Source organism: Mirounga leonina, unplaced genomic scaffold (assembly GCF_011800145.1).
Source record: "Mirounga leonina isolate KUSES-001 unplaced genomic scaffold, KU_Mleo_1.0 Mir_53, whole genome shotgun sequence".
In the NCBI taxonomy this organism is placed as follows: Eukaryota; Metazoa; Chordata; class Mammalia; order Carnivora; family Phocidae; genus Mirounga; species Mirounga leonina.
In genome coordinates this window covers 90816593-90888681 of record NW_023270807.1, presented here as the reverse complement: position 1 = coordinate 90888681, position 72089 = coordinate 90816593, and the positions used below count along the sequence as shown (strand labels likewise).

At 39.0% G+C, this 72089-nt stretch overlaps 1 protein-coding gene across 1 annotated transcript; it reads left to right on the top strand.

Annotated features, from left to right (window-relative positions):
* The first annotated feature begins 22441 nt into the window (after positions 1 to 22441).
* TXLNB (taxilin beta) lies at positions 22442 to 66909 on the top strand. Its single transcript, XM_034990794.1, has 10 exons — positions 22442 to 22564; positions 24823 to 25266; positions 33582 to 33673; positions 38177 to 38347; positions 45967 to 46161; positions 47981 to 48100; positions 52258 to 52332; positions 58392 to 58484; positions 64474 to 64569; positions 65830 to 66909. Exons 2-10 carry the CDS (start codon positions 24837 to 24839, stop codon positions 66628 to 66630), a joined length of 2073 nt encoding a protein of 690 aa, XP_034846685.1. The 5' UTR covers positions 22442 to 22564; positions 24823 to 24836; the 3' UTR covers positions 66631 to 66909.
* Positions 66910 to 72089: the final 5180 nt, after the last annotated feature.

Here is a 72089-nt window from a genome sequence, read left to right as displayed (position 1 = left end):
ATGAACCATCCCCTAATGAAGAAACAACCCCACACCAGCGACATGAGTTTGAATTTCATACCGTGACTGAGTGGGACTTTAAGGATATTACCCTCAGAGAAAGGCTGAGTGTATTTTGCATGCAGGAAGGCAAGTAGCCTGAATTTAATTACCAGAGAGGTGGACTGTGGTGGTCATTTGTCCCCATGGTAGATGTGTTCTTACCCTGAAAGCTGAGGCCAAATGATTGGTGTTGGCCAATGAAGTGTGGATGGAAGTGAAGATCTCTTCATTGGCTACTGTTACCCAGGGAAAGAAACCCATGTGTTCCCTTTCAGAAAGTGTTTTCTGAGGTCTGCCACCTTTGTCCCCCATCTCTGCATGTGCCATGACATATTCTCCATCTCCCTCAGTAATTATTCCTATTTGTTCTCAGTACTGCTCACTCAGAGGAGTGCCCTTTTCTTTTGAAAGTGAATATTGATGGTAATTTCTAACATCTTCCGCACTGGTCCTCTTCACACTATCCATTCTTCTCTATAACACAATAATTTATCAAAGATTTCCATGCAGATTTTGCTGATCTCAATTATTTTGGGCCATATTTCCATATAATACAGAGTTTGTAGGATTTGTTTCTTGATGACCATGTGGCTGTAATGTGTTTTTAAATTATTTTTAAAGGAATCATTATACAGTAAAATTGAACTTCAGAGATTATATAAAATCCCAATATGCAAAAGTCCATATTCTACAAGTGTTAACACAGATTTGTATAAAAACCACCATAATCTATATACAGAACAGTTCCATCAGCCCCCAAATCTCCCCTGTGCTATCTCTTTACAATCATACCTTCCCTACCCTTAACCCCTGGCAATCACTGGTCTGTCCTCTGCCACTACAATTTTGTCATTTAGAGAATGTCATATCATTGGAATCTTGTATACAACTTTTTGAGACTGGATTCTTTCACTCAGAATAATGCCTTAGAGTCATCTAAGTTGTTGTATGTATTAATAGTTGGTTCCTTTTTACTGCTGAGTAGTATTCCATTATATAGATACACCAGAGTTTATTTATCCATTCATCCACTGAAAGACATTTTGTTTCCAGTATTTTGCCACTATGAAGAATTCTATAAAATTTGTGTATAGGTTTTATCATGAATAGGTGTTGAATTATGTCAAATGTTTTTTCTGTATCAATTCTTTAGACTATTTATATGGCAGATTGCATTGATTGGTTTCCAAATATTGAACCGGTCTTGTCTTCCCAGGATAAACCTCACTTGGTTGTAGTGTATTATTCTTTTTACATATTACTGAATTCAGTTTGCTGATGTTTTGTAGATTATTTTTACATCAACAGTTTTCTCCTGTTTTTCTTTTTTGGGTACCATCTTTGTCTGGTGTTGGCATCAGAATAACGTTGATCTCATAAAATGCCTCAGGAGGTATTCTCTCCTCTTTGATAATCTGGAAGAAAATACGCAGAATTGGTGCCATTTCTTTAAATGTTCAATGTAATTTGCCAGTGAAACAACATGAAACTAGACATTCCTTTTTCAGAAGGTTTTATGCAGCAAATTTAATATCTTTCATAGTTATAGGACTGTCCAGGTTACCTATTTCTTCTTGGGTGAGTTTGGGTAGTTCTTGGATTTTTAAAATTTGGTCCATTTCATGTATGTTGTCAAATTTACATGCATGGATTTTTTTTTTTGGTAGTGTTCTTTTATTATCTTTTTAATGTCTGCTGGCTCTGGAGCTATATTCTCTGTTTATAGTTTAATTTCATTATGGTCAGGTGTAGAATGTTTTCCCACTTTCCTCATTGCTCTGTATGATTTCCAGAAGAAAAAGTGGAAACATAACATAACATAATAAAATAAAATAAAATTTTTAAAAAATAAAATAAAATAATTGTAACATTAAAAAAAGAAGAAAAGGTGGAAACATTTACAGCTAAGGTTCTTTGGCATTCTTAGTAAAACTGAAATATGAGAAAAACTTCCCTCAGATTTCCAGTGCCTCTTCTCCAACCCAGGTCCAAGAATTGGGGTTTTTAATGAGAGTAAAGTGTTAGGAAAGGAAACAGTTCACTGGCAACAGTTGTGTTTCTCCAGGACTGAAACTGGCAAGTCATAACCAGTAGCAATAAAGGAGATTGTCTCATTCATTATAAATATTCTTTGTGGTTTTCAGAAGTTATTTGGAAGCAGAAACCTAAAGGAAGAATGGATAAGGGCTCAAAATTATTATAATTTTAATTTTCAAATTTAATTTTGTTAGAGATGTGATCAGATTTATACTCCCACATTGGTAAAGTAGGACCTATGTCTTATATGATATTTTGGAAAACACATAGACTTAATTACCAATTAAAAGGTGTTTCTTAGGTAACTTTTTTTTTTTTTTAAAGATTTTATTTATTTATTTGAGACAGAGAGAATGAGAGACAGAGAGCATGAGAGGGAGGAGGGTCAGAGGGAGAAGCAGACTCCCTGCCGAGCAGGGAGCCTGATGCGGGACTCGATCCCGGGACTCCAGGATCATGACCTGAGCCGAAGGCAGTCGCTTAACCAACTGAGCCACCCAGGCGCCCTCTTCGGTAACTTTTATTTAAGTGAGGGGGGAGGAAAGTCAGTTACAGGGCATTCATATTTATTTAAAAGATTTAATAATTTAATATCACATTAGATTTTAATCAGTTTAAGAAATTTAATTTAATTTAATTTAATTTTTAAATTTTATTTCATTTTAAAAAAAGACATGAACCACTATATCCACTGCAAATTATGAAATACTTCAGTTCTGCATTATTGCCATAGAAAAATATTTATAAAGTAGTAGAAATGTGTTTTTTAAACTGATAATCTTTTGGGGCGCCTGGGTGGCTCAGTTGTTAAGTGTCTGCCTTTGGCTCAGGTCATGGTCCCAGGGTCCCAGGTTTGAGCCCTGCATCAGGCTCCCTGCTCCATGGGAAGCCTTCTTCTCCCTCTCCCACTCCCCCTGCTTGTGTTCCCTCTCTCACTGTGTCTCTCTCTGTCAAATAAATAAATAAAATCTTAAAAAAAATAAAAAATAAACTGATAATCTTTTGACTTTTTACCCACCTAATTGCCATTTTAGTATGTTGTTTATTGCTAAGCCTTTCTAAATTTGCCTATCATTTCCTGTTATAACTGTTTGTCAAATTCTACAAATTTTTAAAAAGTGGCCCAGATTGTGATTTATTAATTAATGTGCAGTACTCATTCAGAGGACTTACTTGTTCTCATGTTGTTCCTTTTAAAAAGGAGAAAAGTAACCTAATAAATCCTGAACAAAGTTGTACTTTCTTAAATCCCCCCAAAATGTTAACTATTTTTAGTGAACTCATCGTTTTAGTCTATCCATTTATAACTTAAGATTTGAGGGTCTCTCTCTACCTTAATCAATGTTAATGTGGGTTTATTGGCAATAAATACTCTCAGATTTTTGTCTGAAAAGAATGTCTTTATTGTATCTTCACTTTGGAAGGATACTTTTGCTGCCTGTAGAATTCAAAGTTGGCAGTGTTTTCTTACGGCATGTTAAAAATAGCATTCCATTATCCCCTGGCTTTCATCACATCTTGGCAGAGATGTGTTCTGTCCTGTAGATGCTTTTAATATTTTCTTTTTGTCTTTAATTTTAGGCAGTTTTACTATAATGTACCTAGGTGTGCTTGGGTTTTATAGAGATGCTTAAATCTTTGCTTGATATCTTGCATCAGTTTCGGAAAATTCTCATTTACTACTTATCTCCCATTCTCTCTTTCTTTTCCTTCTGGGGCTCCAATTACACATATGCAAGAATTTCTCAACATTTGTTATATATATCTTGCTCTTTGTACTTTTGTCTTTTTCATTTTATACTTTTTTAAAAGATTTTATTTATTTGAGAGAGACAGAGAGCATGAGCAGGGGGGAAGGCAAAGCCCCCCACTAAGCAGGGAGCCTGATGTGGGACTCAATCCCAGGACCCTGAGATGACCTGAGCCAAAGGCAGATGTTTAACCAACTGAGCCACCCAGGCACCCCTTCATTTAACACTTTTTACTTGGCAGCTCAGTAATCCTCTTCTCTGTTCTAATTTACTGTTAAATTCATCTGATGATATCTAATTTTGGTATTTGTGTTTACCAAATCTTGAACTTTGTTTGGATTGTGTTTATAGGTTCCAGTCTTCCTGCAGAATTCTCTTTTTATCTATTTTCTTAAATCTATTAATCACAATTATTTAAAAGCCTCTGTCTGATAATTCCAATACATAGATCAACCAAAGTTCTGTTTGTATTGTTTTTACTTTTGTTTTGGTCATTTTGTCCTGTTTCCTGGAATGCCCAATAATTTTTATTGAATGCCAGTCGTTGTGAATGATGAATTTTAAGGGCTCTGGATAACATTCTCCTTGAAAGAAGTTGAGTGTTTTGTTTGTTTGTTTGCTTGCTTTTTTTTTTTTTAATTTAGTTTATTATGTTATGTCAATCCCCATACATTACATCATTAGTTTTTGATGTAGTGTTCCATGATTCATTGTTTGCGTATAACACCCAGTGCTCCAGTCAATACATGCCCTGTTTAATTTGTTTGTTTGTTTCCTAGGAGACAGTCAAAGAAGTTGTAAATCACTTTGATCAATAGGGGATTGAGATGATTAAAATCCAAGAGATCTTTGGAAATGTCTGAATCCAGTGTTTGTGTCTCTCAAACACTGTGAAACTATCTAAAGTTAGTTTCCACTTTCTGCTTTGTTACTTACATTCTCACTCTATGCAACTTATCAAATACCCTGAAGAAAAAAAAAAGAATTGCAGAATATTGGGCCCATTTCCTTGCAATTCCCTTTAATCCAAGGTCTTGACTTCACAAGTCTTAGCTACCCTGGCCATATGGAACCCCAACTCCTGCCTACCCAACTTTGTGAGCATAACCAAAGTTCTAAGACTTTTCTTTCTGTTTATCCTCTCATCTGTGCCACTTACCTATTAGAAAATGGCTTGAGAGGACAACCAAGAAAGAATGTCATGTTTGCATCAAAGCATTGCTCTTGTTTCCAGGATTTTATCCCACTAATCCTAACAGCTTTAGTTGTTTTCTGATGCCTCCAAAAGCTGGGAGGGGGGTGTTAAATTTTCATACATTTGCTATTTTTTTTTTCATTGTTCTTGTTAGGGGAAGGGAGTTAATCTGATATAAACTACTCTGCCATAGGTAGAAGTGGAAATTTCCTTACAAGATTTTTGCATTCTTCTCTATGTATTATTACCAAATATATTTCCTCTCTGTCATGTTTAACTTATTATTTCAGCTAAAAGAGCTTTTACTATTATCATGACTTCATAAAACTTAGTTTTTGAATTTCTTTCCATTGGTTTAAACCTATACCATTTACACATTCTGTTTCTTTTTGGTCTGCAACTTTAATCTCATAATCCAAATTCTCTCTGTAAATTCTCTGTCTAAAACAGTATTCACTCTAGTTCTCCTGATTAAATGGCTTATTTCTAAAGTTACAAGAAAGGAACTGTGATTTGTAAAAAACTGGCCTGCATGCCTTTTGTTCATGCCAGAATAAATTCTTTTTCTTTTATCATTTGTTTTATTCTCAGAAGAATTTCAAACTGCCTTGCCTGAATATCCATCCTTGTGTTTCACAGTTTTTGTAATACATTTTACTTAAAGGGAAGCTGAAACTCAAACTTCTCTGGGATGCCATAAATATTCTACTTGTATAAAATTTGTATTCAAAAATTTGTGCCTTTACTATGTCATTCATATAAGTAATATCCTCAGTGAGAGAGATGACAATTACATGCATGCCAACTTCATCCAAAGAAAGTGAAGATCATGAGTTTTACTCATAATTTACTCTCTTTCATGCCAGTAACAAGTTCTTTTAAAAAATAATAAAAATTTTTAAAAATACATAGTATTGTTCCAGATAAAGTTATTGTAAGGTTTGAAATCTCATTTTGTAGGGGAAGAAAAATCTTATAAATGAATACTAGAGCTGCCTTCAACACAGGAGTCTTAAAAAATTAGTTTGCAGCTGTGTTAGTATCCCAAATTTACCTTAATAGCATGAACTTTCCTATATCAAACTGCCCCCAGTTGTTTCTGAAAGCACCACTGAGCTTTGTCATATATGCTCCACAACAGATCCTGCATGTGTTTTTTCTGGCCCAAACTCCTACAAGGCACCCTTTCCCTTTCCCCTCTCCTGATAGGAGTTCTAAGATCACCATTTTGCAGGAGCAGCTACACTGTGAAAAATGGCCATTGCTAACACCCAAACAGCCTAGGCGACAGACCTTTCCCTTAACTAAGGGATGCAGCTAAGTTCAGACTGCAGCAGATGATGAAAGGATACTGTAGTTTCTTTGATGTGCAGCACCCAACAGAAGGGTGTCTTACAAATGCCAATAGAGGTGGCTACACTCACAGTTTAGGCTCCACTTAGCTTCAGGGTCCATTTGGGTGCTCCCAGCCAGAGTTAACATAGTAAGGGTCAGCTTATTCTAACCCCAGGAATGCTCTGAATAGAACTGTACCTAAGAGTCCAGATCACTCAAGACGAGTTGAGAAAGAATGATTTTTTACCCTTCTTCAGGTCTAAGGTCCTAAGATCAGTTCCTCTTGCTCAAGGATGACTGAAGAAGAAACATCTTCACAGGAAGGTCCTGCGCTTGACCACATGAGTGGCCTTGCATAAAGACCCCATCAGAACAATGACATCAAACAGAATAGTACAGTGTTAGTCATCCTGGAATATGTCTTTATTTTTTTAAGATTTATTTATTTGAGGGGGGTGTTGGAGGGGCCGAGGGGGAGAGAATCTCAAGCACACTCCCCACCAAGCACAAAGCTAGAGGCGGGGCTCTACCCAGGGGCTTTAGGCCGGGGCTCCCCACAGGTCACCACCTAACAACCTGAGATGACACCTGAGCCAAAACCAAGAGTTGGGAGCTCCACTGACTATGCCAACCAGGTGCCCCGAATGTTTCCTACTTTTTAAATGTTTCTCCAGCTTCTACTGATCAAGGTTCCAAAAAGTATTAGGGCCACATTGTCAACCAGTGCTCTCCATGACAAAAGACAGGGTGGGTGGGCAGAAGGATATAGGGCTGGCTAGCTCATCTGGAGGCTAGAAAACTTGTGTTCTTACCTTAGCTCTAGATTAACTGTTATTTAAATAATTATTTCATTGGTTATTATATATTAGTACTTACTAAAAAATGCAATAAGACCTGACAACGTCCGGCAGTGAAGCAGAATGGCAGTTTAGCATCAGTGCAATGATACTAAAATTTATCAAAAAAAAAAAAAAAGAAAAAAACACAGAAGTATCCTTTTAATAATTAAAATACTTCTTCATTGGGTAGCTGGGTGGTCTGAGCTTGCTCTGAAGGCTTCATAATTGGAAGGATAGATAGAACGGCGATCCTTTAGCTGCCAGAAGTTTATATCTGATAGATTGAATGGTGGGAGTGGGAATTTGTTTTTAGGATAGATACCTTCTTTTTGGGGAGGTATCACTTTAATAAGCATTTCAAAGTCAAGAATCTAACCATTTCCCTTGGGATATCTCTGGGCATGGCTGGAGGAACCCAGCTACAAATGCTTCATGCTGAGACACTAAGTATTCTGTTTAATAATGTTAAAGACTGTCCCATATCCCATCTCTAATTAAGGGTCTTTTTACTCCAGATTGTCAGTTTCCCTGGTCTAATAAGAAAAAAAGTTTGGGGGAGCACAGGGCTTGGGTGAGGAAGGCAAAAGGGAAGGTCCAAGTCAAGGATAAGAATGTTAAGGGTAGGGCGCCTGGGTGGCTCAGTTGGTTAAGCAACTGCCTTCGGCTCAGGTCATGATCCTGGGGTCCCATGATCGAGTTCCGCATCGGGCTCCCTGCTCAGCAGGGAGTCTGCTTCTCCCTCTGACCCTCCCCCCTCTCGTGCTCTCTCTCCCATTCTCTCTCTCAAATGAATAAATAAAATCTTTAAAAAAAAAAAGAATGCTAAGGGTATACCTGCTCTTCCTCTGCCTGGACTGTCTGCCCTGGTCTTGGAATGGCTAATTCTGTCTGATCATTTGAATTTCAGCTCAAATATCGCCTCACCAAAGAGGACTTCTCAAATTGCCCTGTGCATGGGAGCCTCTAAGATGGCTTCTCATTGTAGGGTCTCCGAGGAAGGAAAGGAAATAATTTTTAAATGCATCACTAAAGAAAAAAAATTTCCCACAGTTTATTTTCCCCCTCCTTTGTATGTAAAAGTATCATTTTTAATCAGTCACTCTTAGAAATTTATGGCTCCAAGCAAAATTTCAAGAGGAAATTCCCATGTTGTTTGTTAGATAAGAATAAACATTTTGAATTCTTTCTGCCATCTAATGCTGAGATAAAACACACCATCTTTGTTCCCAAGTAACACAGTCCAGTGGGGTTATAGGCAAATAGATCATTGTAACGAAATTGGATGAAAGGCTGCAATCATGGCTATTCTCCTAGGTAGATCTTACAGTTCCTGTTTGACACTAATATTAATAAATTGTTTTGACCCTTTTAAGTTTTTCTCTGCTTAATTCTAAGTCTTCTGGGGATTAAAAGATTCATACATATTGAGAATGATGATTCCCTTTCTAATTAATTGAGATTATTTACTGTTGGAGACAAATGGAGGATCTGGATCCGTCTCAAGACCTGAGGATTAATGCAAAACTCTACTTACAGTAATCATGCTAATAATTTCACAACTCTGAGAGAAGTGATCACCCAGCTCACTTTCCTGGATTTACATTATAAACAATTTCTAATTCTTCCACCTATCTTTAGAAATCTACAGATCCTGTCCAAGATGATGCATTTGATGGACTTGGGATTCTTAAGCTATGTAAATATCTCTTTGACTCTAAAGACTTACAAATTGAAAATATCATAAAATATGTAGATGCTTTTCCATTTAATTTTTTTCTTAATCAAAATTTTTGTTCCATGATCAGTCCATAGATGCTATGAAACTACTTGTAAGTAATTCTTAATATAAACACTGAACATTTAAAAATTCATGAGTTGTAATCCATAGCTATTTTTCACATAGCTTCCTATCTTAAAATTTGTAGGCAAATTGTTCTTAAATAGAGGATCTCAAATATCAATATTTTAAAATATTAATGAGCTGTTAGACCTAATTTCCCTCCAACTTGTAATTTAATACACAAAAATTTCCACTCTTTGACAGCACATGAAAAAAGTAATAAGGAAAACTAGAGTTCCACTAGCAAAGATGTCACAGTTCTAATGGAAGAGCTAAGAACAGGGAGCAGGCATTTGGTGAAACATTTCTACTTTAAAAATGGATTTAAAAAAAGGAAGTCACTTGAAATACTTGTCATGCCAAATACAAGATTATGACTTCAAATTGTTCTGTAGTTACACCACATATCGTAGGCTATTCAAATTGCACTTCTGCAGCCTATGGAATGTTGACACAGAAGACAATCATTCACTCTTTAAAGAAGATTTGCAATGAAAGAGAAAAAAAAGCACCTACCTAAATATGTAAAAAGGAGGGGGCAAGTAGAATAAGGGGTGGGATTTTTCCCCCTTTAAAATATCTTCCTAGAGGGGGCCTGGGTGGCCCAGTTGGTTAAGCGTCTGCCTTTGGCTCAGGTCATGATCCCAGGATCCTGAGATCCAGTCCCATGTCGGGCTCCCTGCTCAGCAGGGAGTCTGCTGCTCCCTCCCTCTGCCCCTCACCCCTGCTCATTCTCCCTCTCTCTCTCTCTAATAAATATATAAAATCTTCTTTAAAAATACCTTCCTAGAGCTACCAATAATTTGCATTTATAAAGGATTGGTACAAATACCTCTGGATTAACAAGAAGAGACATCCAAGGACCACAGGTGAGGGCTGGTATATGACACTAACTAGATTTCACTTTTAGTTTCTCTGGTTTCTTCAGGGCAGTCTTCTACAGTTTCGTGATGAGCCACCTCAGCCTTTTCTCTTTTGTTTGCATTTATTTCTGTCTGAAGATTTGTCCTATCCTGTTGTCTTTTGTGGCTTTGTTTCCATGTGCACGAGCAAGCCTTGCTGTTGCCCCTTCAAATCTTCTTGTCCTGCTCCTTCTGTTGAATTGACCTTCTTTTGCTCCCTGTGGTGGTTATCTGCCTCCTCCATTTACCTTTAAAGACATTTGCACAGGACACATTCTTCCCCATTTGCATCATTTAAAAAGTGATGCAAATGAATTTTGGAATTTGACTAATGACTGACTTATAGTCACAAGTTATGGAGTCTTTCTACTGACATTCTTACCTTATGTCAGAAAATGCCTTCAAACTGATACATTTAGGATCAACTAATTCCTGTAATCTTTATAGGTACAATAAACAAGCCAGTAATGCCAAGTAAAAAAGAAGGCTCAGCAGTAATAAATTCTTGTCCCTTTATCTTCTTTCAAATATTTCATGTGATTTTTTTTTTCTTTTTGTTCATCATTAGGGAATTGTGGCTTTAATAGATTAAATGTATTTAAGTTGACTAGATGATTTGTTACCATTTTTAATGTCTCAACTTTGGCTAGTGGTGGTTTCATTTAGGCAGGTTCCTGTCTTTCTGATATGACTTTATTTTGAAAGCTTTCTTGTTTCTGGAACAAGATGATCCAAAACTATCCAAGCTGTATGTCTAGACCATGCATAGACTGAGATGTTTCTCCAAGGATCTTTAGTTTCTTTTAGTGAAAAAATGGAGACACCAAGAACTGAGTAATAGGGTGCAACATGGGGTAACATTGTTCCTAGGTTATTTTAGTATCAAAGCTACAAAAGTTTTCTTTTTTTAATCTTTTTTTAAGATTTATTTATTTATTTTGGAGAGAGAGAAAGAGAGCATGGAACCCAATACAGGGCTTGATCCCAGGACCCAGAGATCATGACCTAAGGCAAAATCAAGAGTCGGACACGTAACTGACTGAGCCACCCAGGTGCCCCAAAAGTTTTCTTTTAAAGCTTACACTGGTATTTCTAATCCTGTTCTAAAATTACAATGTTCCTCCTTAATTTGATGAATTCTATAATCACAGCACCTTTTCTCTTACACGAGTAAGAGTAATTTCATATTTTCTTTATTTGATTAAGACTTCCAAGAGACCCACCCCAATATCAATATGAACAAGAAAGATTGAATAAAGCACACCACTTTTGTTCTGAGAGGGGGATCCCAGAAATGGTGTGCATTCCAGCTACCTGTTTCCAGGTTCGTTCTGCAGACTTCATTCTTCATAGCTATGCAGATGCTTGTTTGACAAATCATTTAAGTTTCACTTGTTTCAACTGGTTTTGAGTCTGAGATCTTTGGCATCCTCACAGCTGCCAATGCTGCATCGCAGGAAGTGGAGGTTTTGGGTCACTACTCCTTTCTTGGTGCTAATAATCAGCTTTGGAAGAGAGCCCAAGAACTAGCCCAGCCCACTCTGAGAGGATGGGAAGAGTTTTAACTTGTGGTCCACTAAGATTTACTGAGCAATTGAAAGTATAAATTCATTTATCTAAGTGCATGCTGGGCAAATTGATTCTTCTTACTCCTTTTTAATTTCCAGTAATTTCTATTTCACACATTTAATTAAATTTTAGCTCTCCTAAATTTTGCCTTTCCCTGGATACTCTTTAAATGTATCCTACTCTTTTTCCTGAGCCACAAGCGCATCCGTATATATACCATGCACCATTTCCTCATTTCCTTAGCAACCTAACATATCGTGGAATGTTTTATTTGCATTTTATGGACCCAACTGATTCTCCCCATTCCATTTCCCTCCAGGGCCAGGTCAGTTGAAAGTGTTTAATTTTCTGTAGGGAGATCAAGGAAAGACTTTGTGTGCAAATAACATGACTGTAAACTCGGGCTTTTGAGGTTTAGACACAAAATCTCTCCTTTGACCTATGATCAAAAATTCATGTATTTTGAATATATCATCTGATAAATTTTCATTTATCAAAAACACATATGTCTTTAATTACAGATGACATCAGTATAGAACTCAAGTTTCTCAGGAGCCTTCGAGTAAATAAAAGTATCCATTACTTAATATGTTATGAATTCAAGCTTCCAAAAATGACTTTAGGATATCAGAAAAAAAGCAGAATGTATCAAAATAAGACAGTTGGATAGAAATATTATATACATTTACCTAAAATAATTGTATAATTTCACTTGTTTTTATGCCGGAGTCTAACCTTGTGTCACTTAACCTTACACAGAAAAACAAAATCACATTAAATTTTCCAGTTTCATTAATACAATATAGGTATGATTACACCTCAAAGTTTAACAGGTTTTTAATACAGAATTACTGAATTTGGGAATAAGTAGTATAGAAAACCCACCAGATTATTTTTGTTGTTGTTGCTGTTATTCAACCCTTATCTTTCTAGAACTGGAGTTTTTGCTATTAGGACAGATTTTAAATGGCCACTTTTTTCCCCCTCTCAAAACTTGACTCAGGCCCAAGCTTCCTATCTCTTCCTTGGCCTTATTTTTTCTTTTTCTTTTTTTTTTTTTTTTAAAGATTTATTTATTTATTTGAGAGAGCGAGAATGAGAGAGAGTACATGAGAGGGGGGAGGGTCAGAGGGAGAAGCAGGCTCCTCGCTGAGCAGGGAGCCCGATGCGGGACTCGATCCCGGGACTCCAGGATCATGACCTGAGCCGAAGGCAGTTGCCCAACCAACTGAGCCACCCAGGCGCCCTGGCCTTATTTTTTCTTATTAGCACAAAGTCAAATGTCTCTTTTTGAGCTTAAATCTATGATATAAAAAATATTCATTTAAAGCAGCTTAATTCATGTAATATTTAACATCTACATACATTTATGTTGTCATCCTATTTTTTTTAGCTAAATACATATAACTCCATTCGAACAAAATATTCAAATACAAATTCTTCATACCAATAAAGCTTTTGACCAATAAAGCTTCATCATTTCAATTAAGTGTATGTTTTTTTAAATTGTTGGCTTGTTGGGACACCTGGGTGGCTCGGTCGGTTAAGCGTCTGCCTTCGGCCCAGGTCATGATCTCAGGGTCCTGGGATGGAGCCCTGTGTCCTAGCAGGGAGCCTGCTTCTCCCTCTGCCTTTCCCTCTGCCTTTCCCCCGACTCATGCTCTCTCTCTCTCAAATAAATAAAATCTTTTAAAAAAAAATTGTTGGCTTGTTGTTGCCTCCCCCGCCCAAAGATTTTCATTCTTTAGATTCTAAGATCTCTGGATTTTAAATTTTGAATTTTGAAAAGCTATGTCAGTAGCCTGTTTTGCTTTGTGTTCAGGCAGTGTTTGACCATGTTCAAGCGTTGATTTCTGTGAACAGATTTCTTTGCTGAGGGCCCTTTGTCCCACTCACTGTGGGACTCCACAGGACAGTACTTCTTTTGGTGAGGACCCAAACCCATTCGTGTTAGGCTGTCCTCTTCTAATTTATGGGGAAGTAGTGATCGTGTCTCAGGAGCTTCTTCTTATTTCTAGACAATATATAGAAGGCTTCCTGGGATCCCTAGAGGAAGGATATATGGTTGCTTGTGGGATGTCCTAGGAAGGTAGATGCAGGGCAAAGAACAACAGTGGAGATTGCAGAGGCTGACCTGGGCACTGCCATCCCCAACAGCCAGGTATCACTACTTTTTAATAATAGTTGACATTTTTCCCTACAAAGTGCTAAAAGATACTATCTTTTGCCCTTGGGGGCACTATGCAGATACCCAAGATGATTCCTTTGCATTTGTCCTTCATGTTTTTATTTATTTGTTAATTTATTTCTTTTTATCTTTATTTTTTTTAAGTAGGCTCCACACCCAATGCAGGGCTTGAATTCACAACCCTGAGATCAAGACCTGAGTCCAGCGCTCAACTGACTGAGCCACTCAGGCGCCCCCCTTCACCTTTTTAATACTTTTGCAAAACTCTCTTGGGTACTTATGAGAAAGGCAAGTAGGAATTTGTCCTTCCCAGATACCATGATTCCATCTGGCCACAGTCCAGGTTGAACCTAGGACCACCATGACACACTAAGCTGGGGGGACCCTTTATTTTGTTTCATTGATGACCCCTGGAGTTAAACAACTAGCCAGCTCTGACAGGATCCCACTACAGCTTAGCACCATTACGGATTAATTCAATTCCAAATGGATACAGAATGGGATCCACTAAATGGTTTAAAGATGAATAGGAGAGGTGAGGTGCTTCCTCCCTAGTCCTTGAAATTGAACTAAGGAGCATAAATGGTCATTTACACATAAAAGACTATTAAGAGCTAGAAAGGTTCTTAAAGATTAGATAGGCAGATAGACAAACTCAGTTAATGGTCTGTCTCCAAAACAACAAAGCCTAGGCATCCCACACCACAAAAGGGATATAAGGAGGAGACATAATAAGGAGGATAAAGTAGGGTCAGTGGTCTAAGCATTTGCTCACTCAGTCCTATCCTGCTGACCACCTCTGCCATTCTCAGGGTCTGTGTTGGTCTAGATCCTATCAAAACCACATCAAATTATTTTGGAGGAAAAGGCCACGTACTTAGAATTTGAAAATAGGTCCAGACTCTCTGATAAGAACTACATTGCAAGAAGGAAAGAGAAGAGAACCCACCAGCTTGTAACTAGGTGACCACCACACCCCTGTTTTTTAACACATCAAAATGACAGGCTTTTCTTAAACATGAGGTCAACCTTAGACCCTTTCTGAGAATTGCTCTGTGATCAGCAGGGGAAAAGGGGCCTCATGACACTCAGGTAGGGGAAAGAAGAACTCATGACCCTCACGGGGGAGAATCAAAAGAACCTTTGATACTAAACAGAAAAAAGAAAAATGAACCTTGTAGTCATTAGTTACCAAACCTCAAAAAAGGGTCTTTGAAAGAGAAGCCTTTGTCAAACTTTTGAAAAAAGGCACAATTGCTTAGGGTAAAACACCATGGATCTATCATTTTGGAAGACTTTATTCCTTTCTTTAACACTTGACAAGTAGTGCTGACTTATTAGGAAGGGCTGATTTTTTTTCACCAAAATGTCATCTACTAATGGCAGGTCAGGGTAGCTCTGGACAAAACCCCTGAGTCCAAGGAAGATGGTAAGATGATCTGTGAGGTCCCTTCCCTTGTCAAGATTCTACAGATGCCACAGTGGTCATCAAATCCCAGAACAAGAAGGAATGAGAAGAGGGGAAGTGTTGGGAGAGGGGGATATACCTGACAGGGAGTTGCAGTCCAAAACCATGGGTGGCTTAGCAACCTCAAAGTTGGGACCATCAGCAATTGGCATTTTCAATCTGCATGATTTCCTTCTTGTAGCCATTAAATTTTGTGACTATAGTTCTTTCAAATGGGATGTATATCCCAAGTTTTCTGTGGGGAACATGAGCCAGAGGAAGTGGGACATCAAAAGTTATGATGCCCCTGGAGTTCAGGAGCTTCTGTCCCCAGAGTTATGTTATGAATATTCAAATGTCAGCAGGATTTTCCCACTGGTCTGCAGCAATAAGCAGACCCTTACCCAAGGAACATCCTGGAACTTAGCTGGGCAAATCGCTGATGACACAGGTTTTAGACAGGACTAAGGGGAAAACCTGTCTCCATGCTTCAACTATGTGGCCTTCAAGCCCCCTTGTAGGCACTCAGAGGCTGAAATGGTAAAGCCTGTTTCAGGAGAATGTCATTGCTGCAGCCCTTGGCAGCCATTAAAATTCAGCTCTACCCTCAGTGGACACATTCTAAATGAACAAGGCAACACACAGACCAATGCTCCCGGATCTCTACTACATTCAGCAATGCAGTAAGGAGGGACTTTTCAAAGATGAGAGATCCAATATTATACAATGTGACAGACTTTATTCTGATCTTCCTTGGACAAAATACTGACACAAGCCAAATCTCCTTCGTGCAGTGCATGCAGCAAAATCTTGTTAATTCAGATTAAATAGAGAATCGGTGTAAAGAAGCTTACTCTAAAATGTATCTGCATTATTTATAAGAAGAAATTCATGATTAAATTATTATCATGAAAAAAAATTTAAGTGTAATCAAATAAGGCCACTTCAGAAGTGGAGCTCTTTCCAAGCACAAGTGTAGCACTCAATATTTATGCAAATTTCAAATGATTTATTTTATTCACAAAAGCTAGTTCACATTGCCCTTCCTAGAGACAATCCTTGTTTGGTTAATTCTTGCTTACAAGTAATAAAACCGAAGCCTTTTCATAGGATGTGAATCATAGTTTTCACTTCTGGAGACCAACTGTACACAAGTACAAATTAAAGAAGCATCACCATAAAAATTGGACATTGTAATTTGCTGCACAGGTTTTTATATTTAGACTAATTAAAATAATTTCTGCTTGGCCACAATCCTACATTTTCCCCTTTTCCAGAAACACAGAGGTGTTGTCTGATGAGTAGGAACATAATGTACAAAGATTTGCTCCTCACCCCAAACCAATCTAACCCAGGTCAAGTACATACCATGACCAAGATAAACACAATAGATTCTCACATTTAACCTTGCTTCTAGACAGCAACAAGTTCAAAATGCTATTAGTGTAGAAAATATTAATTTCCATTTCACAGGCTTCACTTCAACACACCATTATTGGAATTAGTTAACATAGACTGTGTGTTCATTATATACACCACATTTACTATATTAGTCTCATAACAGCCATATAAAATAGGTAGTCCCATTTTACAGAGAAGGAACTTGAAGCTGAATAAGTTAAAATATAGTCTAAGGGGGTGCCTGGCTGGCTCAGTCAGAAGAGCATTCAACTCTTGACCTCAGGGTTGTGAGTTCAAGCCCCCCATTGGGCATGGAGCCTACTTAAAATAAATAAATAAAATAAAATAGTCTAAGCAAAAGACAGATCTGGAATTCATATGCAAGCTGCCTGATTTTCAGACTTATAATCTTAATTATTATATGATTTCTGCTTCCCTTAAATCCACAGTAAAAAAGTATAGAATTAACCAACTCATATTTGATAAAGGTCTTAAGTGAGTCATTTAATCTAATTCTCCCCCACTCCAAGCAGAAATTTCTTCTTCAGTATCTCTAAAAGAAAGAACAACCAAGGCTTTATAAGATACTTCTGGTACTGAAGCTTCTGATTTGGGCTGATAGTTCATTTCATTGTTGGACCACTGTGCTGGTTAAACAGATCTTCCTGACTCCAAGATGACATTGTAAAAATCTTTCTGACCTCTTTTTCTTCTAAAATTCTACAGCAAACAAGAACAAGAAATAGAAACTTATAACCTCAATGAAACCAGAAAATATGGATTTGTAAACCCCAAACCATAATGAATGAGGACTAGAATAAAAGACATAATGGTAAATAATCTAACAGAAAAAGGATGCTTGACAGAAATGGGTTAGTGAGCTGAGGGAAAGGCAGCAGGAAAGTTAGAAGCAACATAATTTTCCTGGCAGACTTTGAAAAGACTAAAGAATTTGAGGTTAATACTCAGCAAACAGAGGTACTATCAAAAGTAGTAGTAGGGCTGGGTTTATTTTAGTTTTGGGTTTTTAATTAAGGGAATGAACAGTCAAACCCAATGGTCCCCAATCCCACCTTACAAAGTAAAGTAACTTCTCTCCACCCTTTCAGGATACCTAAGGATTGTTCTCTGGGGAAGCTCCACCAGAAAGACTCTGCATTCAGGGATATGAGGCTCCGAGGAAGAAGAAGGTGAGTAACAATGATAAGAGGGAAGGAAGTTAAAGCCTTACGTCTCTAGATTTAAAAACCCATTAAGCATCCAACACAATAAATGAAAAAAGATGGACATCAAATTTTATCATTGTGAAACTTCAGAATATAAGGGATAAAGAGAAGATTCTAAAGGTTCCACAAAGGGAAAAAAAAGAAAAGAGGATCATACAAGGGATCAAAAATAAAAATGACTTTCCACTTTAAAGAAAAAAAAATGGAAACCTAAAAGACAAGGGAATAGTGCCTTTAAAAATTCCATAGAGGGGCGCCTGGGTGGCTCAGTTGGTTAAGCGACTGCCTTCGGCTCAGGTCATGATCCTGGAGTCCCGGGATCGAGTCCCGCATCGGGCTCCCTGCTCGGCGAGGAGGCTGCTTCTCCCTCTAACCTTCCCCCGTCTCATGTACTCTCTCTCTCTCTCTCTCTCATTCTTGCTCTCTCAAATAAATAAATAAATCTTTAAAAAAATTAAAAAAAAATAAAAATTCCATAGATATGTAAAAACAGTTTTATCAAAAAAAGTTTTTCTACATTTTGTAAAAAAGTTTACATCTAGCCAAGCAATCAAGTAAGTATTAGGGTAGCAAAAAAGGCATTTGACACATACAAAGTCCCCCATAAATGCCTTCTCAGAAAGCCAGCATACAATATGTTTCACTAAATGAGGAAGTACACCAAGAAAGAGGAAGAATGGGAATCAGAAAACAAAAGAGAGATAAAGGGATTTCCCAGGATGACATCAGGGGAAGTGCTAGGACCACAGCTGTGCAGCAGGCCAAGAAAGTCACCAAACCAGACTGTAGCAGGAAGTCAAGTCTCTGGGGATGTTTGTATATGGGGGTGTTATCTCCAAGAAGATACTAGAATGTATAAATTATATGAGAGATTTTACCTTGAGGAAAATTGCATAGCAAGGCATTTTACAGAACTTTTGTGCAGTTTGGGAAAACAGAGTACTCTCGATACTAAACAAATGAAAAGTGAAGGTAGTCATTAACTCCAGGAAAAACAAAAAGTTACAAAAGAATAGAATTATATACAATCCCAGTGCTTTACCCAATTTAGCAGTGAACATTTTTTCAATAATGAAAATATAGAATATTAATTAAAAATGAATTATATTTTATGAAGAAAATGAGGGAAAGGGGGATATAACTAAAATCTTTATTATTATGGGAAGACAATAGGTAATGTCAAAAACTGATGAGTTGACAGGCAGCAAGCTAGGCATTATTTATAAATGAAACAATAAATCACAGAAGAAATATCTGGATTGGTTTAATATTACCGCCCCTTGGGAACATGACAAGGTTAGAGGAACAGGATGGAGAGGGGTACAAGGGATTATTGTTTCTTGTGATAAACTTTTTAGTACTGATATTAGAAATTAGGCTTCCTATTTTCTTATAACATTTGCATAAAAATCAAAATGTTATTTTCCCAAAAACTTCCTTATAATAGCTCAAAGCTTTATTTTTTTTTTAAGATTTCATTTATTTATTTGACAGAGAGAGAGAGAGAGATCGCGAGAGCAGGAACACAAGCAGGGGGAGTGGGAGAGGGAGAAGCAGGCTTCCCGCTGAGCAGGGAGCCTGATGTGGGACTCCATCCCAAGACCCTGGGATCATGACCTGAGCCAAAGGCAGACGCTTAAAGACTGAGCCACGCAGGTGCCCGCTCAAAGCTTTATTTTATAAAATCACTGAGTTCTGGGGTACCTGGTGGCTCAGTCAGTTAAGTGTCAGACTCTTGATTTTTGGCTCAGGTTATGATCTCAGGATCGTGAGATCAAGCCCTGTGTCAGGCTCTGTGCTCAGCAGGGAGCCTGCTTGAGATTCTCTCTCTCTCTCTCCCCTCTCCCTCTGCCCCTGCCCCTGCTCACCCCCCCTTTCTCTCACAAAAATAAATAAATAAATTTTAAATAAATAAATAAACAAAATACTATTATTATTAATTTGTTCTCTTTACATTCCCAGTTCTTTGGGCCTCTACCAGGCTAGAGATGGATTCTAGAGAGCTACAAGTTTGTGTGTTTGTATTCATTTTAATAATAATTGAAAATGTATAAGCCTACCCTAGATCACCTGGATAACTGTCATTTGGTGCCATCACTATCATGTGTATATCTATCAACTTAGCTCAAAGTACCACTACTTTTTTTTTAAGTTTTTATTTCAATTCCAGTTAGTTAACTTATAGTGTAACATTAGTTTCAGGTGTATAATATTGTCATTCATCACTTCCATACAACACCCTTGCTCATCACAAGCACACTCCTTAATCCCCATCACTTAGTTAACCCATCCCCGCACCCACCTCCCCTCTGGTAACCATCAGTTTGGTTTCTACAATTAAGAGTCTGTTTCTTTGTTTGCCTCTCTTTTTCTTTCTTTTTTTTCTCCCCCTTTGTTCATGTGTTTTGTTTTATAAATTCCACATATGAGTGAAATCATATGGTTTTTGTCTTTCTCTGACTGACTTATTTCACTTAGCATAATAATCTCTAGCTCCATTCATGTCATTGCAAAGAGTAAGATTTCATTTCTTTTTTATGGCTGAGTAATAGTCCATTCTTTTCTACTTTTTTCTCAGATCTAGGGTTAGGATTAGGGTTAGGGTTATGGCCAGGGTGAGGGTATGCAAGTAGTATTATTTTAATAATTGCAAGAAAGTAAGAAAGAGCTATAAATTATACATCAGTATCAAAGGAAGTCCAGTTGAAATTATGGCCGGTAATGTGAATGAAACTTATGTAATCATTTGGACAGACCAAGTGTTGAAGAAATCGAATCATTTCATAAGGTACACTCTAGAAGAGTGTCATAAACTCAATAGGACCAGCAGGCACTACCATATTCATGTTGCAAGTAGCAGTTTGGGTTCAGCAAAATATTATCTGTCACATAAAAGTAATGTTCATTTGAATTTTACTTATTCATTTTGTAGGGTTTTTAAAATAATATATACTTAAAATTTGTATCATATAATAACTATAAGCAGCAGAAGTTTATATCTATTTTTACATTAGTACATATTGGTAAAAATGATAATATAATAACTTATTTCAATCATGGTAAGTTCTTTTTTTTTTCCTTTAAATTAATTTCAACATTAAATTAAATTTGAGAAGAATTGACTTACTTTTTGTATTCACTGAGAGATCTAACTACACCAGTTTAATGCAGTCCAGTATGCCACCCATTTGTGGCCCTCACCAAGGACATATTAATTTAGAAAGAAGTACTTTTTCTCTCACCCATTTTAATTTACCAACTTTATCATCAAATGATGCAGCAACAGCCTATTGTTGAGAACACTTATCTATATATAACTTATGCCTCCCCTGAACTCAGAGAAAGGCATGAGAAAATGTTTGGGGGCAGAATATTTTAGTTTTCCTTTACTACTGTAGCAATTTACCATGAATCTAATAGCTTTAAAACAACACAAATTTATTATTTTACAGTTTTGGAGGTAAGAACTCCACAAGGAGTTTCACTGAGCTAAAATCAGTTGTCAGCAGAATTGCATTCATTTCCCAAATCCCTTGGTTTGTGGCCCCACATCACTCTGACCTCTTTTGGAGTCCTTTTCTGACTCTGACCCTCCTGCTTCCCTCTTTTATTTTTAAGGACCCTTGTGATTACACAGGGCCCACCCAGATAGTTCTGGATAATCCCCCCATCTCAAGATCCTTAATTTAATCAAATATGCAAAATTTCAACATCTCTTTCATCTTGTAAAGTAACGTATTATCAGTTCCTGGGATTAGGATGTGGACATCTTTCTGGTGACACTATTCTGCATAGCACAATGGGTATCATTATGCCCAGCCAGTCCCAAGAGCAGGAACTCTGATGGAGAAACCTGCCTTGGAAAAGTGTGGGAACATGTTTTCTAGAAAAAGAAGGAAAAGGGCATGGATGTAAGGTAAGAGAAAGGGGCATTTTGTGGTGAATGAGGAGAAGATTCTTTTTCTGAGGAGGATTAAGGAGCAAGTTGAAGACGTAAGAAGGGTGGAAAAACTTGGAAAAGCAGTTGGTGGAAAAGGCTCCAACTCAGGAAGAAAAAGTGACTGCCTCCCCAAGGGCTTATCTGAGATGTGAAGTTGGTGACATGCTTAAGATGTGGGATCTGAGGCCAATTATGCCAATTACCATGTCCATGAAGATGCCACCAAACTCAGCACCAAGACAGCCACCTCCATTTGTATTTCAAATTTTACAAACAAACCAATGACATCAGAATTCAACTAGTTCTCCCACCTCCTTTTTGTTATGCCGTTGGATTTTCCCCCCATGATTCCTATGAGAAATCTGACGCTAATTAGACTAGCATAAGAAGGGGGAAAAAGATGAATCATGGACCACACTGGAAACAAACTAAGGAATAAGAAAATATGATCTCTGCCCAAAAGAATAACGGTGAAAAATTGTGTTAACAGAGGGGCTTATAGAGAGAGTTTAAATTTTTTAAAGGATAAAACATGGAGAGTCTGATATCTATCAGCTGTTTCTCTTTCCCCAGACACTTGCCCTGGAGACAGCTACTGAAACTTGGGTGTATTTCTCTCTTGCTGTGTTATACACTGTTCCTTTTCCTCCCCACCCCCTCCCTGCTCTCCTGCCGCCTCTGTGTGTATATGTGTGTGTGTGTGTGTGTGTGTGTGTGTGTGTGTGTGTGTGTGTGGTTTCTCTCTCCCTTGAAAGAACACAGCTGCCTGTCTCCTGTTGTCGCCGCTCCTCTGACTAGCTTTTTGCAGCCTCTTGCTTCTCCTTCTCTTTCTGCTTAGCTCCTTGTCTTCTGGTAAGTGCGACAAACACTCCCCCAAACCCTGTGAGAAGGTGTAGGATGCGGTTTGTGGTGTTTGAAACTTGCAACTTTGAGATTGCTGCTGAACTGTGGAAGAACTTTCCATTGTTTTATTTATAATTGAAATGTGTTACTCAGGAAGGGATGTGTGTGATAATCTGCTGGGTTCCCCATACAAGTGAAAAATTCTCAGAGGAGCAAAAAAAAAAAAAAAAAGGCAATAAAGTGTATTAAGAAGATAAAATTTAGAAATAATTTCTTGCCGTCAATTCATACAGAAAGGAACAACTTAAAAGTAGTGGAGTTCTTTGACTTTTTTTCCCCTCTTGTTGATTTATCTTGAGGCTACTTTTAGGAATTGAGTTGTGTTGTGGTTTACAATGACTCAGTTATTCTGTTTTAAAGTAAATGTGGGCTTTGAGTTTAAAGGATATCCATGGAATTAATATTAAAAACATCAATGGCTGTGGCCTCTGAGGAATGAAGAATAAATCAAATACAACCCAACTTTTCTGTTTAGACTAACCATACTAAAACTCCTGTGAAAAGTCAGTTTTAAATTCATTGCTTTGAATTTGGGGTTTAACTTTAGATTTTATTCCTTCCTCAGAAGGATCCCTAACACTTTAAAACCCACATATGTATTTAAGCCAGTACATGTTTACTGCTTTTAGTTCTGATTTTAAAAGGATTCTCTTCCCTTGATTTTTGAAGAAGTGCTAAATGTCATGGCTCCTTTTAGAAGCGCTTAAAATAACTTCTGGCTGGACAGCAGGTGCCATGTATCTTTCTCAGAGTTTAGGGGAGGCGTAAGTTATATATAGATGAGTGTGCCCAACAAGTAGGGGTCAGGATAAAGAAATGCCAGTGATGAAAACAATAAGGCTGTTTACTGCATCATTTGATAATAAAGTCGGTGCGTTAAAGTGGGTAAGAGAAAAAAAGTACTTCCTTCGAACTGAATGAGTACTTGATGAGGGCCATCAGTGGGCGGCACTGGCTGTAGGCTGAATTTTCCGTTCTTACTGTGGTCCAAGCACTTGACATCCCCTGCCATGAGAACAAGAGAAAGAAGCTGTGCAGTGCATGGAACAGTATGTTTTTGTTTTTCCTCTTGGGCCACCACAACAGCAAAATCTGTGCATTATGAGAACCCCGTCATATTTTTATGCTGTTAATTAGCAGCATTGCCATTAGATACCATTGGCAAATAAAATGCACCATTGCTTAAAAGCCTAAGTCAACCCTATTGCAACCCAAGAAATGGAGATAGCCAGAAATCCTGGTATTCTTTGACTGAGCTTGCAGCCCCTATTTCCAAAGAGGCCATATTATATGTGGATTGTTTCCCAAGTTCATTCCCTTCCTATTCATTAAACATTACTATTTCTTAAAAATTACAAAGTTATCCTAGAGCTTCTTGACTGAGAAAAAAAGGGTTGTAATCTGTTTTTTTTTCCTAAAAGAAAGTCAGTTTTTATATTGGAACAAAAAAGTATTATTGAAATTCAAGAAATTATTTTTATGGCCATCACCATGGTTCCAAACTAGTTTGTTGGTTAATTTGTACCTTCCTCCATTCTCCGTTTTATTCCAAAAATGAAGCTAGTTTGAAACTCGGAAAATGTATCTTGCTGATGGATAAATTATGTGTTGCTCATCTGAGAAAAGGAAAATACCTGAAAAGCAAGAAAGTATTTCCTGTATGTAGTATAATAATTCATTTGTATCAATGTACTCATATTTATCAAATCTTCACTTATGAATTAGAATAGAGTTTAGGACTGCTGTTGTTATGAGTGATTTTAGTAAGTTCAGTTGCTCTCGTATTAAATGTTTTCACTTAGAAAAAAAGTAACAGCACTTTAAACATTTTAAATATAGACATCTATGTACTTCCAATGACCATAAATCTACATAGAATAATGTAAGAGAATGGTAACACAAGTTGGCTTAAGCAATATGACAAATATAACATGAAAAACAATATCTTGAATTACTCCATTAATGTCAATCATAGGAATTTCTACTGGAATTTAAAGACCAAAACCAAAAATACGCTAATATTATGACTTGCTTTGGAAAAATGGCTTTCCTCTGTTTCTACCTAATTAATTGAAATATCAATGGTTTGTGAAAATACATTCATTCTATGTTAGAAACTGTAATTAGTAGGTGCCCTTTTGGGGATATCCTTACATTTTACATATAACTGGGTTAACTATATAAAATTTGACTATGCTTACCACTAGATACTACTCCCAGTATGGAGACAAATCACTCTGTACAGCTCTCAGGAGAACCCCAGTCAACACCTCCAGGGGAAAGTTCATCATTACCCAATCAAAATGGCTTGGAGAAGCAAGATGACAAGGATTCCTCAACCCCACTTCAAGCACCAGAGGGGAAGACAGGTGTGCAGTCTGAACAGGGAGCTCATGATATCTCTGAGGAGTTGAATCGACAATTAGAAGACATAATTAATACCTATGGGTCTGCTACTGAAAAAGAGGGTCCCACCAAGACAAAGGAGCAGCCTGAGAACATAGAACCACCCGACAATGGGGATGGGGACTGTGATGAGGTCACTGAAGAGACAGAGAGAGAACCCATGGCTTCTGGAGAGCCAACCACAGCCAAAGAGCCTGTCAGCAATAAAGAGCAAAAGTTGGAAAAGAAAATCCTAAAAGGATTAGGCAAGTAGTTATGTTCTAATGCATGACTTTTCTTTGATGATTCCTAAAAAGGGGCACTTCCTCCAACCTTTACTAAAAGCCACATCTCATTTTTGGATTACTGTAATAGCTTCCTTCAGGGTCTCCCTACACTTTGCTTGTTATACTTGTGTTTAGCCACTTCCCTTCAAAAGAGAGAAAGTGAACTTTTCAACATGTTACTCACTTACCCTGTCTCCCCAATGGTTTCCCACTGCTCTTAGGACAAAGACTAAAATTCTTACCATGGTCTTTCAGGCCCTAATGGTCTAACCCACACCAGTCTCTCTAGCTTTATCTCCTATCACTCTACCCCACAATATCTCCTTCCTGAACTCCCTATCCCTATCACCACCACTACTACTACTGCCTAATTGCTCATCATTCTGATCTTCTCTACCCGTTTTTTGAACACAGCATACTCCATCCCCCACAAAGCCCACATACATCCTATTTTCTCTACCTAGAAATCCTTAAAGTTCAGCCCTTTGGGCACTTAACATTTAGCTTACAATTCAAATGGCATTTTCTTAGCCCAACCCTAGATAAAGTCTTCTTGTTTTCTGTTTCTGTTGTACCGTGTATCTTTCCTTCTTTGCATTTAGCAGCTTTTGAGACTGTACATTTACTTTTTGTGATTATTTGGTTAATGCATGTCTTCTTTTAGCTCTTTCAGATCAAGAACAGGGACTGTGTGTGTATTCAGACATCACTGGATGCCTAGTGTCTAAGATAGTGGATGACACCTGCTAGGTGCTCAATAAATATTTGTTATAAGGACGAATGAACAAGGGAATGAAAGGAAAATTACTTAAAGCAAAGCTAGTGGAATCTGGATTTAAGCAAAATATAAATATAGAAACGGGTTTTTTTTTAAGATTTTATTTATTTGACAAAGAGACAGAGAGAGGAAACATAAGCAAGGAGAGTGGGAGAGTGGGAGAGGGAGAAGAAGAGGGATCAGGACCTGAGCCAAAGGCAGACACTTAACGACTGAGCCACGCAGGTGCCCCTAGAGATGGTTTGTATATAAAATGATTGTCAATTAGATCACTGAGTAGTATGTTCTATTACTACATAAAATATTTTTTATTTCACAAAACTTTAAAAACGTATCAGTTAGGGCGCCTGGGTGGCTCAGTTGGTTAAGCGACTGCCTTGGGCTCAGGTCATGATCCTGGAGTCCCGGGATCGAGTCCCGCATCAGGCTCCCTGCTCAGCGGGGAGTCTGCTTCTCCCTCTGACCCTCCTCCCTCTCATGCTCTCTGTCTCTCATTCTCTCTCTCACAAATAAAAAAAAAAAATTTAAAAAAATGTATCAATTATAGAATGTCAAAAATTGCACAAAATAATTTTACTCTCATTAGTTTATTGATTCAGCAAATATTTATTAATGCCTCAACTTTATGAGGTACTGTGCTAGGTACATAAAGATAAATAAGTCAGCAAGGCCCTTTGGTTAAGTAGCTCTAAATATGGAGAGAAAAACAGATATGTAATCTAACTGTTATATAGGATAAGTGCTAAGAACAGGCATGGGAAAATTGTTAGGAGACCATGAGGGATTCTACACCAAAAATGTCTGTTAAAGAAGGATGAGAGAGTTAATTTTTTAGCTACTAGTGAAAGCATGTTACTGTGCATAGGAGAGCCCCTCTGCCTGTCTTCCTTGGTGAATTTCACTGTGACACTCAGTACAAACACTACTTCCTATATGGTACATTCCCAGACATGCCCAGCTAGAGTTAGCATCACCTTCCTTACCTCTCCAACAAATTTTCTGCATCAATCATTTGTTTATACACCTGCCTCCCAAGGGAGGTGGAGAATCTATCAGGGACAGCTATAATGTCTTATTCATTTCTGTAAGATAGTGTGGCAAAGTGAAAGATCATGGGCACTGGAGTCAGAACTGTGTTCAGATTCCAATAACAAGCTATCTATAAATCCCAAAATACGTCTCTGATGGCATGGGATATCACTATGGTACTTAAAACCCATTGCGGGCAATGCTTTCAAGAAGGGCTAGAAGACACATTTAAATAGGACACATGATCCACCCAACATAAAGAATAAAATAACCCAAATAATACTTTAAATATATCTACCAAGTTGCAAAGTGCAAGACTGGAATCACTCAAGTGTTTTGGATCTTTGGGAAAGAGAATAAAGTTGCTCTGTGTTCAAAAGCTGTTTTCCTTATCTATCCAAGACATCTCAGAAATGTCCCTTTGTATTAGTCATTGTTAAACTTCCCATAAGACAGTACATAATCACAGCATGGAGGTTTATGATTTCAAGTGTTCCTAACCCAGAAAGTTCTTTTGCTTTATCACTCTACAACTATTTATACAGAGGAATGTGTATGTGTTGTATTGGGATATGAAAAAATTAGGGGTAAAATTAAAGATGACCAATTATGGTTTCTTCTCTGTCTTCCATGAGTTATTTCAAAATCTATAGTAATCATCTAATTACCAAATAATCAAAATAATTGTAGAGAAAGAGAACATTCCACAACTCTAATTCTGCCACTATCTCCAAGTTACCAGATTTCAACTGAATGTTTGATCAGAACCAATGACTGTGAAGCCGGGTGCCCACTAGTATCCACCCTAACTACCTGTATGTGCATGCTGACCCTTCCATGCCATTCCTCCAAACACCATCAGCATATTCCTCTAAGCACTATAATGTTTCAGCTACATTATGGGACTTAAACATTTTTAGGCTAATCTAAATATGCAACCACCATTTTAAACATGATTTCAGCTTCAACAAGACAGTACTTGCAGCCATCTGCAAGTAGCTTTAGCACTTAACTGTGCATTAGAATCAAATACAGAATTTATGAAAAATGCTGTTCCTGAGTACAGAAATTCAGAATTGGGAGGACTGGAGTGGAGCCAAAGTACCAAGGGTGGTTCTGATACAGATAGATTGTGGAAGCAATGATTTTGTTGTTTCAGAAAGTTCTTCCTCCATCCTTTTGAAGAAAAAGTGAAGTGCTGGCTGTGGTCTTCTTTAGAATCTATTTGGACCTTTTATAGAATTTTAGTAAATCATTTGACCAGTACCTGAAAATATCCTTAGATTTTGCTTAGGTACTTGATCAAAGACAAGTCTTTCATTATTGCATGTTTATCAGATAATATCTGCTTTATTAGTATTTTTGAGATGCTGAAATGTTCTGGCTCTCTAACCCAAAATTTTCCATAGTATATACTTTGGGATATTTGAGATTTCAGACAAAGTTAAAGTTCCCTTACTGCCAGAATTCTCTGACCTTTAATATATACCATGAAAATCTGCAGTAGAGACAGGCATAGTTTACAACATTTCCTGGACTTACTGGACCAAAGACACCCTTCTTTCATAGAACACCTTTGATTATTTGGGAAATGTCTCTACAACTCAAGTACCCAGGACTTGTTTTTCCTTTAGAGACTGCATATCCTCCCACAATCAACACACTATACACCAGAGCAGTTGGAGGAACATTTTTAAATCTCTTTAGTTGATAGAGTCACTTTCCCCTTGGCATCTGAATTGAAAGAAACAAAAACAGATTCTCCAATAGACAGCACCCTGACACATCCTGTCAACATCTAAAGTAACCCCCTTACCTCCCCCACCCCATCCTCCAGACTCACAAATGTCTTATTAATCACTTCTCTGCCAACAGTACGTGGGCTGCACGAGCACCCCATAGTAATAAGCACAGAACAGTGATAAAATATAATATACATACTGACATTCAGGTTGATAACTGATTGAGTAGGAAATCAGAGGTTTGAAGCATAAGCCTGGGAGGAAAACAAAGCTGATCCACAGGTCCAGTCTGAGTTCAGAATACATCTAGTCAGCCCACTAATTTTATAGACAGGGAAATTGTAGCTTAGAGAGTTTAAGAGTCTACAAAAAAGGTTACTCAACTAGTTGATGCGATTGTGAGATTAGTCATAAAGAAAGCAAGGGGGCAGAACTGAAGTCACTAATATTGCAGGATTGAAGAGACATACAAACTAACTGGTATATTGGTTAAGGAGCATTTACCATAGCTCAGTTAATGGTTTGTCTTTAGTTACAGGTGACTTTCAGTTGTACCTTCAGAGGACCTTGACTAGGACAGTGGATTCTGAAATGTCTTTGGAAAGACATTTACTTACTCTTCCTTAGAATGGGCACTTTCCCAGATGATTTGTTTCTCCATTTTAGCTTGATTGCTAGTTTCACTGTGAAAGGGGGATAAACTGTTGCCTGGATACAAATGCCAAATTTTTGGAAGAGATGGTAGGAGACCAGAAGAATTCAGGGAAAAGAGGAATCAACAGAAACTGCAAGGTTCATGAGTAGAGTCACAGGGAAGCTAGATTTTAGGCCATATCCTAAACAGAGAGAGAGGTTTAAAAATAGGTCAAATGGGAGAGAAAACTATAACTTGAGCAAAATGATTAGCACTCTCTTCTGATCAGAATTAAGAATAGATGTATTCATTTCCTACCGTTCTTCCTGGTATTTTCTTTTTCACTAAGGTTTTGCTTTATTTTCTCTGGAATAATCTCCTCATCATTAGACTCTTGAAGGTTTTTTTTTTTTTTTTTTTCCTTTTAAGAAAGTTTTCTTTATAGTTATAGCCAAGAAATTGCTAATAGTTCAAACATATCATCAACTGACCTAATAAGAAGTCCAGGTCCTCTCCCCAACTGAGTGAGAGGCCAAAGTTCCAAGTACATATACCAAGGTGACTAAAACACAGAAGATATAAAATGTTGGTCAAATAAAAACAATACAGACTAGGCAGTATTTTCAAAACTGATAAGCCATTAAAACCAAGCAAAACAAACAAAAACCAGACTATGAGAGGTGACAATGAGGGATAAGAGAATCTTGATAAATTTTAAAAGTCTGTTGTGTTTTTTTTCCCCAAAACATATTGGGAAGACAAAGATACCATCCAAACATTGTTAGTTTTGTTGTTGTCTAAATCAAGCTAAAAATGGTTAAAATTATTCCAGTCATGGAATCAACAAATCCTAAATGCTAAACTCAGAACCCATTTAGTCAACTTAATAATTTTATAGACAGGGAAATTTAGGCCCAGAGAGTTGAAGACTCTATAAAAAAGTCAACTCAATTAGTCAGGGACACAGTCTGTTCTAGAACCCAGGGTCTAGTCCTTATCCTTAGTCCAGTGTGAATTTAACTACACTGTCCTTTTCATCAACAAACACAAATCTTATTTCTCTCAAAAGATACCTATAGATACGCAGGAATTATTTGTATCATAGTCACTATTTTTAAATTGTGTTAGAAAACAAAATTAACATTGAAATATGAATCTGGGTCTAACATTTGAAACAGAACATTCACGATCTTTTCCAGCTTTAAGTTTCTGCCATAACACATGGAAATCAGGAAGGGGAAAGAGAGGCACACTGGTGTGTCCAAGACCAAATTTTAGCCCCAAATTTCTAGAAGATAATTTTGGAAGAGAAAAAGCCAGGTTTTAGACACTCATCAAATCTGCATAAACTTAGTATAAACAGTTATCACTATGCTAAAAGTTTAAGAAAAATCCCAGCCCTCATTTATATAGCTGATTTCATTATCTCAATTTAAATATTTTAATTTCTTTGATGTAAAAATCATTCCTTTGTATTACAATACTCCCTCAGTCTACAACTGTGCCATTGGCCATAGCCATGTGTGACATGGCTGTTCTTGTTGCTCAGGTGGTCCTACCTCCTTGTAGACTTACTACTACCTGACTATTTTGTGGAGGGATGGCCATATGCCCTTCATGTGCCTTCTCCAGCTTAATGGGGACTTCAGGTCTGTCCCTTGCTTTCTTTATGACTAATCTCACACTCACACTGCTTTGGAATGACACATTGGGGAAAAGGCAGGTCATTCCCTCCCAACAAAATGTCCCTAAAAAAAGTCAGTTTGTCTCTTCTGTCTGACACTATCACCAAATGACCCCATTTCTGTAGAACTGTAATTACAGCCTTTATTAGAAGATGAGCAATCTCTGTCTATTCCTCTTCTCCTCCATAATCCCACACAGCATTCTAGTCCAGCAAACCAATGGAAGTTTAAAAATTAAGCTCCCTGATGTCACAAATTTATTCATTCTGTACATGCTTATCTCCAATTTCCTGGGTTTTTGTGTTGTTGTTGTTGACGGGCAAAATCATTTTTGAAGGATAAATTGATGCTTCTGAATGTTGACCTTCTACACAAAATAACGGGGCATGAGAGCAGAAAGATACCTCAGTGAGTGTGCCCCAAACAAAACAGAACAAAATGAAACCCTCTTCTCACAGTTAAAGAAAATAAAAAAGAAAGAAGGTACTTCGTGTGGAGGGAAAAAGAGACCCACTGGACTCACCCAAATGTTTCTATCTCCCCACAATGAGACACATAATGGTTTTATGTGACCATACTCCTACTGAGAGGTATCCTGAGCATATACTCAGAGGCACAGGTGAGAGTAAGACCTGTCTGTCCTCCAGTCAATCACAGAGTTGTCTTCAGGACAGTGTTCATTTAATTTACGTGCTACTAGTGGGCACAGGTTGGCTTTGCTTTGTTCCACTATTACTGACATTTACTGAGAACTTGCCGTGGACCAAACATGATCTGAGTCCTGGGCCAAATCTGATCCACAACGATCTCTTTCTTCTAATAGACGACACTCACTTGGGACAACAGTCTTCATGTGGGACCCTTTCCCAGACTGAAGACAAGGGTGAAGGGATGTCACATCCTTCCCTGTTGCTCGAGAAATAGCTCTGAGCACAGACACAGGAGAGGTGGGGCAGCACGATAAGCCACAGGCCATAATTGGAGAGCTGGCGGGCACTTTTCACACCCACCTTCTCCCCATCGTAGGCTGTGTCTCTAATCCGAACTGACTCACTGGGCAGAGATGGACAAAACCAGCTGTTAGGAATGAGGTCATGTTTTTTAAGAAAAAGTTTCCTTTTATTTCTCTGGGTTTCCTGGCATCCAAATTCCACATGGGAATGAAGTGATTTAGAGCAAGTAGACAAACCTTGGATCCAAGCCTTGGCTTTGCCAGTACGAATTATGTAACTTTGGCCTTCACTGGGCCTTAGATTTTTAATCTATAAAATTAACCAGTTGTCTGGATGCTCTTTAAAGTCCTTCTAGACCTAAAATTCTTTGATGGCATTGGAGTTACCAGATTTAGCAAATAAAAATGCAGGATGCCAAGGGGAATTTGAACTTCAGTAAACAATGCAAAAATTTTTTTAGTATAAGCATGTCCCATGTCATATATTTCATATGGTAAGCCTAATTCCGTGATTTATCTGCCTCCCCAGGATAAAAGCAAATATTCTGGCAAAAAGGAAATGCCTGTTCTTGGGGAAAGGTTGTCAAAGTTGTTAATATTCTTACATAGATTTACATCAGGAAACGTGGCCTCTACTGTGTGGCTTGACCTTCCTATTCTAATTAGACAGAGTGGCTGTCACTCTGTTCCACCTTGATCAGACTCTTTGAAAAGATATCATCAGTGGTACATGCAGGCCCCAGGGTCCCTCTCGTCCCCACCAACACTCAGCCCAATGGCTACTTGAAAACAAGATTTCCAGGCCCACAAAAAGGCAAACGGGGAGGCTGAGCTGAAGAAGACAAAAGGAAGAACAATGAGGAAAGAGAAGAATCTGAGATTCACTATCAAATAATCATGAACAGATGAGTCTTAAAATGTAGCATAAACTCCAAGTGAGGTCAGAAAAGGAGACTGCCAACAAAGATTAAGGCCTGGGTGGGAAGAAGGAAGGGCCAGGAAGGCTGAACCCATTGTCACAGAGATACAAAAAGGCCTGTGGGGAAGGCCCTCTGTGTCTTGGCTTGGTTTTCCTTCTATGTTGATTTTATTCTCTGCTAGGTAGGAAATATGAGCAGAACATTCCCACCCAAACTTCATGGAATGCATTCATGCACAGAAACAAGACAGTTGGTTCCCCCCAAAAAGAGAAAAAAGATACTAGGAGAACAAAACCAAAACCCAAAAATGGCAAACTGAACTGTCAAATTTCTGTGCTTTGGGCTGGAATTCTAGAACCGCATGCGTCAATGTTGGCAGTTTGGTGGGCGTCAGAAGTTTTGACTGGCTGCTCTGCTTCTTTTCTTTTAAATTAATCAATGCGGGGAAGGGGTGATATATAAAGTCAGCATTTTTTATTCTTTTGAGTATTTTCAAAAGATTTAAAACATTTTTCTAAATGTCTTTATGGTCTTTGTTTTTGTTTTTTTTTAAGGAAAAGAAGCCAACCTGCTAATGCAAAATCTGAACAAGTTGCAAACACCTGAAGAAAAACTTGATTTTTTATTCAAGAAGTATGCTGAATTGGTAAGATCTCTGATTAGCTTTTTGTGTCCGAAAGATTCAGGCTCTGGTTAGAGCTGAGAAAAGGCCATTCGTTTTTCATGTACCTCATTAGAGACCATAGCTGGTTACTTCACACAAGCCAAAGCGAGAATCCATAAAAGCAGAATTTTTTGAAAGGAAAAAGAAACAGAAAAACTGAGGAAAAACAGCACAACAAAGAAAGAGGATAGAGTTGGAGTCTATTCTGCCTTCAGTTATATGTATAATTTGGGGAATGGAAGAGAGAATTAGAGATCATTGAAAATTGTGGATATTTTAAAGTTCTTCTTAGGTTTGTAACAAAACAGAAATATACTCGACCTAAAGGCAAACTTTCATTCAGTTCTTATGCCTAGGTGTTTTGAGGGGCCCCCTCAGGAAGGCAGTTGGATGAGTTTATCCTACCCTCAGCTTGTGACACCTTCTCATTTGGTCTTGAAAACTCTATTTGTTCATTCATTCATTCATTGATTCAACCATTCCTTTGTTTCTCTTTGATCTACATTCTTCTCCCCACCCCCCACTGTGGTGGTGTTTGATGTGGATTGCTTTGTGCCTAGTTCTAGGTCCTCGCCAGGCAGGATCCCTCTGGATAAGGCCAGTGGGAGGCAGGGAAGCCACTCAGAGACATCAGAGAATCCGTGAAGGGCACTGCCTCCCCACCAGTACTCCCACAATGGGTCAGCTGGGAAAAAGAGGAGGGTTCAGTGAGGCCAGCCTCTCTGCTACAGGAGTGCCATCTGAGGTCTGGGCCACTACTCCCCGAGGTGTGCGACCCGCTGCTGGGATGTGACACCCTCTGATGTGAGGCTAGCCAACGTGCTTCTCCTTCCCATCTTCTTCCTTTTTTTTTTTTTTTTTTTCAGATTTTATTTATTTATTTGTCAGAGAGAGAAACACAAGCAGGGGAAGCGGCATACAGAGGGAGAAGCAGGCTGAGCAGGGAGCCGGATGCAGGACTCGATCCCAGGACCCTAGGATCATGACCTGAGCCAAAGGCAGACTAAGCCACCCAGGCGTCCCTCTGCTTGCTTTCTTTAAAAAATATGTTTTCACTCACTTATTTCTTTTGGACAAGCAGTGACAGGAGTATGACACGAAGTTCACACAGCAAAACGCTTCCTCCAGGCGGCGGATTGAAGGCAGATTTACTTTGCCGCTAACGAAGTTTCATTCAGAGCCTCTCACTGGCATGGGCCCCTCTGAGGCCCTGGACGCAATTCTCTTTTCTTAATTTTGGGGGGTTTTGTGGGTTTTGTTTTTAAAAGAGGGCCTCCAAAACTGAACGAGCTTCAGGTGCACAAAGCCCTCATCTTATCCCTACTGATGGAGTTTAACAAGTGACTTGTTTTCTTCCTTTTTCTCTCTAACTCTCGTCCTGTGGTCCCCGTTCGTTCCTTTCTTCCTGTCACATTGCCGCATCTTCTTAGGCTGAACTGTCCTGCAATAGATCCAGAGGGACCCTGAAACCCTGAGTCACTGGCTGGTTGTTTAACTCTGCCAATACTTTTTAATTGTTTTTTAATCACATAAACCCCACATCACAATGATATGAGAAATGCTGCAGACACAAGCAAACACATCTCTAATCCCATAACCTAAAACACAAACTTTGATTTATCCGTCTTCACTCCCATTCATTCTGCTATATATGCAGAGATACTTTTTATAACAATTACTTCCATAAAGGTACATATATAATTTGGTATCCAGTTCTGTTGGCTCATACGACAGACATTTGCCCATGTAGTTTAGAGTCTTTATAATTATATTTTGTAATAGTTATGTCATTTTCCAGGAAATGCAGAATTTTTTGAAAGGAAAAAGAAACAGAAAAACTGAGGAAAAACAGCACAACAAAGAAAGAGGCTAGATATGGGGACTTTATGGGGTCTCTAATATGGGGACATTAGATTCCGTCCACTGTTTGCTTTACCAAATACTGCTGCACTGAACATCGTCATGCATTAGATCTGTTCCTTCTCCTTCCTTTTATGATCTATGATCCCAATCGAAAATTGGGATTACTGAATCAAACAGTATGAATGCCTTTTGTTTGTTTAGGGGTTTTTTTAAATGGTCATAGCACTTTCTAAAAGAATGGTAGAAATTTATAAAGCGAGTATCAGTGTATCAACTTGTTTTTATCATAGCTTGCTTAACATCAGCTATTAACCGTCGTGAGCAATTTCAACGCCATAAAATAAGTAGGTTTCAAAAATATTTTTCCCAAAAGTAAGGCCCCCATTCTCACTGACATGTCCATCCTTGTTCTCTTCGGTATTTTCCACATTGTTATCCCTTCGATTTACCTCCTTCTACCAAAGCCATTCATGTTTCGTTTCTAGTGCCATGCTCCATACTTGGCTGGACTGGGCAGCATTCCAGCCTCGTCCGGAAAGCCATGTGGGGTGCTGCAGCCCATAGCAGCAAACCAGAAAAGCATCACTTCTCCCGTCTGTCTGAGATTTTCTTCCTGGGCCACAGCTGTTCACCCTAGGAAATCCCTCCACCTACTCACCCTCCCAGTCAGGAGTCACCCGACAGAGGTTATCTTTCCAGAGAGCCTACTCAACTCAAGCCTTACTTACTATACTTTGGCATTTATATCATGTCCTATAATAAACTTTAAAACCCAAAAGATCATTCTATAAAAAATGAATAGGAGAAAATTGGCTAAAAACCCATTACATTTCCTTTTCAGAAAGGAAAAATTATGAATAATTTCAATCTTTTACCTGGGGACTAAAACCTATTTCATTGCTCACTGATTTGGACATTAATATAGAAGGTGTCCGACGTGTAAGTATTACCATAGAATAAATCATCAAATTCAAAGCTGTGAATCAAACTGCCACTCTAGCTAACTCACCCTTGCAGATTCTGAATCCTGTAATATTACCTACTATTGTTTTCATTAACAAATAAGGATACATTTATTAATAAAGATACCACATGACCTGGAAGAAATAGTTTTTCTAAGTTTCCTCAGTTTTAATGTAGTTACAACAAATCACTAATACTATTCTGATTTAGTAATTGGCATTAATTTTACTTTTTTAACTTAATAATAAAAAAGAGAGAGCAAGAAAAAGAGCAGATAAAAATCCAATATGCCTGTCACAATAGTATAGAAGTGCCATGGTGTCTAAGTGCATCGTTAAATCACTAAGCCAGGAAGTATCTGACTGAAGTTGACTCAGTTGCAATATGTTTTCATTCATTAAGAAACCATATATGTATTCACAAGCCTGAAGTATTTGAATAAAATTAGCCATGCTCTTAAAAAAATTGTCAGAAAGTTAAGGGCTTTTATTTAGAGCAAAGCAAGATAGACCTAGCTAAATGTGAAACGTATATGACTTTGCAGTAAAACTAGAACATTACATCGTTGATAAGCAAGCAACTTCCAACTTATGAAACACATGTAGAGTATCTTCCTCCTGGCACTCAGGTAGATCCACATGGGGCAGTGCTCCCTCATCAGGGCCAATAGTCGATGTATGTCTGGAGATATTATGGATGTTACGATTGTGGGAGGTGATCCTGGCATCCAGTAGGTCAGGGACCTACATCCAGTAGGTAGGCTAAACAGCCTATGATGCCCAAGATAGCCCCCCACAGCAAGAAATTCTGTGGCCCAATATTCTAAGTGCTAAGGTTGAGAAACCCTGACATATGATTTAATCTTCAAAAGATAAAGTCTAAATCATAATGGCAATAACAATAATAACAATATCTAAATTTCAGAAAAAGATAATAGATCATTCAAAATCCAAATATACTCTCTCTTAATGATTTATTGGCCTATAAGCATGGAGGCTGGGGGTGGTCAGAGGGCAGGGCACGTTACGGATACTTGCCATTCACACTGCTGAATTGTGCAGCAGCCACCTCTGAAGCTCTGGTGGAAAATCACCAATGGTAGGTAGTCAAGAGGTCCTTTCTCTCTTCTGTCCCTGTTTCACAAACCACAAACTTCATCCTCCATTTACCAGGAGGTTGTTTTATGCTTTCCTAATTTTAAAAGAATAGTTGCTATAAGATTGTTTTGAGAAAGAATTGTGAGCACAAAATATACACCAAGCAGACACACCATTGACCCTTGCACCATTGCAAGGCATTATCGTGAATTCTGACAGCCTACAGATTCCAAGACATGCCCTTCTCTATTGACCAGTATCACTAGAGAGATTCAAGAGAAAGAAAATGATTTCTAGACTACCAAAAAGAAGATCAGAGTAAGACAGGATCATTATAATGATAAGGAAAAACCTATAAATGATATGCTCTAAAAGCCATATCTACAAGTATCGCAAAGTCCTATTTGTGAAGTTTATTTGATTGCAGAGGGGCGGTGACAATAGCAAAAAATGATTCCAACAACCACAGAGTGATCTTTAGGTATTTCCTCTTTTGCTGCTTTTCTAGCAACTCAAAAGCAATTCCTGCCATTTTATTTATGTTTACACCTCTCGTGTCTAGCTGGACGAACATCGCACTGAGCAAAAGAAGTTAAAGCTCTTACAAAAGAAACAGGTACAAATTCAAAAAGAAAAGGACCAGTTACAAAGTGAACACAGCAGAGCTATCCTTGCTCGAAGCAAACTGGAGAGTCTATGCCGAGAGTTGCAGAGACACAACAAAACACTGAAGGTATGTATCACCACCACTCTGAATAACACACTTTCTGGCATGCTGCATAGACACAGGCTTCTGCCACTCATGGAAAGAGCGTGAGTTTCTGACCTCCAGTAAATTATTTTAATTCCCCAAGCCTGTTTCCTCATCCCTAAAATGGGGATTACACCAACTTCACCATGTGGCCAGGGAGAAATTAAATGAGGTCATATATGTAGAGTGCTCCATGGTACCTGACACAGAGCAGGCTCCCAATAAATTGTGTGGCATCCCCCTTGCTTTTTTATTACCTTGAGTTTGTTTTCTTTTTCAAGATAAGACTCAGTTCTACTCTTTAAAATACGAATTTGTAAAAATTCAACAGTTTTTGTATTATAATGAAATCTGCAGGACACGAGAAAAATGGACACAAAGCTAACAGCAAGATTGAGAACCAAAATGTCAATAGTCAGCCGAAAAAGAAGCTGCTTGAAAAAACACTGAAGCTCTTCAGACTTAATCATTCAATCTAAAAATAATAGACTGATCACTCCATTCAGTCTGCATGGGTTTCATTAATTATAGCATAAGCCTATAGCAGTATGCCTAATTTGATTACACACAGACACTAGCTCCATTCAATGAAGCAAGATGCAGGCTCTCCAAGAGAATACTGCAGGCGTCCACAATCCCCTTTCCAGCTGAAGATCTTAAAGCTTTTGACAAACAATAATTAATTAGACACCAATATTTCTGTGAGATAGTTATTATTACATATGTTTAAAAGGAGATCCTTTAAGAAGCAGAGAGATTAAGATCACTGCTGAGTTTGCACAACAGACTTGGGAAGAAAGCTGGAAGAGAATCATGGCTCTTCATATTCCGGACTGGTTTCAGATATCTGGGAAATGGAAGGCCAGCGGGATGAACTATAACTCTCAGATCACAAGTTGTAGGAGAAGGGCTTCTGGCATGTCTTCCATCATTGCACTAGTGACAATCAGAAATGCCGGTTAAATGGGGGCCTGGGGATGGGAGCAGTATTCTCAACTCAACATACATACTCAAGTAAACAGCACTGTGTGTTTCCATAAGTAGTGATATATTGTAAGGAGATAAAAACTAAATCCGATATAGTGGAAAGATTATCAACAAAGATGTTTAAAGAATGGGATGGAACGCCTGGGTGGCTCAGTCAGTTAATTCTGAATTTTGGCTCTGGTGGTGATCTCAGGGTCATGAGATCCAGCCCTGTGTGGGGCTGCAGGCTGGGCATGAAGCCTACTTAAGATTCTCTCTCTCGGGGTGCCTGGGTGGCTCAGTTGTTAAGCGTCTGCCTTCGGGTCAGGTCATGATCCCAGGGTCCTGGGATCGAGCCCCTCATCGGGCTCCCTGCTCGGCGGGAAGCCTGCTTCTCCCTCTCCCACTCTGCCTGCTTGTGTTCCCTCTCTCACTGTCTCTCTCTATTAAATAAATAAATAAAATCTTTAAAAAAAAGATTCTCGGGCGCCTGGGTGGCTCAGTTGGTTGGGCGGCTGCCTTCGGCTCGGGTCATGATCCTGGAGTCCAGGGATCGAGTCCCGCATCAGGCTCCCTGCTCAGCGGGGAGTCTGCTTCTCCCTCTGACCCTCCTCCCTCTCATGCTCTCTGTCTCTCATTGTCTTTCTCGCAAATAAATAAAATCTTAAAAAAAACAAAAAATTTAAAAAATAAAAATAAATTAAAATAAATTAAAAAATTAAAAAAAGATTCTCTCTCTCCCCCTGCCTCTCCCCCCCTAAAATAAATAAAGAAATAAATAAAATAAAGAATGGGATGATGTAGCCTGTGCTCTTTGGATAGCATCCAAAGGAAGAATGATGGAAGTGGCAGGAGACCCTATCAATACAGCCACAGGGCCTCAATGTGGACAATGAAGTTAAGTATCATTATTGTGCCAGGACTTGTGCTAAATGCGCTAAATAACATGTTATTTAATCTTCACAACAACCTTGCCGGGGTTAATAGCTCCATTTTATTGCTGAATAAACTGAGACTCAGCAATCCAAATCAGTTGTCCAAGGTCATGCATATATTATCAAAATCAGGCTTCAAATTCAAAACATTTTTCCGGGTTCCTCCTCAGTTTTTCTTTAACCCATGGATTATTTAGAAGTGTTGCTTAATTTTTATAGCCCATCATACATGGTCTATCTTGACAAACATGCTATACACACTTGGAAAGAAGGTGTGTTCTTCAAACGTTAGGTATAATTTTGCATACGCAACAATTAGCCCTAGATCATTTAGGTTTTTACTGAATTTTTGTCCAGTTGTTCTGTCAATTGTTGGGGAAATCCCCTAGTATAATTTAAAATCTAGTATAATTGGGGAATGGTCTACTTCTTTTAATTATGTAGATGTTTGCTTCGTGTATTTTGAAGTATTAATTTGACAGGTATACACATTCGTGATTGTTATGTCTCCTTGATAAACTGTGTTATCACTATGAAATGTCCTTTGGTAATAATCTTTACTTGATGTCTACATTATCTGATATCAATAAAGCCCCTCCAGTTTTCTTATTCTTATTGTTTGCATGGCATGTCTCTTTCCATCCTTATTTCCAAACCTGGGCCTTTATATTTAAAGTGAGCCTCTTGTAGACAATATATAGTTAGACCTCACTTATTTTCATTCTTATGATATCTATCTGTTAGAGTACTAGTCCATTAACATACAGTGTAATTATCAGTGTGGTTGGATATGCTTCTACTATTTTATTATTTATTCACTATTTGCCATCTCTGTTTTCTGATCCTCTGTTCTTTTCCCACTTTCCTTTGGATTATTTGAATATTTTAACAATTCCATTCTAATTTATCTCTTGGTTATACTTCTTTATATTTTCAGTGGTTGTGCTGTGATTACTTAAACATTCTTAACTTTCCAGTCTACCTGGAGTTAATACCGTCTCACTTTATGTAATGTGTAGAAACATTGCAACCTAAATAGGTCCATTTACTGACCCCTCCCTTCAAACTATAATTGTTATATGTATTACATTTACATACATTTATAAAGCCCATGAGGCAATGTTATAATTTTTACTTTAAATGATCCTATACATTTCTTTAAAAATTAAAGGCAAAAACTGTCTTCTTTATTTACCCAGATATTTACCATTTCTGACACTTTTTATTCCTCCTGAACCTTCAACTTTCTGTCTGGTGTCATTCCCTTCAGCTTGAAGAACTCCCTTTAGTATTTCTTATACTAGTCTGCTGGCAATTAATTCTCTTATTTCTTTTTTTTTAATCATTAAAATGTCTTTATTTTGCTTTTAATTTTGAAGGCTATAGTCATTGGATATAAAATTCTGGGTTGGCAAGGGTTATTTTTTTCTCTCTCTCTCAGCCTTTTATAGGTTCTGCATTCTGTAATCTAACTTCCACAATTTCTGATGAAAATCAACAATAATTTGAATTGTTGTCCCCCAGTATGCAATATGCCATTTAACTCTGGCTACTTTCAAGGTTTTTCTATTGATCTTTGGTTTTCAGAATTTTGACTTCTTTATATTTAGCTGCAGTTTTCTTCATACTTATCCTATTTGGGATTGGCTGAGTTTCTTGTATCTGTAATTTATGTCTTTCACCAATTTTGGTAAAGTTTCAACCATTTTTCTTCAAGTATTTTTTATGTCTCATTCTCTCTCCTTTCCTTCTAAGATTCTAACTTCATGTGTGTTAGGCCTTTTTTTCTTAAGATTTTATTTATTCATTTATTTATTCAGAGAGAGAACAAGCAGGGGGGAGGGGCGGAGGGAGAAGCAGACTCCCCACTTAGCAGGGAGCCCTAAGCTCGGGGCTTGATCCCAGGACCCTGGGGACTTAAGCGACTGAGCCACCCAGACACCCCTGTTAGACCTTTTGCTATTGTCCCATAGGTCCTTCGGTCTCTCATATGTTCTTCACCAATCTTTTTTCTTCTATCTTCAGATTAGATCATTTATATTGGTTTAGCTTCACATTCACTGATTCTTTTCTCTGTCATCTCCATTCTGCTCTAAGTCCACCCAGTGATCTGTAAATTTCATATTTTGTTACTTTAACTCCAGAATTTCCATTTGGTTCTTTCTTATAGATTTTTTTTTCTCTCTTGAGATTTCCTATCTTTTCATTCATTAAGATAATACTTTCCTTTATAATCATTAAGCATACTTATAATACCTATCTTAAATTCTCATTTGCTAATTCCACATCTGGGTCAATATGGAATAGGCCTCCTCTGATTATCTTTCCTTATGAGAATGGGTCACATTTTCTTAATTCTTCATACATCAAGTCACTGTAGACTGTATCCTGGATTTTGCAGCTGTTGTGTTGTGGAGCATATGGATTCTACTATACTCCTTGAGAATGTTGTTTTTATCATTCTTTTTAAGAAGGCATTTAACTTGATTAGAGTCAAATTGCAAATCCCCTCTCTTGGGCAGCAGCTCAAACTCAGTTCATTTCTTTTTTCTCAGTTAGGCTGCTTTGAGCCTGCCCTGCACTTGTGTGGTTCAGGGTCAGCCAAAGATTTGGGCAGAATTTATCCACAGAATTTAGGGCTCTTTCTCTCTCTCTCTCTTTTGGGAATCTCCCCTCATCTTCCAGGAGCTATAGCTGCCCAGAACCCTTCATTCTTCACACCAGAAAAATGGTAGGTAGGTTTTCTATGAGAGTTTTACCCAACCCATGCAGCTGATAATTTCAGTCTTCATTCAAGCTAAAAGCTGGAAAAAAAGAGAGAGAGAGAAACTTACAGTATACCATTCCCTTTTTACAGGTGTCAACTTCCCTCTAGAATTTGCTTGATTCTATCTCCAGTTCTCCAGTGTTTTTTGCTTTTTTTTTTAAAGATTTTATTTATTTATTTGACAGAGAGAGAGAGCACAAGCAGGGGGAGTGGGAGAGGGAGAAGCAGGCTTCCCGCCGAGCAGGGAGCCCGATGCGGGGCTCGATCTCAGGACCCCAGGATCATGACCTGAGCTGAAGGCAGACGCTTAATGACTGAGCCACCCAGGCGCCCCTCTCCAGTGTTTTTAAGTAGTTGTTTCTTGCATTTTGTCCACACCTTATACTTATTATCCGTAGAAGGGTTCAAAGTGGTATGAGTGGTATTAGTAAAACAACCTAAGTATATCTGCATCTAAAATCCATGTGCTAGGAGCTTGGGAAGATATAGAAAAAGAATGAGTGCCAGGCTCTTCCACCAAAAAAAAAAAAAAACTTAACTATTACTATTCTTTATTAAAATTGATTCTTCAGTGAGTCAAAAAAAAAAAAAACCCACAAAAGCTCACAATTTAGGACAATTTAGAAAAAGACCAGTGAAGGTCTGAGACATGGGTTGATTTCAACAAAATACTCATATATTTGAAGCAATAAATGTGAACTTCAAACTATACTGAAAAAGAACTTGCCAGTAAGAGATGGGTAAGTGTTTCAGGGAATATGATTTTAGTAAATGAATAAGTCAGATTTGTTATCAGAATATCACAGAATTTTCACATGGAAAGGACTATAAGACTCACCTAGTCCATGTTACTCATGTCTGTATGTAAATTAATAATTTATTGATTCACTGAATAAACATTTACTGAATATTTATGAATCGTGGGCCAGGCACAGCACCAGTTCTAAGATGCACAGTGCTGCTTGCACAGCCCATTTTCTTAGTTATTTCAGACTTTGCCATTCAATCTTATTTGCATTATTAATTTCCATTTTGAATAATGTGCTTGATAAGGAAATTTTTTTCTCTGACATCATCCAAATGATTCCAAGTTCTTTACCAATAGAATCAAATGTTATAAGACTTTGCTAGATGTCTTTTTCTCTCGTTGAGAAACAGCGTACTGTGAAGTGTAAAATGCTACTTTGTGGGCCAGGATTCAGCACTATGATGGTTTGACCTGTGTTTAAACCATCCTGACACCTACACCTTCTTTCTGTAGCCAGTTGCCAGTGACAAGTTCAAACCTGCTGACTATCCTGGGATGGTTCTTTCATTTACTCATTCATTCATGGATGGAATAGTTATAAATGCAAATGGCATTCAGATCATGGTCCATAGTTCTACAGCTAGGAACCTGTTGACTTCTAAGCTAAGCTGAAGCAGCAAGGAGACAATCACTATCATATGTATATTCAGTGACTCTTAGCAGATGGTTATAATCATGCTTAGTGAAATATATATAAAGTGAGTGTTAGCATACAAAGATCAGGGAAATAACATCTCAGTTAATGTCTTCAGATTAGGAAGTGTCGCTATTTCCTACAATACCCCTAAGAAATGGTTTTATGACTTAATTATGATTCAGATAGCAGGAGTTTTATTGGAGTAGGAGAATATGTTAATATTGTAGAGGAAAGAGGATACCTAATGATAAATTAATGTATTTTCAGAGCATAATTCTTAGCATCAGTTTTTATTTTGATCACATTATTCTACTATCATAATAAGGATTTGCACAATTACTTCTATTTAAATCATTATTTCTTTTTAAAAATCCTGTTACATAATTTGATCACAGGAGGCAACTAAATGAAGTATAATTTTACTTGCCAAGCATGAAGCAAGCTTTCATAATAATAATTAATCAGAACTGAAAGGCATCCTAAAATGTCTATGTCATTTTTCAGCAGTGTCTCTATCTTTGGTATGATATAGCAAGATTAAACCCTTTGATTCTAAATGAATGAGAGGAATCATCACAAAGCAAATAATTCTCAATATAGATATGGGGGAAATTTGGGCACATTGTTGGTAGTTAGCAATGAAGGGAGTGTTTTGATTTAGGAGAAAAGAGAACAGAAATGATATAAAAGTTAATTTCCAATTCTTGAATGTTAACAAAGTGGAAGAGGGAGAAATTAGATGTTTCATTTCAGAGTTAAAGAAAATTTGGAACTTAAAATTGCTTTCAGATTCAAACTTTATATTGAACATTTCAATTACCCTGTGTGACATGTGGGCTGATTGTTCTTTCAGAACTAAAATATACAGCAAATTTTCTAAGATTTCTTTTTACATTCTTGAATTGCTATCATTGATCTATAGCTATCTTCGTTTCCTTTTCAAGCTTGTTGATGAAAGTTCTTCTTACTAAGAAAAAGTTTATATTATGATCACTTATATTTACTAAACTTGGGTAATACAATTACGTGGTTAACATGCCATAGTTTTTTTTTTTTAATAGAGGAATATAAGATCTATTATTCTTCTTTCTCTACCAAACCAAGGAAACACAGGATCTGTCTCATCCATCAGTAAAGCTGAGTGGCATTTTTTCCAGGCCACAGCCAAGAGATCAAAACCCTGTTACTGCGTGTTTGTTAGAAAGTGGTAGTGTATGCACTCAGCCGGAGACGACCCGTCATCTTTAAAACAAGCCTATTCATCACCAGCTATCAATTTCAAGGCCTTCATTGCACCTGCTCTGAGTAACTGTGTATTTACAACTGAAACTTTTGCTCACACATTTATTTTGGGGCTGAGCAAGGTTAGCGCCAGAGAACTGAGAAAAAAATATCCTACTTAACCCTGCACATTGATCTCCTTTCATTGACCTAACCCTGAGTTGCACGTAAACCAGCCTAACAAGAGACTTTGCTTTTTATACACAGGAGGAAACCCTTCAGCGGGCACGAGAGGAAGAAGAGAAAAGGAAGGATATCACAAGTCATTTCCAGACCACTCTGACGGATATCCAGGCCCAGATTGAACAACAGAGTGAGCGAAATATGAAGCTGTGTCAGGAGAATACAGAGCTTGCAGAGAAACTGAAAAGCATCATTGATCAGTATGAGCTTAGAGAGGAGGTGAGAACCACATCAAACAACTTAGGGGCACTATATATAGATCCAGATCTGGGCTGTGAAGGTGGGGGACTTGGTTAATAAGAAAGTTATGGCCAGCCCTCTCAATTGATTAATATTTAGGATTGGATTTCTTTTATTAGCCAAAATAAAAACAGGTGGTATTGCAAAAGACCTGGCTGAAAGCCATATGGGATTTCTTTGAAACTGGAATCATTGCAAAGCAAAGGCAATAAATAGGAAGTAGTAGGCCATGAGCACAGTTATCCTTGAAAATAGTATTTCTCAGCTTTTTAAAAACACTTTCTACAGAGCTAGGAAATATCTCATAGACTCCCTCTTAAGAATCATCATGTCAACTAAATGAACCATCTGTGTTCTCTATGCCCCGCAAACCAATAATAGTATTAATAATATAATAATTATAATATTAATGGTATTATTTATTCAGTGCTGAGTTTATGCCAGGAAAGGTGCTGAGTACTATACTTTACATACAATATGTCATTTCATTGCTTCGACAGTCTTATGCATTAGATAATACCATATCCACATTATATGGGTGGGAAGCAGAGGCTGAGATTAAATCACTTACCCATAGTCACAAAAGCCAAAAGAGTTTTGCTTTTAATATTTTACATTAGGGACACTGTGAGGATCTTTTATAATTCCAAAATTGTATCTTAATATTTAATATATTTTTAAGACTCCAAAAGCCCTCTCAGGGTTTTTATATATCATAATTTACCCCATCCCACCCAAATTTTAAATGTCTGCCTTAAGTGTCACAGAACATAATCAGAGTGGCTCTGTTGGCAACATGCTAAGATTTTATCAAGAGAAAAACTGAGCCAATAGCACACGGAAGCAGCAGTTAGGTAAATCAAGACACCCCTCACAGTAAGCCAAAATGCCATGGTATCATTTTATCTTGTCACCAAGATCAATCCTACTCCAGAGTGGAGGTTCAGGCAAAAGCAAAAGGGAAGAAGCTTAAAAAAAAAAAAATGTCCATACTCTTCAGAGAGAGACCAGATAAGAATGGCCTGGTAGACCAGTTGTACATTCTTGAGATTGCTTCTAGATAAGCCCCAAGGCTAGAATCCCATAGGTCCTCTTGCCGATGGGGCCACCTAAGGACCAAGGAATTCTCTACGCTGAAGTAGAATTCAAAGCTTCTCTTCACTAAGCTAGTTGAAAGGTCAAAAGATGTAGAGGAGGCAGGAGCACATTTGCATATCAATTCATCAGTGACCCTTGGCCTTTGTCTTGCCCACCAGAGCTACAGAGTTGAAGTAGGGGGTGTTCCCCCTTGAGTCCCAGACCCTGGGCCACAGGTTGGTCCCCCAGAGCTGCCTCACAACCCTTGAGACAAGAATGTGGAAGAGAATTCCCTATGATAAATTGTATGAATATGATTAAAAGCAGTTTTAGACTCATAGAAATCGCCAAAATACTGAGTGATGGTGCTGTAGCCCTTGCAATATACATCAGTCTGCCACCCAGCATAATAAGTTGCATCATATCTGGTAGTTACTAAGTTTAGACCACAAAGTTGGGAGCTTCTGGAGCTAACAGTACTGAACTCTGGCACCTCCACCTTTTGCAGCCACTACTTTGTAAACTGCCAAATGCAGGGGACTTCACCAATTTATGACTTTTATACAAAGTCGTAAGTGATGCCAGCATTTATTCCCCCTGCTGCGCTTCTCTTTAAATCTCAAAACCTGGAGAACATGTGTGTTGATATTACTTTTTTATCTTACATTTCTCAGCACCAATAATAAGTCAAGCTTGATATGTGCCATTTCTTTTCCCTTAGCATCTGGACAAAATATTTAAACACAGAGAACTGCAACAGAAGCTGGTAGATGCAAAACTGGAACAGGCCCAAGAAATGATGAAGGAAGCCGAGGAGCGACACAAACGCGAGAAAGAATATGTACTTATCAGTGTGCTTGTCTGGTCTGCCTGGGGCTCAGAGAACCTCTGAGAAAGTTGCTTTTGGTCAGAATCACAGAACACTAAACTGATGGAGGGATCCTGAGCTTCCCTAGAGAACCACATTGGCCAGCCCATAGAAGGCACTATACCTACATGGTTTTTGACATAAAATAGTCACACATCCATTCAACAGACCTTTTTCAAACACCTGTCTTATGCCAAGCAGCATCCTAGTTGCTGGGGGATAGCAGTGAGCAAGACCAAGAAGGCCATGTCCCAGCACAGAGACTAGAATCTAACTAAGAAAAGACAGACAATAAGCAAGCAAACAAAGAAGGAAAATTTCAGATAATAATCAGTGCTATTAGGGAAATAAGGAGGAACTGAAACGGGGCAGAAGGAGGGGGCTACTGTAGACGGGGTGACCAGGGGCCAAATTGCATAGCTTTGTAGGCTTGGAAAGTAGTTTGGATTTTATCCTAAAGATACTGAGAAAGTCCTGGTAGTTTTAGCGAAGGAAGCGACATGATCTGCCTGGCATCTGTAACAGATGAATTTGGCTCCTGGGTGGAAAATGAACTGAAGAGGGACAAGGAGGCTACTGCTGCAGTCTGGGGGAGGCATGATGGTGGCTTGGGTTGGGGACGTGGCAGTGGACCAGGGGAGCTGGACATGGACAGAAGTTACCTTTTCAGGCAAAACCAACAGTCAGTGCTCTGAACTTAAGATGGTGACAGTGAGGAAAGGGAAGAGTCAGAGATGATTTCTGAGTTTGGGTTTTAAGAAACTGAGTGGTGGCTCTTAATGACATCTCATTAACCCCAAACATTCCGAAACAGCTGTAGGGCCATTCTCCGTATGCGAGTACTGAGGCTTATAGAAGACCTGTGACTTGTTTAAGGTCCCCACATGGCTTAGTGACCAAGATGTGTTGGCTCCACTACCACCACATCACATCTCCAGTGTGTCTGTCTCCAAAGCCTAAGCTCTGTGATTGTACATCACACTCAGAGGTGGGTTTCAGAGGCATGAGTCAAAGTGTGCGTCTGTTGCTGGGGAGAGATTTAAAACTCAACCAGGGGACCAATCATCCAAATTTGGCCATTTGACAATTGATCACGAACTCTGCAATTACCTAAAATCAGACTAGAATCATTTCAATTTGTTAGAATAGTAATTTAATCATAACTTCGGTTTCCAAACATGGCAACAAAAGGACAAATTTTGGAGAACATAACCTGATGGACATTGGATAATCTCAGATAAGAAGTCCACGGGCTCTTAATAAAAAAGATTAAGTTGGGGCGCCTGGGTGGCTCAGTCAGCCAAGTGTCTGCTTTCCATTCAGGGAATGATCCCAGGGTCCTGGGATCGAGTCCCGCATCAGACTCCCTGCTCAGCAGAGAGTCTGCTTCTCCCTCTCCCTCTGTGATCTCTCTTGCTCTCACTCTCACTCAAATAAATAAAATATTTTAAAAAAGAAAAGATTAAGTTGTTAAATCCATCTACAACCTAGCTCTCAAAATAAGAAATAAAGCATTTAATTATTATTCAGAATCCAAGAAAACGGATACTCTACCGTTGGCACAATTATCCTCTTAAGCAAACTATGCTCCCTTCAGGATAGCAGTACCTTTGATATATAACATCAGACATGACAGAATAACCAGGCAGAGCTTCATTTAAAAGAGACAAGGGGCAGTTCTGAGGTGACCCAGCCTTAGCAAGAAACTCCTGTGCTGCCCTATTTTCCTACCCTCGTTTAGCAAAGCAGCAGATTTGAGTCAGAGCCCAAAAAAGTAGCCCCCTCAGTCCTTCAAAGCCGGCCACCTACCCGGGTTCCAGCTGTGATGCTTCTTATTGAAAGTGGTGAAATATCAAGTCAGAGCTGGAGGGTTCCCTCATCCCAAGCAGAACAGACAGCCACCTTCCTCCCACTTGGTCAGGGAACCACCCATCACCACTGGGCTCCTCAGCCTGCTCAGTGGAGCAGGGGCTCAGATGGCCAGAGGGGAGCCCACAGGTCTTGTACTCCACAGCTGCCTCAGCCCTCCATGGGATGGGTTGACTGCACTCCTGTAACAATGAACCTTCACTGCTCGCTGGGAGGCATAGAGGAACAGACATAACCCACTTTACAAATAGAGAGGTTGAGCCACGAGAAAAAGATAAACTTGAATACGAAAAAAGATGCCTCCAAGTTTTTTTAAATGATGACTTTATTGTCTTTTGTTCTGATTACAAAAAGGGGACATTTTTAAAAACAGGAGCAAAGAAAAAGAAAATATAAATCAGCCTATCTTGAAGATAGGCTGATTACTTCTTAAGCTGATGGCCACCTAATTGACTAGCCAGATTAATCCATGATGTCCACCATTCTCTCTGAAAACACACTAAAGATGCCCACAGCCTGTTAAATCCTGTGGCTAGACAGCCACTCGAGTGTCTATACATGGTTTCCCAAGTTAAGTAAGATGGCACTGACCAAGAATCAGCTTTGCTTCTGTATTATGAAAACCACCAGAATGACACGGAAACTGATGAAATGTAAGTGTGAAAAGAAAGAGCTGTTTCTGTGAAAACTATGCTTAATGCTTTGAAAGACTAAATGTAGGCAAACAGCATAAACCAATTGTCAAGTTAGATGGGAGTAGCTGTAAAAGACTGGGAGAAAGCTCTACAACTCCAGAGAATTATCCAATCAAGCTTCTTCGCAAATATCTTTAGGTCTGCAGGTTCTAGTACTATTATTTTAAAAAGTTAAAAAAAGGGATTATAAATCTTACGTGGCACATTATGGACATAATCTTTATAAAAACAGAACAAAATAACAAAAAGCTCCTCTGAATTCCAATCAGAAGACCCATGCCCAAAACAAAGATCACAGCCCTCTATCAAAGCCAATAAATAAACATGCATCTTAAATTAAAATAACATTTTACTATTTTTATAAAGATTTTATTTATTTATTTATTCATTTATTTATTTATTTATTTATTTATTGGGGAGAGAGAGCACAAGCAGAGGGAGGGGCAGAGGGAGAAAGAGGAAGCAGACGCCCTGCTGAGTGCAGAGCCCAACTCAGGGCTCCATCTCACAACCCTGAGATCATGATCTGAGCCAAAATCAAAAGTCGGGTACTTAACTGACTGAGCCACCCAGGTGCCCCAAAAATAACATGTCTTACATACGGTTGCGTGATTTTTATGCCTAGAAACAACGTTTTCAATTTAACCTATCAGCTCTCAGTTCTGACTGTCTTTGATATGAGGGCCTTAGTTGTATTTGAAAAGCTGCCTCGTGGAAGAGGGATAAGACTTATTGTGTAAATCTTCTATAAGATTTGGAATAATAGGGCGCCTGGGTGGCTCAGTTGGTTGAGCAACTGCCTTCAGCTCAGGTCATGATCCTGGAGTCCCGGGATCGAGTCCCGCGTCAGGCTCCCTGCTCAGCAGGGAGTCTGCTTCTCCCTCTGACCCTCTCCCCTCTCATGTGCTCTCTCACTCTCTCTCTCTCAAATAAATAAATAAAATCTTTAAAAAAAAAAAAAAGATTTGGAATAATAGGTCAAATTTCTAACCCAGTGTTTCTCAAAATGTAATCCATGGAACACCAACATCCAAGCTGTCTTGGGGATTTGCTCTCACTATAGACTTGAATCACACTCTGTACTTCCTAGTTTACATTCTTTGAGAGGGATCTGCATTTTAACATGCTCCCTAGCAGATTCTGATGCATGCGATGGTGGAGAACCGTGGTCTAGGAGAATAACTTTGAGTTACTATAAAGGAACAGCTGCTCACAACAATGATCCAGGTGGGGGTGTTCTGGAGATGTTCAAGCAGATGCTGAATGATGGTTGAGCAGGACTGGTAGAAAAGGTTCCAGAGTTTGGTGGGAGGTTAAATTTTATGTGATTCATGCTTGAGTTGCAGATTATTTTTTCTCTTTTTTATCGATTAGAACCACAAACTTTTAGTGGTGAATCCAACTGTTCAGCTGTTTCCTTAGCTTTCCTAGATACTTTGCAAAGTTCCCAAAAAATTACTTAAGAGGGTTAGTTAGCAAGTCATTAAGTCTTACACACAAATTATTGCCACATGGTGATGTAAAGGGCAATTTGACAGTCTTTCCATGCATTCTCTCTCCTCGCAGTTGCTGAACCAGGCAGCAGAGTGGAAACTTCAGGCCAAAGTGCTGAAGGAACAAGAGACAGTCCTGCAGGCTCAGGTGAAGTTGGGGCAGGGGGTGGGGGGGGGGGCAACAATGCATGGGGTGTGCTCTCCTCGCTGCTTCCACCATCTAGAATATCCTTGCTTGTCTGATATTATTTATAACATGAGGAAATTACAAAACTAAAGCCAGCGCCAAAGTTTTCATGCTGTCAGAGGTCAGCCTTGTCGGTGGTTAATGACTAGAAACAGCGGACAAGGAGGGAACAATTTTGATTTGGCTTTGTGATGTCATGTGTGTGTTCTGAGGAGACCGCAAGAATCCATATTTCAGACTCAAGAATAAAGGCTCAGGCAACAGATGACTGTATCCATCTTTCCCGTGCCCTTGGGGCTCTGCTCCTTCCGGCAAACGTTCCCTGTGGTGTTCCGGATGAGCATCCCAGGGCTGAGCTGTAGAGAGGCGCTAGCTCCCATGCTGGGAGTCCCAGTGCTACAGGGACTGTAAGTCACAGAGAGCAAATAAACTCACAGAAGGTGAGGAAATCACAAGCCTTTCAAGCTGGGCAGCGGTAATTTCAGATTTGGGTAATTCACTTGTAAATGTTTATGTGCAGACTGCTATATGTTTATTCAGAATAAAAAACAAAACCAAAAAACTTGTTCACTACATGAATGAACAAGTTCAATGAATACTTGTTCATTTTTAAAGAGACAGATAAGAAAAATAAGAAACTTAAAATCACAAATCATTATCACTGCAGACAAAAATACAGATAACATTTCCATATCTAAACTTCCTAAAGCAGACTTTTCCAATGTGTGAACCGAATGCAGTGATAATTGTTTTCCCTCAGTAATATAAAATAACCTATCGAAATCATTTTTAAATACTCATTACATAGGAGTTTGAAGCATAATGTTTCTTACTGTTAATAAAACTAAAGGATCCAGAGTTAAAAGATTAAACTCTAGAGTTACAACTCAAGATCATCCTCTAGGTCATCACAGAGCCACCACATCATGGTTGTGAGGTAGGTGGTAGGCAGTGGTCGCTCTCTAACCAGAGGCGGGCGGGAGGAGAGGAGGTGTGACCTCACAGTCTTGGAGACAGTCCAGAGAATCAGGACAGGGCTGCTGGTCCCATCTCTGCCCCATTCTCAGCACAGAGCCTTGAGGGATACAATAGACAATATTTGAAGCTATTCATTGTTCACATCGTTTGTGACAAGCAATGTCTACTCCTCTATACTAAGTGGTGATAATGAACTTGAGAAGGGTATATTAATACCTTAGACTCTGGGCTAGAGAGTCATGTCTTCAGCTGGCATCAGAATCTAGGCCTTTAAAGACCTGTGGAATAAAACATAAAGGTGTGATCCAATATCCCACCAATACCCCCTTAAATTCAAAAAAGCATCTACTAGGAATTTTAGACTTGCCCATGTTCCTCGTTCATCCCTCAATACTGGACTAAGTCCAGAGACCAAGGTCAGAGTCCTGGCTCTTCTGCTCAGAATTTGTCTGACCCTGTGCAATCCATCTGAACCTCCCTACACCTAAATATCTTTGTCTGTAAAATGCATCAGTGATCCCGAGGTGGAGTTCTCTGACCTCTGGGAGGCTCATCACTTTTCAGTATTTCCAAAACATAACAGCATACAAGGCAGCAGCTACGATCTAAAATATAGTTGCTTTTGACATTATATCAGTTCTCCCTCAGCAGCTATGCATGGCAATTATTCACGTGTTTGGTTAAATTTATAAAAGGAAAATGAGTTAATGAATATGTAATATATGCAGTTTGTTTTCAAGTTATGCATGCAAAGCACTTAGCTCCATGCCTGGCCCATAAGAAGCATAATTAATTCAACCAATATTTATTGAGCACCCACTCAGTGCTAGGCAAGGTTCTAGGTGTAGGAGATACACTAATCAATAAGAGAATCAAAAATCCCTACCCAATCAAATTCACAATCTAGTGATAATAATATTAATAAAAATGCTAACAATTAGTGTGTGAGCTAATACAACTATTATTTCATAGGTGAGGATCTACGTAGGGATGTATGAGACAAAAGGAGTCTTTAGTTGCAAAAAGGTTGAAGAACCGCTGGAACAGATGATCTCCAGACCCTGTCCAGCTCTGTTCTTGAATGCAGAGAACGTCCAGAGTTGAAGCCATGGGGCCCGAAGCTGGGTTAACCTAGCCTTCTCCTCTACTGCTTTGTTTTCCATCATGTGGGGCTCTCTGCAAGGACCGTCCCTTGTCTGTCTCTTGTCTTCAAGGCACTTTTCAAAACTCCAATAATAACTTAATCTTCAAGAAGAATATAGAGGCCCCCAAACCCTATGTGTAATCATGTTTAAAGCTCCTCTTCAAAAGTAGCAACATTATATTTTTAAAACCTTTAAACCTGGAGAAACAAAATCTACCACAGGTCAGTGGGCTTAGCCCTTGAACGCTTCCTTTGATTTTACAGTTTGTTTGAAGGAGTGGAGTGGTAGGAGACAGAGGTCTTAAGTCCCCGTTTCTACGGTCTGAGCAAGGGAAATAACAAGGACAGATTGTGTTTTACTAGACGAAGTCACTTTCAGCCGTAAGACAACAGCTTGCCAGTGTGCGGCATGGTTTTCACTTAGGGAAGAGATGTCTGGCTCTCAATTATACAAACCAAGGCAACAGAGTAAATGTCAGACATGATCAATGGCATACAATTGTCACTACAAATAGAGTGTTCATTGGATCGATACGGATGAAGATGGTAGATGGGGAAAGTCAGCAGTACAAACAACCCAGCCACGCGGCCACAAAGATACGGCCCGAGGGGAAAGATCATGGAGTAAATTGTTAAAGACAGCAATCATAGCCTTTAAACCCAGAAGTCCTCACCTTCTGTGGAGAGGATGAGAGGAGATTACTCTGCGACTACTACTATAATTGGACTTGTTCCCAAACCAAATCTCACAAGTTTGCTAAGACAATTCCTGGACACGCTTCTGTTTCCTAAATGCTATGAAAGTTTGTAATTAAAATTCAGTGCTCCATTAAAAGAACGTATGTGTCGCTCACCCACTTAAAACTGAAAATGTTGGGGCAATTGTTGCTATTACTGACCCTAAGAATAGTTTGTTTCTATTTCTGCCTCTGGCAGGAGTACTATGGATGACCTCTGGATATCCCTTCCATGGTTCTCTGAAATACCAAAACAAGAGCAGGAATATGACACATGAAACCAAACATGCATCATGTCAGCGTAATAGTGAGAGGGGAGGTACTACCAAGCAAACTGGCATAAAGTAAACAGGCAGTGCCCACTTTTAGTTAGTGTAGGTAGAGTGTTAGAGTTGGTTACCTGAGGAAAGTGTAATCCACCCAGATTTTGCCACCTACAACAAAGAGGTCAAATAGGAAGAAAAGCTGAGTACGAAAAACAGTTCTAGAAGGGAAATGGGGACTTAACTGTTTCCTGGGTGTCAAGTTTCAGTTTTGTAAGCTGAAACAGTTCTGGAGATTGGTTACACAACCATGTGAACAGAGTTACCAACACTGAACTGTGCACTTAAAATAGTTGAGATGGTAAATCTTACATTACATGTATTTACCCTAATTAAAAAGAAAGAAAAAAAGTTGAGGGAAGAAAAAAAACGGTCACTAGAAAAAGGCCAGGAGAAGTGGTAATGAAATGAGACACCGCTTCCTGGCACTCTGGGTGTGTCTGCCTTCTCCATGCCACAAGAAAACATGAGGAAAGGAAACAAAATCTGCCCAACGTATACACCCAAAAGAGCATTTTGCCCAAAGAAAGGGCAGAAGCTGAGCAAGCTGGGTGCGGTTGCCCCCGCTGATGCTGACAAGGTTGTGCCCTGGAGGTGGATGGCGCATGCGCCCAGTCGGGCTCCTCCTGTGGGCCTCCTGGGGCTCCAGGGCCGCAAGAGCAGGTTTGGGAGGACTTGCTCAGGAGACCGGAGTATCTGTCACCCTCCTGTAACTCTGCAGCAATTACTGAGAAGTGTGGAAAAGACAGGAGAGAAAGTCAGAAAAAGAGGCTTAACAGAGACCTGACCAGGACTGCAAATGAACAGATTTTGTAATAAAAGGTGAAGAGGATCAGCCCGGAGTAGCTGTTCCTACCCTAGACTGCTAGATCATGTGCAGTACAGGTAGCCAGTCCCATAGAAGCTTATGCTCGGATTAAGGAGCTTGACCTACTCATGGGCCCTGAAATCAATTCAGTGGATCCCAGCCAGTACTTTGGAAAAAAAAAAAAAAAAGAAACAGAATTAAATAGAACAGGTCAAGAGTGTGTTGCACATAATGAGTTAATGAGTAAGGATTGTCTTATGTGCTGTGTGTGTGCGTGTGTGCGTCTCTGTGTGTAAAACCCTGGGGTACCCTCCTGGCCATGACTTCCCTGATGCTCCTTTACTCAATCTTCTTTAATCTGTGTGCCAAGGAATCACGAGAAACAAATTTTAGGCCACCAGAGTTGCCCTGTCACATATTCACAAAGCTAAGGTGTGATTTCAAGATGATGGCCAGCCATTGTTTGACTTCTCTTTGGAAAATCTATCCTGTGGAAAGATTTTATGTTATCATTTTGTTGTTCTTGTTTACTGTGGTAAAATCTCTGCTATTCTAAAACATTTGAGAATAAGCCATTCTAGATAAGCAGATTTTCTGGGTTCTAGGGTTGAGTCCCATACTCTCTCTACCTCTCACCCCCAAGACTGAGAACTCTCCAATCTACTCGTTTCCAGTCAGTAGTTTTTTTTCTGCTTTCAAAATGAGTGTCACAGGTACCACCAGCTAGTCATTCAATGCCCATTTGAGGAGTTGGAGCTGCTTCAGGCATTCAACAGTACCAAATACTCATTTGAAAATGCAGGCTTGGGGCGCCTGGGTGGCTCAGTTGTTAGGCGTCTGCCTTCGGCTCAGGTCATGATCCCGGGGTCCTGGGATCGAGCCCCTCATCGGGCTCCCTGCTCCGCGGGAAGCCTGCTTCTCCCTCTTCCACTCCCCCTGCTTGTGTTCCCTCTCTCGCTGTCTCTCTCTGTCAAATAAATAAATAAAATCTTAAAAAAAGAAAAAAAAGAAAATGCAGGCTTTACTAACGTGTATCATCCATATTAAATCTCCATTCACTCAAAGCATGCTATTCTAAAATCATTTTCAAAAGCAAAATGTTATTATTGCATTCCTGTCACTAGCAACACACTCTCCTTTCCTGCCCTGCTTTATTCCTACCCCAAATGCAATCCTTGGAATAAGGACGTAGATAGAGGTACAAGGTACTACTCCCATGGTGAGCCACACACTTGCCAATGCTAGCCCATATGATGTTTGATATTCTATGCATATTAGAAAAGGCATTTCTTCCTCAAGACTCATTCTTTCCATCTGTAGAAAATTGGTATAATAAACTGGTTTTGATGAAAAGGGACATTTAACTGCTATTAGCTAGAACACTGTATTCAGAAACATACAAAACCAACATGACTAAAATGCAAATGGCGGCACAGTGGGGCACAGCTGTATAATGGCAGCCACCCATGTCTGGTCCACCTTTCCTACCACTGCTTTTCATTTGTCTACATTCTCACTCCCTTCAAGACCAAGTGCAAGGCTCGCCTTCTCCACAAAAACATGGCTCACATGATCACCTGCCCTGCTCCCTTCCTTCTCTGACTGGCACTATCCTTAATGGAGTTGGCACTTTGTATTCACTGTCCCACAATCAAGTAGTCTTTGAGATTATCTTCCTATCAGGAGCAGAAGTCTCTCAAAAACAGTAGTCACGTGTTAAATGCTTTTGTACATAGAGTCAATGCGTATATTCAGTGCTCAATAATAGTTTGTTGGTAAAAGTTTTGATATAATGAAATGGTGATGACATGTCATTATTTCATTTTTTCCTTAAAGATGTACTTCACTCATACTCACTGACTTAGGTTGTTCTCATAGTAAATAAAATAACTGAACATATTACTAACATTGTATTGAGAATTCCCTCAAGTCATTTTTCTTTTCAGATAATGAACAATGACATGTTGTTTTGTCCTGGAAGCATTCTGAAAGCAGCCCTAAAATAGATCCACTCTTTCCCCTATTTACAGCTTACTCTGTACTCTGGAAGGTTTGAAGAGTTCCAGAACACACTAACAAAAAGCAATGAGGTGTTTGCCACTTTCAAACAGGAAATGGATAAAGTGAGTATTATCCCCCCACAAAATCCTGCATTTTCTGTTTTGACAGGCAATTCTCCTTTGGGTTCATTTTTCTCTCATTAAGATACTTCAGTGCATTTCATGAAGTAATGAAACACTTATACATGCAAATGAGATTTTAGACTGTATTTTTTTAATTGGTAAGTATCTGGTAAATTAATCTCAGGAAGAGTCCAAAAATGCTAGGATACACTTTCACTCTGAGAAAGAATATTTTCCTTTCCTAGTCCATCAAGAGCTAAAAAAAAAGAAAGAAAAAGGAGAAAAAAAAAAAAAAGACAAGAGTTGGCAATTTAACATTATGTTGTTTATACTAAATTTTTTGAAAAATCTAATTTTTAAAGATTGAAAAAACAACTTTCATACAAATATGCAAGAGGAGAATTTTAGAGTAGAAAAACCATTTCATACAATTCTTCTTAGAAGAGAATATATGTAGTATGTTATAATTGGCAGAGCCTTGAATGAGAAGGAAGCCTGAATTCAAATTCTGGGTGTGTTGTCACTCCTCAAGTAGCACTGGGCAATCCACTTAACTTCCCTCCAATTTTATTTTTCTCATCTATACATTAAGATACCATTTCCCTTGCCTACTTCACAAGATTGTGAAGTTCAAATATAAATTAATGTATTTTTAAAGGGTTTTAAACTTCTACCCTTTTACAAATATAAGGTGCTAAATATTATTATTGGACATAATGTTTAAATTTTATTCAATCCAATATTTTCCCAAAATAAAATTAGCATCAGAATTGTGTTTCTTAACAGGCACTGGCATTAACCTTTTTTAAGTGCACAAAGAATCCTTTTAAAGCATTTTCTTGGGGTGCCTGGGTGGCACAATCAATTAAGCATCTGCCTTCAGCTCAGGTCATGATCCCAGAGTCCTGGGATCGAGGCCCACGTCAGGCTTCCTGGTCAGCAGGGAGTCTGCTTCTCCCTCTCCCTCTGCTCATACTCACTCACTCTCTCAAATAAATAAATAAAATTTAAAAATTTTTTTCTTAAAATTATATGATAAATTTCACAATTCAATGAACAAACATAAATAGGCCGACACTTGTTAAAATTACTACTTTCCCACTCCAAGATGAATCTATCTATTTTTCAAAAATCTTTTTTCACTATAGTGTGTTAAGATTAGAATAAATATTAGAGCAGAAAAGTGTTTTTACTTATTTCAAAATTAGTTTTGATATTGGAATAAATATTAGAACAGGAATTTTTAATCTGGAATTTATTTATACACTTTTAAAGTCAACTTGAGAATTAGCACACACACAAAAAACTGATGTGCATATTGCATTTTTTTGAGTGTGGTTCCATAGATTTCATCAAATTCTTAAAGAGGTTGATGACTTTAAAAAGTTTCTAAACCACTAACTTGGTTAAGAAATGATCAAAATTAAAAACCATTCAAAGCTCCCCTAGCTTCTCTATAGAGCCCAGGGGCTGACAGCCTGGGCCCAGCCTCTGGCCTCCAAGCATACACCACCTCAGACAGCATGGCACAGAGCCAGCAAGTGCCCAGGTGTGGTTCATCCAGAGAAACTGCACCTGATTACATGCCTGACCTTCACTTCATCCAAGCAGAGCAGAGATCTAACAAACAGTTTCAGGTTTAAAAAAGATGGCCTGCATTTTATTAACTTCTGTATCCCCTACACCTGGCTCCTTACTGATGACCAGCAGACACTCTGTGTATGTTGCATTAAATGGAATGAAATAACTCTAGTCCCACTCTTCTGCTAATTCACCTGAATATTCTTCCACCTCTCTGAACCTCAGTTTCCCCAGTGATAAAGTGAAGGTGAAAACAGAACCTTCCTTTTGGGACTGTTTCAAGAATGGAATGAATAATGCATGTAATCACATTCTATGAATCCCACCACACTCTACAAATGTGATGACAGAGGGAGCAGAAAGATGGTGGTGGAGTATGAGGACCCTAGACTCACCTCGTCCTACAAACACAACTACGTAGCTATTAAATCACCCTAAACACCCCAAAAATTGACCTGAAGACTGACAGAATGAACTCTACAACTAAAGCGAGAGAAGAGGCCATATCAAAGAAGGTAGGCAGTGCAGAACCGTGGTTCAGGGCAGAAACAGATTGCAGCTGCTGTGGAGGGGAGGGAGCTGTGGTCGTGGAAAAGGGTGAGAGAGAGAGGAGCACACAGGGAAATGCACAAGGAGAACATTTCCCCAGAGTCATTGGCTTAGAAAATGAGAGGGGCTAAATTTTATGAGTTCTTGCAACCAGTGGGTCTTAAAGCCTGGAGTTTTAAAGGTCAGCAGTCTTGACTGGAGAGAAGCAGGCAAAAATCCCAGGGTAGACAATGTGGAAATGGCGATGTGAAGAGCACCTGGGGCACACGGTGGGGAGATTATTCCCACTTTTCAGAGTGTGTCCCTGAGGGGAGCATTCATGGAAACACCTCTCCAGGAACACAGGAGCTGGCCAGCACCATTTCCCTCCTCTGCCCCTCAGCATAAACGTAGAGCCACCTGCAGGAAGCAGTGCAGCATGGACACCGGCCGCCACAGCACACACAGGAGACCTTCCCTGAAGTACCAGGCTCTGGGCACTACATGACCTCCTCTTTATAAGGCCATTACCTTCAGGAGCAGGAGACATAACTGGCCTTTCTAATGCAGAGAAGAAGACAGAGACTTAGACAAAATGTGAAGATAGAGAAATTGATCCAAAATGAAAGAATAAGATGAGACCACAGCCAGACACCCAAGCGAAACAGATATAAGTAACATGCCTGATGGAGAACTTAAAGCAACAGTCATAAGAATACTCACTGGCCTTGAGAAAAGAATAGAAAACATCAGTGAGACCCTTACCACAGAGATGAAAGTTTGAAAAGAATCAATCAGAGATGAAGAATGCAATAAATGAGATTGGAAACAGGCTTGTTGCAATGAACGGCAGGCTGGGAGAAGCAGAGGAACAAATTAGTGACCTGGAAGACAAAGTCATGGAAAGTAAAGAAGCTGAACAAAAGAGAGAAAGAAGAATTATGCAACATGAGAATCAACTCAGGGAACTCAGTGACTCCATCAAATGTAATAACATTTGTATTGTAGGAGTCCTAGCAGAAGAAGAGAGAGAAAAGGGAACAGAAAATTTATCTGAGGAAATAATAGCTGAAAACTTCCCTAATCTGAAAATTTCCCTAAGGAAACAGATACCCAGATCCAAGAGACACAGAGAACTCCCATCAAAATCAACAAGAGCAGGCCAACACCAAAACATACTGTAATTATGTTTGCAAAATATAGTGATCAAGACAAAGTCCTTAACTTACAAGGGAAAATCCATAAGGCTAGCTGGAGAGTTCTCAACAGAAACTTGGCAAGACAGAAGGCAGTGGCATGATACATTCAAAGTGCTGAATGGGAACAGAAATCTGTTGCATTTTTATACACCAATAATGAAGAAGCAGAAGGAGAAATTAAGAAAACAATCCCATTTACAAGCACCAAAAACTATACGATACCTAGAAATAAACCTAACCAAAGAGGTAAAAGACCTGTACTCCGAAACTATAAAACACTGATGAAAAAAATTGAAGATGACAGGGGCACCTGGGTGGCTCAGTCGGTTAAGCCTCTGCCTTTGGCTCAGGTCATGATCCCAGAGTCCTGAGATCGAGCCTCACATCAGGCTCCCTGCTCAACGGGGAGTCTGCTTCTTCCTCTTCCTCTGCTGCTCCCCCTGCTTGTGCTCTCTTCGGTGCTCTCTCCTCTCTCTCTCAAATAAATAAATAAATTCTTTAAAAAAAAAAAAAAGAAATTGAAGATGACACAAGAAATGGAAAGACATTCCATGCTCACGGATCAGAAGAACAAATATTGTTAAAATGTCTATACTACCCAAAGCAAACCTACACATTTAAAGCAATCCTTAACAAAATACCAACAGCATTTTTCACAGAGCTAGAACAAACAATCCTAAAATTTATATGGAACCACAAAAGACCTCAGATAGTCAAAGCAATCTTGAAAAAGAAAAACAAAGCTGGAGGAATCACAATTCCAGAGTTCAAGTCATATTACAAAGCTGTAGTAATGAAAACAATATGGTACTGGCACAAAAACAGACACATAGATCAACAGAACAGAATAGAAAACCCAGAAATAAACATACAATTATACGGTCAATTAATCTTCAACAAAGCAGGAAAGAATATCCAATGGGAAAAAGAATGTCTCTTCAATAAATGGTGCTGGGAAAACCGGACAGCAACATACAAAAGAATGAAACTAGACCACTTTCTTACACCATACACAAAAATAAATTCAAAATGGATTAAAGATCTAAATGTGAGACCTGAAACCATAACAATCCTAGGAGAGAACACAGGCAGTAACTTTTTTGACACTGGCTGTAGCAGCTTCACACATATGTTTCCTGAGCCAAGGATAACAAAAGCAAAAATAAACTATTGGGACTACATCAAAATAAAAAGCTTCTGCACAGTGAAGGAAACAGCCAACAAAACTAAAAGATAACCTATGGAATGGGAAAAGATATTTGCAAATGACATATCTGATAAAGGGTTCATATCCAAAATATATAAAGAACTTTTAAAACTCAATACCCAAAAAATGAATAATCCAATTAAAAAATAGGCAGATGACATAAACGACATTTTTGCAAAGAAGACATGCAAATGGCCAACAGATACATGAAAACGTGCTCAATATCACTCATCATTAAGGAAATACAAATCAAAACTACAAGGAGGTATTATCACACTAGTCAGCATGGCTAAAATTAACAACTCAAGAAACAACAGATGTTGGCAAGGATATGGAGAAAGGGGAACCCTCCACACTATTGGTGGGAATGCAAACTGGTGCAGCCACTGTGGAAAACAGTATGGAGTTTCCTCAAAAAGTTAAAAATAGAACTACCCTACAATCCAGCAATTGCACTACTAGGTATTTACCCAAAGAATAGAAACATACTAATTCAAAGGGATACATGCACCCTGATGTTTATAGCAGCATTATCTACAATAGCCAAATTATGGAAACAGCCAAATCCATTGACTGATGAATGTATATAGAAGATGTGGTATATTTATATATACAATGGAATATTACTCAGCCATAAAAAAGAATGAAATCCTGCCATTTGCAACAACATGGATGGAACTAAAGAGTATTATGCTAAGTGAAATAAGTCAGTCACAGACATGTGATTTCACACACACGTGGAATGTAAGAAACAAAACAAATGAGCAAAGGGAAAAAGAGAGAGAGAAAGGCAAACCAAGAAATAGACTCTTAACTAGAGAGAGCAAACTGATGGTTACCAGAGGAGAGATGCGTGGGGTGATGGCTGAAATAGGTGATGGGGATGAAGTAGGGCATTTGCTGTCAGGAGCACCGGGTGTTGTAGGCAAGTGTTGAATCACTATATCATACAGCTGAAACTAACATTACACTGTATGATAACTTACTAGTATTTAAATAAGAACTTTTTTAAAAATGTAAAGACTGAGAAAAGAGAAAGCTGCTTTTGTGTAGCTACTTCTCAGGTGTGCCCACATAGTATCAACATTTTAATGGCTAAAGAGCCCGTCCAGCTTCCTCACTGATAGTCTCCTATTCAATAATGTAAAAAATCTAAATTTCAAGCTTATTCTTGTGACTAAATAAAGCTACTTTTACTTTAAACTAAAGAAAATGCAGTGACAAAACAGGGTGGACCTAAGGAGCTTCCTTCTTCCTGAATTGGCTCTGGTGCAAATAAGTTTGCTCGCCACTGACTTAGATGATTCAGAAATAAATATGACTCTCCCACTCAATCTTCATTCCTCGACATCAGACCTGTTTGCTTCAACAGCTAGTAACAAAAGGACTTTTCTTGGCGTCACATATGGAACTAATAGCTTTTTTGACATATTAAGTCTTCAGAATTAACATTAAAATACTCAACTTTTTGTAGACAACTAAGAAAATGAAGAAGTTAGAGAAGGACACAGCCACGTGGAAAGCCCGGTTTGAGAACTGTAACAAAGCTCTGCTGGACATGATTGAAGAGGTAAGAAGACTTCCCCCCAGCTTATTTTCCCCCATCTAGTCCAAATAGTTGTACTCAGAAGATAATTATTACCTAATAGTACAAATTATTATCTTTGAAAAAGAGTTGATTTTTTTTCTGAGATGTGACATATGAAATTATAATAAAAATAGAGCAAAAAAATAGAATTGGGTCCAGACTCACAAAAAGCTTTGTGACCCTAAGTCACATGCCTACTTGCCGGGTCCAAAGCTGTCCTCAAATCAGCTCCATGCCTGTTCAACTGCATTCCTTCAAGACAGGACAAGCGTCTTACTTGTCTTTGAATTTCCCCAGTGCCTGGCACAGAGCAGGTGCAGAATATATTAGTGAGTTGATTTGAACATATGAGAGAAGACACCAGCCCGAGCACCCAGGGTATGTACTACTTTATAGACAGATATGGGGATGTATTGTTTAATTCTTCCAACAGGCATTTAATTACGGTAGTATGTCAGGCTCTGTAGATGTTGACCCAAAGATACGTGGCCCTGAATCTGAAAGGCGGATTTTACAGGCAAAGGTCTCTCCATGTGAACAAGCAAAAAAAAAAAAAAAATGAAAGAAAGAAAAAAAGAAGTCTTAAAGGGTACAAAGTAGCACAAAGGTGGAGGCAAGGAGTAAGATGATTAGGAACGATTTCACGCACAAACACACCAACATTTCTACAGAAAAGGAGGAGAATGGAATAGGTTGAGCAAGCAGCATCATGAATTAGTGTGTGGGAGTTTCTGTCATTATAATTACTGTTCTAACAATTCATCCCAAATTGCAACCAGTTCCAAAGAGATGAGCTTATTATTCACCAACATAAATCAAACAGTTGCTGGATTCCCATCCAGCAGTTTATCTATAGACTAGATGAGCCACTGCTGACAGCCAGGTCCCCCTCCATCTCATTCATTGTGCTACTGGAAGACGTCTAAGTCCTGGAAGCAGAAAATGCATCTAACTTAAGATATTGGAGGCCTTGGGCTGAAGCAGAGAGAAGTTTTGCCGTCTTTCTCTCCCAAAGAAAAGGATACAGCGATTAAACTTCTACCAGAGTCTCACACACTAATGGAGAAACTGCAGTGATGCCCCTGGCCAGGTGTCTGTTCAGCCACCTCTCTGAGATCAGGCCCCAGAGGCAGGTAGACAGATTCCTGGACAAAGGGTTTTGCTTGTCTCCAGACAGCGTCCTGGCAATTTTACTTTGTTGTTTTATGCTTTTTTGCTTTTTCTATTGTTTTCAAATCACAGAAAGCACTGAGAGCTAAAGAATATGAGTGCTTCGTCATGAAAATCGGGAGGCTGGAGAACCTCTGTCGAGCTTTACAAGAAGAGAGAAATGAACTCTACACGAAAATTAGAGAGGCAAAAATGCCTCCGAAGGATGACCGCAGTCAGCACACCTCCGACGAGGAGCCCGAGTCCGCTGGGTCTGAGCGGGTGGGGGTTGATGCGGACGAAGCCGAGAGTGTTCACAGTGCTGTGAAAAATCTGGCCACAGCCTTCATGGCCATTCATCGGCCAGAGTCGACCCTTGACCAGGCCAAAGAAATCCAACCAGAATCCGGCAGTCCTCAAGCGGATGGCGACTCGGTCCTCCAGGAGCCGGCACGACCCCCTCTGCGCCCTTTGTGCCATTCAGAGAGTTCCCTGCCTCCCCCAACTCCTCAGGCCGAAGCCGAAAGAGGCCGTGAGGCTCAACTGCCCCCCAGGCCCGGGAACCCCGCCCTGGGGTCGGGAGCAGAGGCCCAAGACCGGGGTCCCCTTGCAGCAGTCCGGGCTGATCAGCCGCCCCACAAGCCAGAGGCAGAAGCTTCTAGTCAGGCCCGGCCGTCCCCCGCCGAGGCTTCCCTACCCGCGAGGGAGGCAAACGGTCCTGCTCCACCGCCCGCGGCAGCTGAGCAGATGCCAGCTGGGGTGCTTGGATGTGGGCCCAGCAGGCGGCCGCCCCCACCCCCACCGGCCACAACAGCAGGGGGGCTGCCAGCAGGGGCCTCAGAGGGGCCCCAGCTGCCCCAAGTGGCCGACGCCAACCTAGAAGGCGTAGACTAAGCCTCATGGTGCCTCCCCAAGCTCTTCTTCCTGACGTTACATCTCCATCATAACAGCTTGTCTTCTGAAAAGGCATTAAGGGCTAAGGATGTCTAAGGGAAGAGACTTGATTAGAATCAAGACACTTTCAAATCTTACGCAGAACACATTCAGCCTGTGCTGTTTGTTCTCAATTTATCACTGATTTGGAGCTTTTCTGTTTAACGCGGGTTGATGGTATAATTTTCCCAAATGGCGACAGAACATACAAATAGAAAATTCATATTAGTTTTCCATTGAGATGGTATTTATTTCAACTTCTTAATCAACAGTAAGATTTGGAGTTTCAAGACTTCCACTACAATTTAGAAATACAGAAAATGGGATGTTTCATTTTATGTCCCTATATAGTTTTAATAAGTTCCAAAGAAGTAATGGATGTCCAGGTTCCATTTAAGCATTATATACATAATATATGCATACATGTGGGTGTGCGTGTGTATATATATACATACATGTATATATGCCTGAATATATACGTATGTGTGTGAATATATACATATGTGAGTTTATGCACCTATATATACATGTGTATATTTTATATATGTGTATACATATATGTGTGTGTGTGTGTGTGTGTGTGTGTGTGTATAAAATACATACACCTCATTCCTTTTTGGAGCTGTCTCATGCAAAATATTTAGATGGTAATAAAAAAACATCTCTTACTTGCTTGGGATGAGAGTAGATTAATGCTCTATGCATCAGAAGTAGGTTCAGAACGCAAGTATTTAGGCCATGTAATGTTGGGCAAAAACAAGTAACTGAATGGTAGATCAATAAATCCAACCTGTTGATCAAATGACCAAAAAGCAGTTGGGCCGATTGTGAGTGTGCAGAACACACAGACACGCAGGTGCCGCAAGAGGTCGTAAACAGAAAAGGGGAACAGTCGCAGCTGTAGACTGCTCGCCTCCTCCAGCGGCCGCTCGGACACAACTCAGAGCACTGCTTTGCTACCCCGCATGGTGAGGCAGGCACTCCGTGGCTACCTGCACGGAAAGTTCTGGAAGTGGGAAGCACGCCAGGGCATGGAGGGATTGAGGGTCCCCAGAGACGAGGCAATGCTCTTACCCCCTGCCCCCTGTGCTATGGGAGTCTTAAGAAAGAATATTCACCTGGCCCTGCCAAGTCCCCAGTTCCCTCACTGTCATCTACTGCTCTCTCTCCAGAGGGGCTCCCACCACTTCTTGCTGTCACAGCTTTAATCTATATTCTCAAAGCACCTGCACCTTTTTTCGAAACCCCCACCCTGGACTTCGCAGAAAATTATACCCGGCCTTCATCTCAATTACTGCTAACTAAAAGCTATTATTTTTCCAAAACAGAAGTCCACACAGGGTCTCAATATGAGTAATGAGGCATACAAACCAACACGTTATCTGCTTTGTGGAATTCTCTAGCAAGAATAAATGGGGCCCTACTCTAAAGGTTTTGAAAAATAGGTGAGGACTCAGAAGAAGGCAAAAGCTAGAGACACCTGGGGTTGTCTACATGAGTATTACATTACCATTGCTGGACAAGAACCTCTAACACCGCTGAGAGCATAAATCACTCGACCTAGGGTAGAAGGAGGCTGGAACAAAGAAACAGGAAGCAAGGGAGGACAGGAGGGCAAAGGAGAGAGGAAGGGGGAGAGGAGGGAGAAAAGGAAAAAAAGGTGTAACCCAGCCCTACCTTAAAAGTTGAATTCAAGTAGAAAAATGGATGAAAGCAAGATTCTCTACTGTTCATCCAGAAAACCGTTCTTTAGTGTCACGTGTGGCTTTCTGCCAAGGAACACAAAGTGCTTGTGGGCAGCAACCATATGCTCCAAGAATTGTAAACTGCATAAAATTTGTTTGAAGTAGACAGTGAGGGTAATAACAAAATGCTAATCAGGAAAAAAAGCATATTACTATTTGAGAACCCACGTATTTTTATTTATTTATTTTTCCATGGATCTTTAAAGGCTCGAAATACTATAACCACAAATGATCCAGCCAAATTCAACATTACTGGAAATCTTCGAGATTTAAACATTAATTTAATTCACAGCCAAGTACTCACCACAACAATCCAGGAGGGTCTCCTTGCCCACTATTTACAGAAGCTAAACTTCCCAAGAATGGAGTAAGATTAGATAATCATAGTAAAGTCTCAGTCTGAATGTTTTGCAAGACAAACAGGCAGGAGAAGAGCCAAAATCTGGTAAATCAAATATTCTAATACCCAAATTCTTTTTTTTTCATCCAAAAAGCTTTCACAGCAACACATTACGCACTACTGTGTATATCTTGGGCTGAGTTTCAATGCAATACCTTGCCTAAACTTTGCAAAGCTTAATATAGGCTCTGGAAGGATTATTTTAATATTCAAAGAATGTTTTATTATAGTCCTCTGTGTTAAAATTCAGCCTTACTAATTATAACAATAATTCGTAAGACCTGAAAGAGTAAGGAATTTCTTCATTATCAAGTTCACGTAGCTCTTTCTAGAGATGCCAAGTCTACTTTCCAGAAACACCAGCATTGTTTACGTTTTCTAAATTAAATAACTCTAATTTATGTATCTATTAAAGTTACTTCTCTTCCTGAATGCCTACTTTTGTTACTTCCATGTGTCAATAATACCTAACAAAGAGTATGGCTTTAAATCGTTGTTGGTTACATTTTTGGTCTCTGAGTCGAATGTACATATAATGAACACTTTGAACACCTTGGCGCGTGTGTGTGTGTGTGTGTGTGTGTGTGTGTGTGTGTGGTGTGAGAGAAAGAGAAGGAGGGAAAGAAGGGAGAGAGAACACGAATGCCCAGAACTAGTGAGAGAGCAAAAGCCCAGCTCCTCTGCCTGGCCCTCAGCTGCCCGCAGAGATCACATGGCCGATGTTTCTCCTTGGTGCCCGACTCCAGTGAAACTGTTTCCACAGGTTGCTCGGCCATGTGAGCTCTCAGAAACACTCTGAGGAGCAAGGGAGCGGGTGAGGAAGGTGTCAGCTCATTGTACCTCTACCTGGTCCTTCTAACTGCTCCAAGAGTTTCCCTAGTAAGACCCCAAGAGTCCTGACTGTTCTGCCTTTTGCTTATTCTCTCTTCCCAGTCTATACGGATCCAGGAAGGGTTTCTTGAACAAACCATTTCCTAGTATGCTTGGAGAAGAGAAATATTTAGCTAAAATGGGAAAAAAAGATTAAACCCTGCTCTTAAGGCTGTTTTTGCTCCTTTTTGCCTGGTATAAATACACATTTTTTTTAAATGAGCTATTTTTTTAAGCGTGTATTTATTTATTTATTTGTCAGAGAGAGAGACGGGGAGAGAGAGAGAGCACAAGCAGGGAGAGTAGCAGGCAGAAGAAGAAGCAGACTCCCCACTGAGCAGGGAGCCTGATACAGGACTTGATCCCAGGACCCTGGGACCATGACCCGAGCCGAAGGCAGACGCTTAACCGACTGAGCCACCCAGGTGTCCCTAGATACACATTTTTAAAATAGCTCTCTCATTCTCTCTTTTCTTTTCTTTTCTTTTTTTTTTTTTGAGACAATAAAGTATGTATTTGCTCCAAAACTGAAGCTGCTTTTCAGTAAGACTAAGATGTAGTTAGAGAGAAATCATTTCAGGAAAATGTCCTCAGCTCCTTCTCCTCTAACCAGCAGCTAAATCCAGTATTTAGGAAAAATAAAAGTAATTTAAAATGTAAAGAATTGGGGTACCTGATGGCTCAGTTGGAACATCATGAGACTCCTGACCTCAGGGTCATGAGTTCAAGCCCCACATTGCATGTAGAGCTTACATAAAATGTAAAGAATTCCCTAAAAGAAAATAGGAAATAAAAATGATGAGTCTGGTCTCTAAAATTTGTTGCCATCATAAGCTGGCAGGTAAGATTTAGGGTACAAGTAGGGTATATGGGTAAATTTTCACAAGGTTTAAACCATTTATATTTCTGTACTTTACAACCTAAAAATTAAAGTTATCATTAGATCAACCATGAGGGCATTCCACTGGAATAGAAGCATTCATAAATGATAGCACTAAAGATTTTTCTTAGTCTTGTGAAGCCGTATCTTCCATACTTGAAGTGGTCTCCTTGGTGGTATTCCCAAGAGAAGTTCTACAAATACCAGTTGCTGCTGTATATGCGTGTGAATGTTCCCACATACACATACACACATGGTGCACATAAACACATGTGTACAAAATTTGTCCTAGATTCGATGCTGTTCCTGTCGGTGAGTTTACACCTGTATTTTCAAAGGTTATTACTATTACCTTTCCTGACAAGGACAAACTATGAGAAGAAATCATTTCCTGTATAAAGAAGGACATTTGATAGAAACACTTCATTAGCAAAATAAACCTACAAGTTCATTGATTCATGACACAAAAAATCATCCACCGAAGCTGATTCACTCTACCAGGAGATAAGAAACAGGAACAATGTTTTACAAAGTGATATATCATAATGTTCAATTACCTCGTGTCATAATTAAAACATACCGAGGTATAAAACTCCTTATTTCAGGGCTGACAGTCAGTATGACATTTTATGTCAAATAACACAAAACCACCACAGAAGACATTATGTTAAGAGAGGGAAAGTAGGGAGAAAAAGAGACTTTCAATGTGAGAGCTCATACAAAAATGAAAAATAAAAAAGATAAAACTTGAAGAGCAATAAAAGGCAGAGGCACATGAGTCAGTGGGCCCTTTTGTGAAAGCAAGATGCCACCAGAGGGCAAGAGCCATAATCCTCCCTGCGGCTTCTTACGGACATGTTTCTCAGCGCGGTTGCTTTAGTGTTTTTCTTCTTGTTTGCCTTTCTTCTAAAATAATAAATGCATTCTTTTCAGTAAAAAAAATAATAAAATTACATCATGGGACATGTAGAAAACAGAGAAAAGAGACAATTACCCCTAATTCCATCACCCTAACTTAACCAGGATCAGCATTTGCTCTATCATCATATATTTTATATCTCTCTTTTTAATTTAACACGATGTTAGTCTTTGGAGAAGGGAACAGTAGTTCAACTGAGAGTAATAGCTATGAGCTGCTGCCAAATTTGAGTCTTTACACTATGTATTCAAATCGTACACACTTTACCATACAGACATGGAAGCATATTATGTTATTTATAGAATAAACATGATTATGCAAATACAAATATACAGCATTCTCGCATGTTGTTTGGAAAAGTCGTGCTATGCCTTGAACTTGGATGTTCCACCACATGTATACACATTTCCAAGCAAATCTGGATATAGCTAGAGTGAACTTAACGCAGCTCAAAAAAGAAATTAATAAACAACCAACTCTAGAGACATACAAATGTGGTAGTTGAGAAAATAAGAGAAAGGGTCAAACTCTGGTTTATGAAGTGACAAGAAACATATGATAACACCACAAATCATAGCATTGGCTAAATAAAGGTCAACGTTCTAA

Bases quoted from the DNA above. Each gene is read 5' to 3' on its own strand.
- TXLNB (XM_034990794.1), top strand. From the start codon at position 24,837: ATGGAGACAAATCACTCTGTACAGCTCTCAGGAGAACCCCAGTCAACA. The intron at 46,162-47,980 runs GTGAGAACCACA...CTTTTCCCTTAG, and splicing joins AGTATGAGCTTAGAGAGGAG to CATCTGGACAAAATATTTAA. The intron at 52,333-58,391 runs GTGAAGTTGGGG...CCCTATTTACAG, and splicing joins AGACAGTCCTGCAGGCTCAG to CTTACTCTGTACTCTGGAAG.